Consider the following 72,089-nt stretch of genomic DNA (forward strand, 5'->3'; position numbering starts at 1 on the left):
TTGTGCTAACCCCAAGGGCTTAGATTTGAACCCCTGATTCTGGGTGTGCGTCAAGCTTTTAGGTCGTAATATGAAAAAATTCAGCTCGTGCTGCCCTATCGCACTGAACAGATAGGCCTATGCATCCTGTTCATAGTCGCTACAAACAGTCCTCATCAGGACCATTTAAGGACAGTGGGCCTATATGAATATTTTTAGCTCCAGCATAATTTGTTGGTTCGATACGCATCCTGTTCATGCTTACAAAAAAAATGCTCAGAATGTTTGATTTTCAGGTTCAAACACATAAAATACACAAAAATTTGAGCTCGCGCTTCGGGCTCGCATTATATATTTGATGACATAAATCTCCCTCATCTTTTATGCAAGAATAAAGCTAATTAGTCTTTAGTTAGAACTACCCATCAATTTTTTTTTCTTCAAATATTACAAAAATTTGAGCTCGCGCTTCGCACCCGCATTATTACTTTTTTATTAGTTCGACACGCATCCTGTTCGTCCCCTATACCAGCGCATATTTTACGCCACCTCTTAAGAATTCTTTACTCTGCAGTGGTGCAGAATTTTCCCTGTTGAAGATACAAGCCTTTTGACGCGTTTTTTGTGTGTTTTCATAAGCACATTTGCTCCAACATAAGTGCTGATATTTTTGAAAGAAGCAAATAAACCCCCAATTTTAACCTAAACACCTCTTTAGTAAACCTTTCTCTACAACTATGCGAAAATTGACCAGTTGTGATGAGCCCTCATCAAGGTACGAATGACTTTAATATCCGTAGATGATATTAAAACAGATAGTTTTGTGCCTTTAATCAGGCACTCACAAAGTAACATAGCTATTTGTAGGGCATTCCAATAAATGCATCAACTTTTCAGCGATGAACTTTAACTGGATACGAGCTTTTCTATCCGCCTGCATTCAACGGGGCTGTATAAATTTATTGTTGCTATATCAGACAAACCTGTAAAAGGTTTATATTAGTAGGTTTTAGATTTTGGTACAAAAGACCTCATGCTCAGATGGTATCTCCGAATTGGCTTAACGTTTCTGCTAAAATAGACACAATGTGGCAATGAACATGAAGGTGTCCTTGGTAGCATCACATGCTTACATTACTTCGACAAAAATACAATTTTAATTACAATTTGTGGTTGCTATTTCCACATAAAACTAATATCACGATGACATTGGCAACGCATATCTCGTTAATTCTATCAAAATTCTCCCTTCATTCAGTTCTACACAGATGAATGGATGGTCGGATGCGGAATGCAAGCACGGCAAATGAACAATTCCCGGGAACAATTATTTTTCACTTTGATAGATTACACAGATAACACTTCCCTGGATTACATAAGAATAGGTTACAAAAGAACTCCAGACAGAATATAATCTTATTAAATTAAGTATTCACAGATCTATCAAAACGCTGAAAATTTCATCAAAACCTGATGACATGACAACAAAGTTATTAAATTTAAAAAATTAGCAATATTTTCATGTACGCATGCAGTTATATGCACACCTTCATGATTGGTGCAATATGTTTCCCTTGCAACAAAATAATTTACAGCAATGGAACTCGTACCCATTAAATTTGTTTTCAATCCAATTATGTTCATTCGTGGAAGAAAATATTTCATCAAAATATGCCTATAATTTTATTTGATAAAATACAAAACACAAAGTGGGGATAAGACATCATCATGCAGCTTGCTCATTGCATATTCATAGGCCTACATAATTATGTTTTACCCAGGGGCGTAACAGGGGTCGGTACTGGCCAGGGGGGGGGCAAGAACCAAAAAAATCACGGTCATATGATGTGAAAGCAGTGGCGTATAATGAGCCAACAATTTCGAGGGGGTTAGATATGTTGTATCGCTTTTTCTAATGCGAGCGCGCGAGCAAAGATTTTGATATTTTTATGATAAATAAATCAAATTTTAGATTTTGACATAATATATGTAAAAAATCATATCATATTTCACATTCATTCCTTTTCTTTCCTCTTGTCTTCTTTTTTTTTTTTGCTTGGACGTGATTTTTTGAGGGGGGGGCTTGCCTGTATGGCACTGATGGAAGAAAGGGCATGTCCAGCCCTTTGCTATATAGGGACATGGGCAATTCAAATCAAAAGAAGGCGTCTCATGCGTCTCTAATACCCTTATCAACTCGAATATTGACTTCTTCTGATTAAAAAAAAACTTTTCTAAAGAAATTATGAGCGCCCCAAAAATGGGAAAGATTGAGGAATTTGAAATAACTCCTCTTACCAAGCGAATTGCGAAAGCTGAAAATGTTTTATAAAAATAGAGAACAAAAATCCTTGGCCTACAATAATTGTTTCTACCTTGGTCACATAAGATTTGATTTTAAACTTCGTCAACTCAAATCGCAAAACAAAGTAGAAGACGGGTATATTAAAAAAAAAGGAAATAGGCAATATTCCTTCCCGCAAATGGCATTAAAGCTCTGAATTTTAGAAATTTCTCTGAAACTTTTCTTAGATTATATATAACTTGATCAAGAAGAAAAACGAGCTCAAAATGTGAAAGGGATGGTGCAAGCTAGTAGAATAGGGACTTTTCCTTTCCCATGCTCGCGAAGTACGGAAACCTGTGTGATTTGTTTTGGGGGAAAAAATGTGTAATTTCGCCTTTATTAAGCGCTTCCTTATGTTAAAGAAACTTTAGTGATAATCAAAATGTCAAATCAAATTGCGCAAAACAGGACAGGAGATGGATGTGCAGCAATATAGAATTAGGTTTACTTCCATCCCAGTTCCATCCTTCCACTTTTGCATATATATATATATATATGCTATAGCATGGCACGAATTTAATATGCTTCCCCCTTAGAGCAGATACTTTGCCAAAAAAATTGCTTGCTGAAAAGTGGAAGAAATAGCATTTGGGGACTCGAGGAGTGATGGCATAAAAGTTTACCCTCTCTGAACAGAAAACAGAAGAGCCGATATTTTTTGTGTGCAATTAAAAAAAATACTTTGCATACTCTTTACATCCATGTATACATAATGATTCCTGGCAAGAATGCAATTCAAATGGCCGGGAGGGGGAAAACGGAGTAGTAAAAATGGTGAGGGAAACAAAGGGCCGAAAGGCAATTCTGATATTTTTTCTCGCGCTGAGCGCGGAAGCAAAATTTTGTATGTAGATCGAGAGAGAACATTTCGTTTAGGTTTGTATTCTTTTGACGAAAAAGAAAGAAAAACGATAGAGCTATGCCCTTCTCCCCTTTACTCCCTTTACTTTTTCTGTTTTTCTCTTTTCCCTTCTTTTTTTTTTGGGGGGGGAAGGGGGCAGCCGACCCCACCGCCCCCTGGCTACCCGCCTGGGCAGCACCGTTACTCTGGAAGATTCGTAAAAAATGAAAAATGAACCAAAATTACCTTCATTTTGTATTGAAACCCTTTTTTATTTTTGCTTTTCAAATTTTTCAGGACCAATTTGAACTCCATCTTGTAGTGATTTTTTTTGTTTTGTTTTTTGCTTTTCTACTTTTCAAATTATTTATTTCTTTGGAAATTAAATCAGCCTCATCCCAAGTCAAAAAATTGTTCCCATGGCCCTGCCTACCTCGTAATGTTAAGACAATGAATGCCCTGGGAATTAACGATTTATGCAGAGAGCTAGGAGATGCTCTTTTTTAATCAACAAGCAAAACAGGGGGGTATTTCGCTTCAAAATGGAGATGATTTTGGTCAAATTTAGACTATTTATTACACAGGGTGGTGCATATTCTATATATACGCAGCATCACTTTGAAAAATCCTAGGGGTGCTTCTGGTTCAGCACCCCCGTCTCCCAGGCCATGAATAAGATGAACTTTTTCAACATGTTTGATTATCTGATTTTTTCCCCCCGTTTGGAAGTTGTGCGCCACTGTACTGTTGCTGTTTATACCGAATTATCGCGGAGTGAAGAGAAAAAAAGATGAGAGCAAAATGGTAAACACAGGGAGCAGGATCAGGAAGGGTGAAAATAGTGGGAACAAACGTGGAAGTGAACGCCAAAAGCTTGCCGATGAATTATCCTTTTTGGCCGGTGAGTATATAATCTAAGTAAAAAAGGTACACTCTTTTTCAATTTGGGATTGAAACGATAAAATTTGTTTTCAATAATTTCACTTTTTTTTTACAGCACCACTCGTTGGAATTTGTGTAGCCATAGACCTAGGCATACCTCGGGCGAAGTTCGTGCGATCGTGCTTCGTTCCACCCATGCCCACTCATCCTACGCTACGTAGCTGAAATTTCGATAAACTGTCAGGAAAAGGGGATTTTAAGTAGTTTGTTATATAGGCCTAATAAATATTGAGACATGCATAACCCGCCAATCAAAATGCAAGCATGGCAGCGCTAGATACGTTTTTACCAATCAGACGTGAAAAGGGATATTTTGATAACTTTATGAAATACATGAAAATGATAGGTACCTGATAAATAAAAATTCGCGTGCGCGCAGCGCGAGTGGAAAATGTTAATATTCAGACAATAAAACTGAAAATTTTACAGAGTACTTTTTAAAAATCAATTTGTAAATCACACAAATAAATGAAAGTTCGATTTCCGAGGGGGAAATATGTTTTGTATATTGACTTCCAAACTTGATATTTAAGCTCCATGTTGAAAACAAGTTATGTATAAAAATGCAAACAGACAAGATATGTGAATTACTTAAAAGACAATGCGAGCGCGAAGCGCGAGCGAAAATTTTATTTAGTGACATGAAATATTTTTTTCTTCCTCTCATCTTATTTTATTCATACGTCTTCCTCTTCTTTTTTTCTCTTTCCATTTCCTTCCTTTTTCCTTTATTTCCCTTTTTTTTCTTTTTTGCTCCACCAATAGTGGGAGGGGCAGGCACCTCGGGCCCACCATCACCATCAGCGCATACCATACCAAAGCATGTTGCTATGCTGCACGTGTTATACACGGCTGGTGCGGCACGGTGGATCGGAGAGAGGGGAATAATATTTCGTGGGAACGAAATATTTTGTGGGAATGAAATAATATTGCATGGGAACGAAATAATATTGCGTGGGAACGAAATAATATTTCATGGGAACGAAATAGTATTTTGTGGGAACGAAATGATATTGCGTGGGAACGAAATAATATTGCGTGGCCACGCAATAATATTGTGTTGCCTCGAAATACTATTTCGTGGCCACGCAATATTTTGTTCCCACGCAATATTATTTTGTTCCCACGCAACATTATTTCGTTCCCACGCAATATTATTTCGTTCCCATGTGTTATACACGGCTGGTGCGGCACGGTGGATCGGAGAGAGGGGAATAATATTTCGTGGGAACGAAATAATATTTCCTGGGAACAAAATGATATTACGTGGGAACGAAATAGTATGTCGTGGGAACGAAATAATATTGTGTGGCCACGAAATAGTATTTCAAGGGAACGAAATAATATTGCGTGGCCACGAAATAGTATTTCGAGGGAACGAAATAATGAACAGAGATTTTTTTCTCCTTCATGTCACCTGGCGGCTCCGTATGGGTTCATAGCATCTCGCGTGCGAAGGAATATCAGTCGTATGCATGCAGCACACACGACACATCAAAAAGATTCTGGGCTTTTGCCCACATAACATATCACACATAATTTTGTATTTTACATTCTGCTGAGTATGACACTTACCGAATCATTTAGATCCTTCTGTGACTAATAAATAATATTGCGTGGGAACGAAATAGTATGTCGTGGGAACGAAATAATATTGCGTGGCCACGAAATAGTATTTCAAGGGAATGAAATAATATTGCGTGGCCACGAAATAGTATTGCGTGGGAACGAAATGATATTGCGTGGCCACGAAATGGTATTTCGAGGGAACGAAATAATGAACAGAGATTTTTTTCTCCTTCATGTCACCTGGCGGGCTCCGTATGGGTTCATAGCATCTCGCGTGCGAAGGAATATCAGTCGTATGCATGCAGCACACACGACACATCAAAAAGATTCTGGGCTTTTGCCCACATAAAATGTCACGCATAATTTTGTATTTCACATTCTGCTGCTCAGTATGACACCGAATCATTTAGATCCTTCTGTGACTTCTCCTTGAAGTTTCTTTTAAAAAACATGTATCTTTTCTTGATCTTTAGTGAAGATTTTATGGAGATGAAAATTGATCAGCATGGATATCAATTTTCGCCTAAAGAGGGCGCTCGATTTATATTCATATCAATGACAGGACAAGGGAAAGACTAGGCACGTACACTTATTTTTACATGCAAATTGACGCAAGGCACTATGCGAAGTCCGTGAAGTGTCCAATCTTTTCATTGTATAGACTTTGGTATGACGTATTACCATAGAGAAATAAGTATACATCTCTATGCGTATTACCTACCGTACCGTATGATTGACATTCGTGTACTGCTGGTTTCGTTCCAGGCACATATTTTTTTTTTCTATTTTTTTTATTATCTTTTTGAATTTTAAAATTGCAACAAAAGTGTTATAATCGCCAATAATAATCTTGAATTTTGTTTTTGAAGGTATTTCATTTATTGGTGCCCATGATTAGTAAATTCAGAGATGCCAAGTTCAAAGACCAGCTATGCATGAGATTTTCTGTGAATCTGAGTGAGATCACAGACATTGTGTACAATGTATATGGGGATAGGCTGTGATAGTTGCGTGAGACAGAGATTTGAGGGGATGAACAAGAGTCCATAATGCTTGAGTCTCACGCATAATGCGTGAGACTTGGTAGCTCTGTAAATTAATCATAAGAATTGCGCATTCAAAGAATTTAGACACAGTTATAAAATTACCGAGGAGCTGAATCAAGGTTGTGAAATTTATTAGCGCCACCAACGGGCTTCCTTGTATTTCCGTAGAAGAGACAAGAGAAGTCACTTTCGAGGCCGAGGTTAGCGAAATTTGCTCTATTTTTAATGATTAATATTCATAAATTATATTTATAATATGTTATGTATTGCTACTTACCGGAAAGAGCCCCGGTGCGTAGCGAGAAGGAGTATCGGCAAATGTTACTTCAGCAATGAAGCGATGTTATTTTCATTCATAAATTGGCTCTCGACAGTGGCTGCATGACGTCATGTAATGAGCAAATTGTACACGCCCGCTAGCGTTGAACGCTCCGCTATCCATTGTGCACAATTTGTCACTGTGTGGGCTGTGGCTCTTAACTACATCGAGCGAAGTTCGTGCAGGCTCGACTCCACTTCACTACCACTGCTACAGATTTATTGTAACATAAAAACAAGTGTATGCTAAAAGATGCAACCTATTATTGTAGCCCATTTAGTGAAGTTTGGGCTTAGTACGTTTTCGAAGGTATCGCATTTATTGTTGCCCATATTTTATCAAATAATCTTAGGTATTGCGCGTACAATGAATTTTAGACACAATTATAAAACTACCAAAGAGCTGAATTTAGGTTGTCAAATTTATTACGCCACCATCAAGCTTCCTTTTTTTCTGTGGAAGATACATGCAAAACCACTTTCCAGGCCAAGGTAAAAATTTTGCTATTTTTGAAAGAATTTTAGTTTGTAAAATAAAACAAAAATATACAATTGTATAGCTACTCACCTGGATCCCCGGTCAGAAGCTGGAGCAAGTTTCAGCAAACATTACTTCTTAATGACTCAATGTTTGCTGACTTCTCAGAAATCCAGACCCAAATATGGTTGGGTTTGTGAGGTAAGTTAATACTAAATCTCACAATGTGTGTGAGTGCCTTGAGCTATCTCTTCCATACAACATTCAGTACATTTAATCCTGCCAGATAGGCGAGGTAACCTATGCATGTACTCATTAGTCTTCACTTTACCTGGGTTGAGTGCATTAGTGGATTAGTGGATAAAAACTTTCATAACATGGGTGATAATTAGTTACGAATTGTTGATGTTGTATTTGTGTTTTTCTCATTTGCAGGATTGATAAGCAAACATAAAGAGAAGCCTGCTGATAAAGAGAGCAAGCAAAATGCATCAGGACACATCTCAAACCAGTTCTCATGGACCAAGGAAAGACCCAGCTCATCATCGTCTCCGTCCTCAACCAGCTATACATTTCAAAAGCAAGGTCATAAGTCACAGACTTCTCACTATTTTCCCTCTAAGGACAGGTTAACTTGGAAGAAACCAAAGGAAAGATCGGATGACCACTTGACCAGCAAGGCTAGTAGATACAAATATTTTTCTAAGGATGTGTATAGAACTGCAATCGAAAGGAGTGCCAATGACAAAACTGATGTTTTTACAAGCAAGAAGAAGCAATCCTCAGAATCTGGTCAACATCCACTTCCAGGGAAAGATGATCATTCAAGGAGAAGTGTTGTATCTCAACAAGGCAGAAAATTAATTTCCACAGAGACCGCAAATTCAGGAATATCCAAAGCATGTCCTCCATCAAGAGTATCTACATTGGTTATGCCAGAAGGACTGGGTAAAGCAGATTCAACAGATCATGGTCCTCCTGCAAGAAAAGCAACATCACAAGAATATGAATCAAGGGACAGGTCATCAGTGTCAAACAGACAACAAAATAAAGGGATTGTCGTTTTACCAACATCTAAGAATTCAAATACCTCAAAATCAGGTGCCAAAATTGATGAGATCTATTGTTTATCAGGGAATGTAAGAAAACAAACAGTTTCTGTTAATTCATCTTCTGAACTTTCAGAGGCCCTGGCAAGTGATAGCACAGCTACCAAACCGATTATGCCAGAGCAGTCCAACAGAATTGACCTTCATGAGAAGCAGCAAGGAGAGCGTCAAAGTGCTAAGGTTCTTGCCACTCTGTCCAAGGAATTGGACAAATGCCTTGTGGATATTGCTCGATTAAAAGAAACCAGAACTCGCACAAATGAAGGCAAAGCTAAATCCACTGCTGGCACCAGAAAGCCACCATGTGTCAATGTTAGGGATACAAAAACTGAAAACACTGCTGCACTGGCTGATAGCCAGGCATTTAGAAGTAATCAAGAATGTAAACTGAAATTAAGCAGTACCGAAGACAGATGGAGGGAATCAAAACTTGAAGAGAGCGCAGCTGGAACTGAATGTGGTGCTTTACCAAGAAGAAGTGATTATAAATGGTTGGCTCCAAAGGTTAATTCAGCAAAGGCATCTACTAGCAATATAGGGAATACTAACAAAGAAAAAGCACAGGGAACAGACAATCTATTGAAGAAAAAATGGATGCCTGATGGAATTCTGGCAGGGATAGGGATGAAAGAGGGATTAAAGCCTTTGGTGCAAAGAAAATCTATTTCCCCTCGGATGAAAATCATTAGAACTAAGTACAAAATGAAGAAGCAATTGTCACCCGAATTGTCTTCATCTGTAATTTCTAGACATAAAGTTGATCACAGGAAAGCTGTCAGTACATCTGCGCCAAAGTTAGCAGAGCAAACTGATGTACCCAAAAGCAATGTGAGGATAAGTAGGTATAAGCTTGTTAAGGCATCTTCACATCCTGGAATGCTTTCCCCAACGCAACCTGAAATGTCTTCATTATCTCCACGCAAACCACATGTTGCTATCAACTCGAGATACAAAAAGGTCAAGGGTCATCCGCCTGCATTGGAAAGTCCAAAAAAGTCTGCCATAGTGATCCCTCACCATTCACAGCTAAAACTGAACAGGATGAAAGCAAAATCCAGTCAAAAGAACACAACAAAGAGAGCCCTGACTTCAACTTCAAACAGAAAGCAGTCAAAGCATAAGATAGGTAATGATTGCTACATTTCAGTATTGTATCAAGTAATAACTATCAAAAATTATAAATTGCAAATTGGATACATCCTAATTTCATTCAGAATAATGAATATTCATGACATTTAACAGTAATGTAATTAACACTGTACAATATTGACTGTGTTGAAAACGAATATTGTAACTCAATTAAGAAAGTTAATTATACATGTACATGAACTACCTATGTGAATTGTGTAGGCCTACTTACATAACTTGAATACTAGACCCCAGAGATTTTGCACTTTGGAATGAATAGATAATTAGAAATTATATAATCAAGTGAATTGTATATTGTGAAAATATATGATATAACTTTTCAAAGTTTATTTTTCTCTTTTTTTTTGCAAAATGCAAACAAATTTGTCTCAGTCATGTTTTTTTTTATGGAATTTATAATTTGAAAATGAATTTATTGGAGTATGAGATTTCCTAAATAATACTTCTATTATGAATTCACCATGTGAATGTGATGCACTTTTAACCTGTTATAGATCGTCGACCGAGAGGGACCGCAGTGGTTAGGAGTCGGTTCAAGATGCGTAAGGTTTCCAGCAGGACTCCCCGGAAGATGCCCCCTAAGCAGTCACCAAGCTCATCCCCTTTCAAGTGGCAAGCAAAGAAAGCAACTCCTTCTAAACCTGCCACTCCAGATACCTTCATGCGCAGGTAAACAAAATAGTACTATGGCACACTTTTGCTTGGTCTACATGTATGAGCAATTGGTCTGATTAGCAGTAAGTCCAACTCCAGAGTTTGTCTGCAAACAGTTCACCTACCAGATATTTTTTTTCTAATTTCCACTTGGGCTAATAATCAGTTCACCTTAATGTCCAGTTTGGCTATATATTTGGGCTGATTTCCTCTTTGGGTCAAATGGAACTAGACCAAGAACTAATTAGACCTGGTGATAATGAGACCAAATGCTCATTAAATGTTCTGGGAATTTGATAAAGTACAGTATAATTACACTACCTTAAGCAGAGCAGCTGTTATGCACACTTCATATCAAGGAATAAAATTCCTGCCTGGTACCCATTTACCTTATCTGGAAGGAGTGCATCACATTGTGGACTAATTTATTGTTGAAGGAATTCATGCCAATGCTGGAAACCGAACCCACGAACCTCTGTTTCAAAGTCTAGAGACTATTTCACTGGGCCACATCGCTGCACCAGTCAAACAAAATCAAATGTGGACCACATGGTCTTAGCCCAAATGAAGATAGTCCTTCTGGTTATTAGATGAAGTGATTACTGGTTTTAGACCAAGTATGCATAAATCTGAATCTTCTGCAAAGTTTTAAGTGAAATTCCCTTCCCAAAGTCTGAATCTGAATTTATTTTTGCATCGTTCCATTTTCATATATCAATGCCATATATTTGCCCTTGAAATTCTACATAGATTGTTCTGCTCTCTCTCTCTCTTGCTTAATGACCATGAATTTAGGTAGTATGAAAACTGAAGTTATGGTCCTTGAAGGTAAATGTTATCATTATTTGTGGATTTGTGATCAGTGATCAAATACACAATGGTTCCAAAACCACATTTGAAATAGAGGTACTATTAGTATTAGGAGAATTGTTTGGTAATGAATCTCCTCAGGGTTAGATTATAGTTTTGAGTGAACATATTTTTCTCTAAAGAAAGACAATTAAATCTTGTTAAAGATTAACTTAACAAATTTATGCAATACCTTCACATAAAAACAACTTTCATATTGAAATGAAGAATGTGGAAAGTGAATGTCATCAGATATTATTTTCTTCTTTCCATGAAAATTGATCTCTGCAGGAGAATGCATTTTGTCCTTACACACACTCCGGTCTTACTCCGCACCCGCTTCCGTCTCGTCAACTCTCAACACAACAACTCAACGGCAGTGACAGGGCACAGCCCAAAGCAACCACTTCTCAAGAAAACCAGGACCAAGCTCATCAGAAAATCAGCATGTAGGTCTTTCCCCATCGTTGAAGGACAATGTCATATTTATTTGTTTGTTATTGGAAGGAACATGTTAAAAATACAAATCCATATGTTTGTCTACCATTTGAAGGTCACAAACAAATTAAGGGATAGGAAACTGAGAATGGCAGGCCACTTTGCACGACATCCAGAATTTTTAGCACAAAAACTAATTCTATGGTAACAAATACAAGGAAGAAGAGGAAGGGATAGGAGGGCAATTAAAGGGTCTCTTAACAATTCTTCTTTCTTAAAGGACAAGTCCACCCCAACAAAAACTTGATTTGAATAAAAAGAAAAAAAATTCAACAAGCATAACACTGAAAATTTCATCAAAATCGGATGTAAAATAAGAAAGTCATGACATTTTAAAGTTTCGCTTCATTTCACAAAACAGTTATATGCACATCTCGGTCGGTATGCAAATGAGGGAACTGATGACATCACTCACTCACTATTTCTTTTGTATTTTATTATATGAAATATGAAATATTTTTATTTTCTCGTCATTGTCATGTTAAATCAGGTTCATTCCTCCCTGAACGTGTGGAATTCCGTTATTTTGATACTTTGTGCTTCAGGCAAGGAGGTCCTAATCATCAAATACGTAAAAATTGAAATATTGTATAATTCAAACAATAAAAAACAAAAGAAATAGTGAGTGAGTGACATCATCGACTCTCTCATTTGGATGTAACTGGCTCGTTCATATAACTATTTTGTTAAAAATAAGCGAAACTTTGAAATGTCATAACTTTCTTATTTCACATCCCATTTTGATGAAATTTTCAGCATTGTGCTTGTCTGATTTTTCTCTATTGATTCAAATCAAAAGTTTTCTGAGGTGGACTTGACCTTTAAAAAGGTGTGGTGTAATGCTAGAAAGGACAGCTTGGAGATATTTTATTCTTTACTCACAAATTGGCACAGGCTAGACACCCGAACTGGTCGTTTGTATGAAATAGGTTAGCCCAGTCATTTCTCCTAATAATAAGAGGGGAAGAAATCCCAGATTTAGCTCTATACTGAAACAAGAATTTTAGTTTACACTTCAATGGAATGCTAGGATTCATCTTCATCAATATTCATGACAAATATGTACCCAATAATTCATAGAAGTTTATTGTTTACTCAGTTATATGTTTCTTACTCTTGTCTGGTTTAGAAAATATATATGTACAGTATAATAGTTACTGCGGGGTTTAAATGAGACGGATTTGGTGCATGATTTGGCAATGAGCATTCCATAATAGATTGGCCCAAGTTTACCCCGGGATTTTCAATTCTTACCTTGTTATGCCATCCGAAAGGAATGGCGATTATTATAGGTATGAATTGGAATTATTGATTTCTGCTACTGAACAAATTAGCAAAGAAAATGCAATAAACATAGTATGTAACAAAATATTTGATTAAAAAAATTGTCTCTAATTACAAGCAAAATAATGAACAAAATAGATTTTAAAAAAGGTTGCAAGGATTGCCATTATAAGCTTAGCTTAACTGCTTGACCACCCTGGAAAATGATTTTTAAAATTACAGTATGTCATATCAACTGTCTTAATGTAGGAGTGCATATATTTTTATTATTATGAATATAATTATTATTACTATTGTTATTATTATTACTATTATCGTCATTATCATTATTAGTAATAACATTATTGTTACAATTATTCATGCAGCAGCTCCTTCCAGCCCCTCTCAGAAGCATCCAAGACCTCGGTTGGTCATAGCTAAAGGGGTCCATTACCATCAGAGCAAGTCAGGGAAGAGTCTCAGGAGAATATCGGGCTCTTCCCCTGCTGTCTTAGCATCATCATCCCACAGATCAACAGCAACGTCGAGGTTAAGACAGGGCTCCCTCTCTAGGTCATGGACTGCCAGTATGCACAGATGGTCTCAGAGGCAGAGTGCAGTGAGGGTATCCAGCACACAGTGGGTTGCGAAGTAAGTTTATGTCCTTAACTCACCCATCAGCCCTTGCAGAAAGCCCTCTGAAGAAGGTCAAGGTGATTTTTTTTTTAAATTGCCAAAAGCCTGGCGCACATTACACGATCCATTGCTATCTGATTTTCAAAGCATTTGATAATGGTATGAACATTCCAACACATAAAATCTTATTGATCAAAATTCTGAACAGTGGTATGAATACTGAAATCAAACTCTCAGTCCATTTTGAGCCTTCCTGTAGGAATAAAACCAAATTCAGTCGTAAATCGTAATAACATGATCATCAGCTAAAATTAAAAGCTAATTTGCACTTTACTCTAAAGGCAAGGCGTGCAGCAAAGAAGAATTTTGATTTTTGCATTTATATCATTATGCCAAACTGCAAAGGAAATGAATTTAGTTCTTGAACTTTCCCATTTAATGCTCAATGCGACTTATTTTTCAAAAACTGTGTCGCTGTGTAGTTTGCGCTGGGCTTTGTAACCACTTTGTAAAAAAGGAAAATTTTGAGGGCAACATGGCAGATTAGGTGGGCAACTAAGGGAATGACCCTTATCGCCTTTGGGTAAAGCAAACGCTGTCACCCATGTGACCATCCAAATATAGAATTCTTTCATAATCTATTGAACATTTTGATGATCTTTATGTTTTATTCATATTAATAATTAAAGCAAAAGTCCACCTCCCCCCTCCTTGCTAACAAATTTTATTGAAAGACACAAATTGCTAAAAACAAAATTTCCAAAAATCCATTTTGGGATATTAAGCAGAGTTGTACATGTTGAATTTTGCAATGTCATGAATGATTTCATTGATAATGAATTTCATGAAATGCTTTTTTTCTTAGAAAATGAAGAATTTAGTTAATTCATGCATTCAATGTCTAATCCAACACTCTACATCACACACACAAAATATATGAAATCTTAATGACTCAATGAAGGCCATGTATTTTATTGGGGAACTGCTTGTATGAGACAATCAAAATAATCAAGACTTTACAAAATTATTATTTTTAATGTCATTTTGCCAAACCTTAATACTATGCTCAGATAATTTCTTTCAATAAATATTCATACGACCGACTATATGGAAATTCTATGGAATAAAAACCATTCTGTCTACCAGTCTATCCTTAGCAATCCTATCCTGCAAAATTTCATGAAACCATGTTTTATAGACTGTCTATCCTAGGTACCTTGTCAAAAGTCAATCCCATGCCTTTTAGCAGAAATCCTGCCTTAACCCTTTGAACCCTGAATTAATCGAGACGATCATTACCATCACCCTGAATTATTTGCCGAGATCAAGATTATCGGCAAAATGAAGGAATACATGACATTTGAAATAAATGATCTCCTATTCTCACGATATGAGCCCAACTATGTCAGCGGCACCTTACTTTAATAGGTAAGCTCCGCTTGTACCCGGCCTGACCTGATATTGCTTAGCTTCCCGTACTAACGATAATCTCAAATTTTGCCTCAAAATCATTGCTTTGACGAAGTAAAATTCAACAATAGCTTAGGCATAGTCTGTATACGATTCACTGTGTATTATCACACAAGCCTTCTTGGTAGGGCAGTTTATTTTGGTCATTTTTATGCTAAAACCTTATAAATGGAAGCCAATCGTTGACAAAATTATAAACAGATGTTATTGACTGAATATCTCTAAAATGGCATCATTTTTAGAGGTCACCTGATATCTAAAACCCTTGCTTTTCAAATCACATGACTTGAAGCCGATATTTTGGCTTTTCGGGTATGTGTGCATTCATGGTGAAGCTGGTATTCTGGCTTTTCGGGTTCAAAGGTTTTTTATGCATCTTTTTATTAGGGCTTTCCTGCATTCCCAATTTCTATGATGAAATGTAAAAATTGGTAATGAAAGGTGGCTTTGTGGATTCTCTCCTGTTAAAGACTCTACTCCGACTTTTAACAAGGTACCTTAACATTTCATTTCTTTGAGAGGCAGTGGGAATCACTCTTAGTTCTTGATGTCTATCTTCACTAGTTTTGTCCTGCTCCAAACCGTATAAAAAAAATTAATGGAATGAAATCGAAATTCTGTCCATCCCTCTATCCTCACCAGTCGTGTCCTTCGACGGACAATACAGGAGAAGATCCAGAGAGGCAACAAGAATCTGAAGAGGGAGCCGTACTGCAAGTTCTACAATCGCTATGGCAGATGTCACAGAGGAGACAAGTGCCCTTACATTCATGACCCAGACAAGATTGCTGTCTGCACACAGTAAGTAGGATTCTACTTCTCTAGGTTGTTTGATATCACTGTTTCGTGAACAAGCCATTTTGCATGCATGATAATGAACCAATAACTGCTTTAGTTTTGATGAATTGTTTTTTTTTCTTAGAAATTAGACAAGTGTAATTTCAGGTTGACTGGGTCATGGTTGAAATGTCATTTCGGAGAATTTACGTTGTGGTAATAATTGATGTTTGATCTTTTTTTTAATGTTTCATCAAATTCAGTTAATGTGATGAGGTTTTTATTTGATAATACAAGTAATGTGAAATGAATAACAAGTTTCTCAGTCAATGTCAAAAGGTGATGTGAGGTCAACAAACTATTGACTATTGACTATTTTGATATCAAATGATTATATTTTTTACTCCCTTTATGGACAATTAGTTGTTTTCAATGTATTAAAGCTATAAATAATTTTTTGTCAGTCAGCCAGTTATTAGTCCCAAATTAAAGTACTGTTTTTGTCCCTGCTGACCGGGCATGACCAGATTCACCTCATACTTCATCTTGCATTCATCCATATGTATCCCCTCTCTCCACTTAGAATGATTCAGCGCATCCTCCATCCTTGATCCAACCCTCCTACTCTCAGCAATGTCATAAAAGTAGTTCATATTTGTCATGTATTATACATTCTCTCATATTTCTCTCAATGTGTAGATTCTTGAGAGGAACCTGTAAGAAGACCGATGGTTCTTGTCCCTTCTCCCATAAGGTCTCCAAGGATAAGGTGAGTCTAAAGGGGAACAAACAGTTATGTAGATGCGATAAACACTTATTGAGTGAGATAGTGTTTGAAATGAAGGATAATTGTCACAATTTCATAATAGTACTGGTTCATTTACATAAATCTAATTTTGTGAAGCTATGTATATGGATTAATAATAATGATAATACGATGTTGCTTGTACAGCACATATCACTACCCATTGGCGTTTCTATGCTCCCATATTTCATATTTGCACTATGAAATATATGCTGAAAAACGATCACACTGAATATCACTAACCCAGCTAAGACTTACATTGGCCCTTGGAATGCCAGGTAGAGAACCAAATAACTGGAAAACACCTTATGTTTTCTGTCCAAATTCTAAGGAAATGGTAACATAACATGTGTTATCAAAGTAAAGACTGAGATGGCAGAATATATATGAACGTAGTAATACATGTAGGTATCTGTATGAAAAAAATATATGATGAATAAATAATTAAAGAAATCACATATACATATACCTACATACACCTACAAGATCCCAAGTAAAAGTAGGGCCTAATGATCATTCCGACACACCATATTTCTCAGTATGAGGGAATTAAATGCATTCCTGATCATTAGAAAAGAGATTCAACTGATCCCAGAATTGGCCTTTGTAAATTCCTGTTTCACATATATAAACTCTACAGGCTACAAAATATATCGGATATGGGTAGCTAATGAAAGTTGTATTGTATCATGTATTTTCACCCCGCCCCGGACAAAGTGTAGAAGAGGCATGAAGCTTTGCATCTGTTTGTTTGTCACCCGCCAAATTTAGTTTTAAAATTCCTCTTCAATAATTGGGACAAAAGTATTGAACAAATTTTTGTGTGTGTAGGTATATCATGTTAAAATACATACAGGTTGTGATTGGGGGTTTTTCTGTCTGCTTGGATACTTTTCATGAAACAATTCTTTTAGCTTCTTTTGACCAATTAGAAGTTTCCATAGGTATAGTGATTACTCTCCTTTAAAACTTTCGAAATATAACTCTCTTATTGTTTTCCATATTGTTCAAACCATAGATCTACTTGTCAAGTTTTTCCCTTTTCCTCTAAAAGCAACTTTTAGTTTTTGTGGATTTCCCTTTAATTTCAGCTTATTTTAGATTTCCTCTGTACAAATTAAGGAGCTCTTTCAAGTTCAGCTCTTTTTTTTCAACACTCTTCAGCTTTTTTAGGCTCCTTCTATTTGTGATCACTCACAAACCTGGAATATTAATACTGGGTAATAAATACAGAATATTTCCCTAATTGCACCTGAACATACCTGAATGCATAGACAACAATTTGAGGTGCTTTAGCCCCGAGGACTTTACTAATGTGAATAGTTGTTGATATGTTTTCTTTGGTTATTAGACTTCTGTTTCCAAATTGATAGATACTCAGCTGCAAAATAGCTTACTCCAAAAGCTAACTTATCCACACCTAATATCATTAATCAATTAGAGAATTTCATGAATATTCATGAATAAAGCTTTGATTAATTGATCATGCATTGTCACATGCTCAATACACATGGCAGGTGATGAAGAAGATTTTGTATCAGGAAGGCTTGAATATATGGGGTTAAAAGTTATAGGATCAGCATAGAAAAGTGAAGATGTGTTTGCTGCATTTACAAGTCATTGCACTGTGGAAGACTTCTTTGTTAGCACTGCCAGCACTGCTACAGGCCACAGTGGCTGCAAGCACACAAATCCTGTTGGCCTCTCATACCAAAACTGCAAGAGTTTTGCAGGGGCGCTGGGGGGGGGGGGCTACTTTTATTCATAAGTGCCAATAAAAGTTCTCTGCTGCAAAACAAGTATGATTGGCCACAATCGTCAGTAACTGCTGCATATGCAAGACCCTCATACATATGCACATACAGTCCAACCTCTCATATCCGGACACGTTGGGACCAGCACCAATAAAGGTATTTATCCGGATCTGGGAGACCCAATATTCAATACACGCAGCCGCCTCCGCGATAGTAGATGCACGGAATCTATTTAGTGGGCATACACAGACAATATTCACTGCAGTGTCAGTGCAAATTATACGGAAATAAAATCAATTGGTGGCCAAAACTGTTTGATAATTTACCTGCTCAAAGGATTGAGGTATAAATCGAGCATACCTCAAAAGAAAGAGAATGAATGACTCGATGAAACTAAGTTTTATAATTAGATCATCGCCGCGGCTATCGCAGCTTCGCCATGTCAGCCATTGTTATACTGACTGTAGGCTTAAACATGATAGATAGCGCTGTCCGTATTGAAGCCTGGGGTTAGCTAGCGAGACGTGCATTGTTTTTGCAGGGAAACAAAAAGAGAACGTGATGAAATGCTTGCACTGCGCCCCAATTTCCTGGAAAATTATCCTGCCTAAGTTCTTTCAGTGATTTGGGCAAGATATTTTCATGAAAAATAATGTTGTTTTACATGTAGGTAGACTATATTGGAAAATATATGTAATCAAAAGGATGAGTTTAGATTGCAATCTCATTTACTTACATACGTTACCGTACTACTCAATTGAATTGAAAAAAAAAATATCTCGGCAAGTGTGCGTCCGGATAATGGAGAGATCCGGATAAGAGAGGTCGGACTGTATACAATGAGCTCCGCAAGTTAGCAAAGGTCTTGTCACTGACGCAGCTTGGTTCGTTGATCACTAATGTAAACGGACACTACCTTAGTCTATTTTCAAACCCTTTTCACAGCAGACAAGCTGCACACGAGGACTTACCCAAAGGATAGTTAATTTGAGGCCTTGCTTGAGCATCCCTAGAAGCAGACATGTTGGAGACAAAAAAAAGTAAAAACATGTGCATCAAGCCATGATAAATCATTATTTTTATGGTCTGATGCACAGGTTTCCCATCATCATGCCCTCCATGTGATATCATCTGAAATTACTCCATAATTTTTTGTGATTTCACAGATATTTTTGTAATTGCAAGGTATGAAAGTGTGGTGGATATCAAATTGCATTTCTTTCCCTTAGTAGGCCTACTGCTAATCAAACCAATTGCATACATCTTGAACATCTACTTTCATTTTCCGAGTACCGGCTCAATATTATTCTTCATTCTCTTGTTTATACATTCAATGGAAGCAGCCACTCTTATCAACACAGAGCAGACTTTTCAAGGCTTGGAGGGAACAGGCAATGTCAATTTAGGAAATTGTGTTGAAAACACAGCCAGTTCCTCACTCCAAATGCATGTCCTTGTCAGAAACAAATGAAAGTGGAAAATTCAATCTGAGAGGAAAATATCATTTCAAAGGGAGAGGATATTGAAGAAGAAACAAATTAATAAAGCTGACAAAGATTTAGATTAAAATAAAACTGTATGCAGAGATACCTGTGCAGAGAAGAGACATGCATCATATTTTTTTTATATATTAGCAACCCTTACATAGGATGTGCAAGGCCCTCCTTTGCAAAGAGTTGCAAGAATCAAATTCACCCTTTTGATGTGTGATCTAATTTGTTACTGTTAAGTGATGATAGTTTTGCTTTTGATATAAACTTATCAAAACCTTTGCTTTGTAAGACAGAGTCCAGATTTTTTTTGTAATAAAGCTTTTATGGCTTTTCAGAACACATTTTATGTAGATGTTCTAAACTTTTGGAATTTATTGTATTGATTTTGCACTGCACTTGAACTGCTACCAAAAGGGAAACAGAGCTCAGTGTTCAAGGTTCAACTTATCAACCACATAATTTAATGTCACCCTACAAACACAACCACCTGAAGCTAAAATGGGAAAGTGGGGGCTGAATAGAGTAGAGAATTGAAGAGAGAGAGAGTGAGAGAGCCCTGATTAATTTACCAGCGGAAACGTCATTGGCCATTACTGGGTTTCCTAAATGAGCTTAATTGTATAAACAAGACAAGTTGAGATGTCTGTGTCACATGACAAGGTTATGCCACAAGTTGTGTTCACACCATGGAATAACTCCACGTTCCTACGTTTATTTTAAGGAAATACAAGAATAGATCACACTTCCTTATTTACTTGCAATTATCTTGTACCTGCATCCTATTGTGTATGCGTAACCAGTGATGATCAATTTCCTTTTGTTTAAAAAGGTTTCTATCAATACCCAGTATACATGTACACAGGATAGAGGGCTACTATACAGGGTGTAAGCAATTTATACATTTGTGTGGATTAATTTAAGGTTTTGACTTCCAAATTAAAAAAGGAACACTTTGTCTTACCAAATATAGTTATAACTTTATGTGGGGGGGGTAAGAGGAGGGGAGGATAGCATGATGGTAGTGGAAGAAGAAGAAGTAGAAGAAGAAAAGAAAAGAAGAAAGAAGGAGAGTAAGAAGGCAAAGAAGAAGGAGGAGGAGGAAATCACTTCACATAAATAAACGTTTTGTTTCATAATGATTACATAGAAGTCATAACAGTATGTGTATATACACTGTACAACAGTAATATATGAACTAATTTTCATTGCATTATACAGTAAAATTTTCCTACATTTCCAAATAATTGAAAGCTATTGTAATTCTTCTTCTTCCAGGAAACTACAGACTGCCGTTGACATATTAATATTATTATTGTACTAGCTGTGCTTGTCAAGTGCCCAGATGAAAGCTAACGTGCACTGTGATAGAAAAATCAGTGCTCTTGTTTTATCAGAAATGGAATAAAATTTCGAATAATCCAGTATTGTTCAAAACATTGCATCCATAATTTCTCAAAGATTTGTCCTTGTCTAGTGGTAAACATTCAACTTTGGTCCATCAATGTCAAATCATTTAGACCATTCTGATGTGATTGGAACACGGCTAGCTTTGGATGGGAAAATTTGCATTGTTACAGTTGCTATACTCTGGAAATTTGGCCAGAATCCAAATGTTTTGACAATACAGGTTTATCTAATCAGTTATGGAATTAAGCTGTAAAGCTGTGTGAAATTTGGTCCAGAAAGGGAAAGAAACAAAAAACAGCAGGAAGAATAATGTGTTCTCAATGTGTCTTGAAATTGAATTTACAGTTCCTATCCAATTTATATTCTTTTCTCCCTCCCCCTTTCTTTTTTTAGCGAGTGGCTGGCACCACATACCAGATACCAAAATGTGTGATATGTGAATTGATGTGAATGCTTTTAGAGAGGATAATTTTAAGAATATTATCATGCAACTTGCCTTCAGCATATTTGCAATGAACTTTAGTACACTACCCGCCCTTTCACACAGTAAAAAAAAATCGTAATTGGAATAATGATTCCAGTTAAAAATAAGGCTAAATGACAAAATTTTAGCATGTGTGAATCCAAACTAGAACATGATTAGAATCATGAACGCTAATCACAATCACAAATTCAAATTCTACTCCGGAGGTGAATTCCAGTTTAAGTTTCACTCAAATTACGGTACAAATTTTGCGTGTGAATGGCTTTTGTTCATGCAAAATGAATACACTTGCACTGATAGAGAAAAGAAAAAGGGAGCAGCATGTATTATAAACTCATGTGTAGTTATGATAAGGCAAGATAACACAACAAAATAGATGGGAAAATTTATGTAAATTATACATGTATGACAGGAAGGAGGAGAGGGAGGTATTTTTATATGTACATACAGAGGCGTGACTTAAAAAAGAGTTGTGTCACATACAACTTCTGAAGTGAAATTGATCTTAAACTTTAGCAAAATGACCAAAAGTAGTTTCATCATTTTTTTTTTGGGGGGGGGCGGAAGGAAAGAAAAACAAACCTTCATTTGGTACAGTGTATAATCTAGTAACATATTTGCATAATCAAATAGGATAAACGTTGCACATTAAAACAAAAGAGGGAGATACATGTAACAAATGAAAAAGAGAGGTCTAATACATATCAGCACTATGAATAATTTTTTTGTTTGTTTTCCTGTTTGTAAGATTGTTTGATTATCTTGCTCTCCGATTGGATTAGAATTCCTATATTCATTATGACCCCTTAAAACAAGTTTACAGGAAACTAGTTCAACGTGTAATGAGAACTACGGTCTTGGAAGAGATCTTCCAAACCGGTTCGGTTCAAGATTTAGTGTGAGGAGACAACTGTTCTTCAGGAAGCGATCTTCGCACATGTTGTGTGTAGAATGCCTACACTGCGGTTTCATATTTCATGTGAAACTAAGAGCGTATCCATTTCAACAAGATCGCTTCCAGTGAAAACCACTTTCGGGTGATCAAATGGGAACCCTAGCAAAGCGATCTTCCAAACTGGTTTCTTGAACCGGTTTCCAGTAAACTAGTTTTAGAAAGTATAATGAGAACAGCATCTAAGGGTTGCTCATGGTATATCAAAGTGCAGCCTGCTTTGAATTAAAAATTTTCAGTGTTTTGCATGGACTATTTTGCCGAAGTGGAAGGATTCTGAAAGGGGTATCAGTATAATGTATAAAGTATAATGAGAACGTTGTCTTGGAGTAAAGAACAACCACCACAATTTACAATTAAGAAACTAAAGGTGAAGATGGTGATAATCACTTTCTTACCATAAAACTACATCACAGAAAGATAACCACTGCAAAAACATAATATTTGAAGACAAATTTTGAAAATATACATATACTCCTAATTATCTACTTTTCCTCATTATGATTAGAAACTCTTCATCCATTTTTTTTTGTGAACATTATTGAAACCACATGCTAACATTCTTATTTTACATCCAATTTTTGATGAAATTACAGGACTCTGCTTGTTTGATTTTATCTTTCCATGTCAATCAAATCCATTTATTTGTGGGGTGGTGGACTTGACCTTTCATTTCCGAGTATTTGACTTCAGAACCATGTACTCTAATGTAGAGATAATGACTTATTGCCTGTTAATATCATTTACCACAGATGCCAGTATGCGTGTACTTCTTGAAAGGGATCTGTAACCGTGATAACTGCCCCTACTCCCATGTCAAGGTCAGTAAGAAGGCAGAGGTGTGTCAGGAATTTCTTCATGGCTACTGCCCTCGTGGGGCCAAGGTGAGACAGTCAATAATTCAGAGATTTTCTTTGACTCATATAGGTTCATTTAATTATTTAATATAAAATGGTAAATATCATAATAAATCATATTAGAAATATTTTTGCTGAATTAGAATGAGTATATATTTTTTACTTCTGCCACTTCTTGATCAATATAATCATCAAAAACTTTTAAAGAAACTCTGTTTTTCAAAGGAAAACTGTGTTTATCAAAATATTTATGTTTTTCCAGGTGAAAACTAAGTTTATCAAAAAAAAAAAAAAACCTGTTTATCAAACAAAAAACTAATTTTTTTCGGTGATAAATGAGATTTTCTTGATAAACTGTGTAAAGTGGAAAAAACTTAGTCTATCAGCGAAAAACTGAATTTATCTGCGAATACTTATTTATTCGCCTGTATGGGACAAACGGCATGCCATATCTGGAGTATACTGAACAATTTCAGCTTCTCTGTGGAACATGCTCCCAGGGAATGAAGTAAGTGCATAGCTCTTGTAATCTACGAACCTCATAACTGTGTGTACCATAGGTGGGATAATGTGGTATAAGGCTCACAATATGGCTTTTGATGAAAAAGGAAATGTTGAAAATAGAATTTATGATTTTATGATTGTAATCTTATTTTTCCTTGTGATTTACACTGCAGTGTAAAAAGAAACACACTCTGGATTGTGCAGAGTTTAATGAGACTGGGCAGTGCACACTTGGAAATAAATGTCCCCTCTGGCATCGAAAGCGTAAGATGAAGAATGAAGGAAGAAAAGGAGTAAAAAGAAGAGCAAGTGAGGGAGATAAAGTCACTTCAAAGAGGTAAATTTTCTGCTGAATTTTATAATTTCTTTGGTTAATAACATACACTTGCCTCTGGCCCCGTAAGTAATAATAATATGCAACATTTATATAGCACTTAAGACAAATGTTTCTAATCGCTGCATACTATTAACCCAGCTTTAGCACGGCTACCTTGATCGGGTGCATTAAGCATTCAAGGAATTTCTTCCTACTGGCTACCCATTTATTACACCTGGGTTGAGAGTTGCAAAAGTAGATAAATGCCTTGCCAAAGGACGCTAGTGCTGTACTAAAGGAATAAAAATAAAACCATTCTTAGAGGGTAGATTGTGAGCACAAACCATTCCAATTTCAAAATACACTAATATGTTTGTTTTTGTTGTGTGTGTGTTTATTTAAAATAGTAGTATTTATGAGACATGTACAAGTCTGAAGACTCTAGTTGATTACAGTTATAAATAGGGTCTGTGTCTGAAGAATACATTACTTCTATGGGCAAAGTATGAGAGTGCATGCAATCAGCAAACAGAAAGAAAATATCTTATGATTATTACGTAGACATGGTATCGGAATATACAATTATCATCTACAAATGTGCCTGGATAAACAGAATTGGACAACATGATGTGCACAGCATGATAGAAACTACATTTTCTATCTGTTGTGTAATTTGATATTGCATTATACTTACAAACCAGATAGGGCTGGTTGCGCAATCTTTCTGTGTCCAAAAGACCAAGATTCAACTACCGTATGTAATAACTTTGTCATGAACTTCCATGGTAACCTTCATTGTAACTGGCTGCTGAGCCCTTCGTAGATTTACAATAGATGTAACTCTTTATTGAATGGTACCGGTACATTTTAGGATCGTGAGGTCAGACAGGTAATTAGATATACTGAACAAAAATATTGGGTATTTTCTTGTATCTTGAATTCTAACAAATTCAGACACTTAGCACCAGGATATTTTGCCAGTGTGGAAGTAAATTATGTGTGATATCCCCAATACCTGCAAGTTGGTAGGTTCTTATAAAAAATTGCAAGGACTTTTCAGGAAATTCTACAAGCATGCATTGAATTTTAGCCATGTATGTAAGAAGAAAATGACAGGAACTTTATAAAAAAGGAGGGGAAAAATGTTTGTATAGGAATGAAAGTTTTGTTGCTGACCTTTAACCACAGGAAATTTATCAGGTTCAGGGAGGTGTGAACATTCAAATTAGATATTAGGTATTTTGAGGACTAAATAAGACTTGTAATTTACAGGTATTCTTGTGAGAGTGTAGGTATGAAAGTAGAATCTGAAGATCAAGCAAACTTAATGCTCTAGTGAGAAACGTGGTAGTAAAGATAAATGCCTTTAACCCTATCCAGGCCAGGGGGGGGGCCTCAGCAATTCGTGCAATGTTTTCACGGCGCAAATTTTTTTGACCGTGCTGCTCGCAGACATTTTACATGTACTTTCCAGTCTTGCACAACTTTTTAGACCAGCTTCGCGTCACCCAGCTATGCGGTTCCAAAATTACCAACATCATGTAAGTGCATGTCAGACCAAAAAATTTTCAAAAGCTTGATTTCGTGTACAAAGTCAATGCAAATTGTGTTTTCAGCCTAAAATCATAAATGTATGATTATTTTTAGTTTTGCTGGTCGAAATGTATTTATTTTATGCTGTTTATGATCTGAGATGAGTCCCCACCAAATTTCATTGAAAAACAAAAGGTCCAAAAAAAGAAATTGCAAAAAACAATATAATATTTAAGAAAAAAAATATTGCCATTTTTCATATACACAGGCTATAAAGAACACCACTAAGAGTTCTTATACCAAAAATTAGAACATTTGGAGCTTTATTTAGAGAGTAAGAGGGAAAAGTATGATTTTGTATGCTAATTACGCATAAATTAGCATAATCACTTAATAACAATTTGCATGAAATAAACTACTACAATATTTTGTGGATGACGTTCCAAACAACCTGCATGCCAATTTTCTGTGCGATCGCGCAACCAACAGCCGAGATCTCAAGGGGAACCTGGGAGGCACCCCCTCATCTAGTAAAATTATCTTAATGGGGATACTAGAAGTGGTCTTGGAAGTGATCTTATGTGGTCTTCTAAACCAGTTTGAAAAGCATTAAATGTTTTAAGCATAGGTGAAGAGACAACTGTTCTTCACGAAGCAATCTCCACACAGGGGGACGAGAGTGTGTGCATGTTGGGTACACTACTTAGAACAAAATGTTTGTAGAATACCTACGCTGCGGCTTCAAATTTCTCACGGAACATGTGACTCCACTGAGAGCATTACGATAGCAACAAGACTACTTTATGTGAAGTGATTCTGGAAACCAGTTAAGGAGATGGTGATGAGGAAAGTAGCAAATGATCTTCTAAACTGGTTTTCTGTTCTGGTTTTAGAGGTAACCAGTTCAAGAAAATAGATGAAAACCAGGGGCCTGTTTCATAAACTGTTGTAACTTTGCCATTATGGCAAGTAACATTGTAATAGGGCTAAGCAGCCAATCAAAATCAAGGTTACCATGGTAGTTACCATAATGGGAAAGTTGCAACAGTTGTAACTCTTCATGAAATGGGCCCCAGGTCATAGACTAAGCCACAGAGAGACTATGCAAATCATCTGTAGGCTACAGTCTGTCAGCCCAAGAACATGTCTGTGAGTTGTACATGGATCCTACTACATGTAGAAGGATCCATGATATAATGCAAACTTTGTGAAAACAGGTACATGTAGGGCTCACCAGATTTTCTTCAAAGGTCGCTCTCTCCTCCAAATTTTGTTCCTAAACCACTTGATCTAGAGGGATGGCAGGAGAAAGTTCTTCATGACTGGTCAGACTAGAGGAGGATATGGAATTCTCTTTAAGTGGAATACCAATGTGAACACAGATTATTCTCCTGTTAATGTGTTTTCCTATATAAAAAAAAAATCCTTGAGCACTTATTTTGGAGTTTCGTTCTTTAATTGCAATAGCATATTCCCTTGGGAAATTGTGAAGAAATTACAGGAATTTAATACAAGGCTTGGAGAGAGAAGCCAACACAGGTTTGGACGAAACACACTGGTCTGAACTTGCAGACTACTGGAATCTTATACCCCTTTCATAAACCAATTATGCGGCTAATAGCAGCATAATTTGGTCGTAAAATTCTGAGGAGGACCAGAGTTATCAGCATTATTTTGATGCTGCAATTATCCTCATAATAGCAGCATCGGGACCAGATTTTGACTTTATGAACGTATTCCAAAGTAATGCGGATAATTGTCATGGTGCAGTCACAAGGTCACCCTTTTCCAACACAACCGCATCGGAGGGGGTGTGTGTGGTTGCCATGACGATTATCTGCCTTTTTCAGGACAGGTGCTCGTAAAAATAGTGCGGATTATTTTCGGAGTTTGTGAACACAATTTTTATTGAATTATCCGCATTACTCTTAGACAGCTAATTGGAGGATGGGTTTATGAAATGGGTATTATTAATGGGGATTTTTAATTGTACATCATATACACAGCACATTGGAACTTGTACTCGTCTTGTTTGAAAACCCACTTATTGTTAAAAGTCTGAAATAGGTTGTTTGCCTGCAGACTAGGAGGGATGAGGATATGGCAGAAATGGGGAAGGATGTCATCATGTGTGTGTGTTTGGGGGAGGGGGAGGTATCCTTCATATGATATGAACTATCTCATCTGTCCTTTCCATTTATCATGCGATATAAGGCACAGTAGTGTATCATTAGCTGCTCCTGGTGAATCAGTAAAATGAATAGATCATGAATCTGTGGTTTTAATCTTAGTGATTTGTTTTAAAGGGGAATCCAGCCTTGGCCATGAAATGTTGTGTCGTGAAGGAGAAAACTAAATGAAACAGAATGGTGAAAGTTTGAAAGAAATTGGACAAGAAATAAGAAAGTTATAGCTGGTTTAAATTGAGATCACTAATACTATGTAGATTTCATTAATTGGCAACTCAGCAAGTAAATTATGACAAGGGGCAAGGACAACTTTCTCATAGGCCATGTACTTTATTATCAGGGATTTGTGGTTTTCTCCAAAATACCTATTCCCCTGGGGCAGTAATCTAAATATAACCCAGGTAGTATATTGTTTTATGTCATCATGAAAGAAAAATAAATTTGAAATAAAACTTTTGGGAAAAATGACATTTTAGCCAAAATATGTATTGGAGTACATGGAGGAATAGTCCTTGCCTTACATCACTATGACATCCCATATGCGGCCAATTTGAAGTCTCCATGGGTATAGTGATTACCAATATTTACAACTTTAAAAATTCATAACTTTCTTGTTGTTTGTCCAATATTGTTCAAACTTTCACCTATCAACTTGTCTGATTTTTCTTTTCCTATATTTTTTTTTTTTATTGAGTTGGATTCCCCTTTAATAAAGTTGAATTGCTTTACAGGATGTGGGTGACAAATTGAAATGCATCATGTTTCACGAATTGGAGAACTATTCTCCAATTAAATTAATTTAACTTGGAGACAGATATTCCCAACTGGGGCATATTAGAGGTCCTCTTTCTGTGTCACTGTAGCCTTGCGTTTAAGCTAAAATAGCTATTTTTAAAAATATATTCTAGTTCTAGTTTATGTTGTGTAGGCTTACATATGACCTTTTTCTTTGAACGCAATTTAGTGTCATGGATTCAAATAAATATAGCCATTTAAGCATCTCTTGCAATCACAGTTCCAAACCTTTTATCATTCAAACAGGAATTGTTAAAATCATTGAGTTGAAATACCCTTAAAATCTCTGTGAGACACGCCTTTTCAGATTACACCTGTATGCATTTTATTTTCTTCACTTCTAACACATAGAGGTATCGTAGATATCTTTTTCTGCTAGTTTGAATTGATGAAATCTATAGCCTTGGACCACTTTTTGCCACATTTTGTTTTCCACTTATTTGGTGCAGCTTTTCAATCAATCTGCATTCAGATTATGTGTAACAACTCTTCCTGACATAGCAACTGAGGCCCAATAAGAACAAAATAAAGAAATCACAAAGAAATTTGTGAAGAGTTGTAGGATTCCATCAATTTGAACACTGAATAATTTTCAGTGCCATTTTCTTCTGCAAACTAAAAAAAAATGAATTAACAATTTGAAAAGCAGAAAAATCACCAAGCTTTTCTGAGTAGAAACCTAAATAAGGAATCACAATGCTTCTAACATCAAGTCAACAAGAAGTCTCGGTCTTGAGGCCAATAAAAAGCAAAGCCCATTAATTTTAGTTTTAATTAAAGCAACAGTGCCGTTAAGCACTGAATAGGCATAAAACTTACATTGTTGTACTGTGTAGCTTATATATTTCCCATTTGTCAATTTCACTTTTAGCTCTGTTCTGGGTCTTGAAAGGTATTTATTAGCAAAGGTAAGAGTAGAGGGATGGGGGGGCAGAAAGAAACATCTCTTGCAACCCCTCTTCATAAAAAAAGGTTCCGACAACATCAGTAGTTAAATTGGGAATTGATTTTCATGTTCGCTATGAGCCTGCTCTCCATATAACATTATAGTCTTGACCTCAGGCTAAAGTGTGCCTCACTACTACAGAGAGGAAAAATAAATACTACGATATACACAACAAAGGAAGGAAACTGAATTGTGTAAGGAAAGCCCTTGGAATCATGGTTTGTATTCATTAGTTTACATGTTCATCGCACTTTTCTCATATAAATATGGGACACAGGTAAAAAAAACCCCTAATATTCACATATTCAAATATTCACTACTGAATGATACACACCTTATATGGTAAGCTAAAACAACAACAACCTACAGTGTCCTCCCTGAACATGTGTATGTGTGGACTTACCATTAATAACAGTTTATGGTTTATTATAGTGGGTTCTTTATTGTCAACTATGTAAGAATCAGAATATTCAAACAATGAAAAACAAAAAAATAATGAGTGAGTGATACCATTGACTGTCTCGTTTGCTTAACACAGAGTTATGTTTTGTGAAAAATATGCTGAATGTTCAATGTTTCAATGTTCATAACTTTTATATTGTACATCAGTTTTGATGAAATTTTCAGCGTTTTGCTTGTTTGATCTTCGATATCTCTTGGTTGGACTTGACCTTTATTTATACTTGAGTATTATCTAACATTCCAGTATTACAAGGCATGTTCATTCATATAATCTAGTATTATGAGTTGGAATAGTGAGTGCACTTTGGGTGATTTACCGAGGTAAAAGATAAGCCTGTACAATCTACTCATATATAGGAATATGAAATACCTGTACATTACCAGGGGTAGGCTACATGTCTGTTTCTGCAAAGATGAGAAAGCACTGTTCTTACTTACTTCTAGGCCTGTTACCAAGGACATTTGGAGTCAGGGTCGGAATGCAGCTATTGTTTGATGAATGACTTCATCCCAGATAACTGCCAGCTGATCGCTGCTATATCTTTCACAGGTGGCCCATTAATTTCTAATTCTATTTCAAGAATAGGGCATCAGAGTACTTCCAGGCAAGCTAGGCTAAAGAGACCTGGGGGTCGTTACATAAAGCTGTTCGTAAGTTAAGGGCGACTTTAAGAATGACTGGTGATCCTTTCTTACAATTGTACATGCAAAACCATCGCTAATGAATATACCATTCGCCATTAGAAAATATCACTAGTTGTTCTTTAAAGTTGCTCTTAACTTATGAACAGCTTTATGAAACACCCACCTGGGTAGTGCTTTATAAAGCACCTTGTCAGTGATCTTGTCAGTGAGTTACACTTATAAAATAAACCGATCAAAAAATATTTCAGGAGCTTATAACGGTAGTCAGTGAAAACAATTGAAAATGTTAGAACAACAATTGCTAGTAGGTTCCTTCGAACAACCCACTATTAAACAGTGCCAAGAGCACCAAAAGAGACAATAGAGATTCATAGATAGCGGTGAGCGAGAACCGTCTACCACTCGACTGACCACGTGTGTCTAATGTCGTCTTCTACCCATGTTCACTACAGATATAATTATCTTAGATATCACTCAATGCGTACTTGTATGAATGTCCATGTGAAACGGCAAGATAGTGAGCAGGCCACATGCACACCGACTAATAGAGTTCCGTAAGAACATGGTGGGTGGCGAGGTTCTCAATTCCGATAGTAAGCGAGGGTGAGAACGTGACGCATGCACAAAGCCTTAAAATTATGTCATCCCATTGTCGGTGTATGTAAGGGTGTGTTGAATGTTGATTTTCAAATTTAAGCAGCAACATGAATCATGATTGAAACTCTATGACAAAACACTGAATGCAAACACGATCAACAGTGCACCGTTCTGTGTCGAAAATATAAAGCCGTTTATAGTTGTGTAGGCTTCCTTTGCGAGAGCAAATTTAAAGACGTTTCAATGCTCAATTGTGTTCATTGTCGTATTCGCGATGCTGAAGGTTGTAAAATTTGAGCTGATCGTGTTTACAAACGCATCACGATTTAAAAGACGTTTACTCTTATGACTGTGTTCGGAGGACATTGAACACATCCTTTGTTTATCATTATATCCACGTTTTGTAATCACGTTTCATGTTGCTGTTTAAATTTTGAAACAGACATTAAACACAACCTTAAACTCCCTAATGTATATATTTCTTATACATGTGCACTATGTTAATCTTGTCTCCTTTTTACACAGAATTAAATGGGTACTCCAGGTATGTGTTTGAATTCAATTTACTCATGTTCAAAGAATTATTTCAATTAAAAAACATAAATCAGGTTATGAGCTATGATGAAGTGGTATTCATGTTTCTTTCATTCCTTTCATTTTTCATCATTCAACTGAGTATAAAAGTGAATGAAGTGCAATTTTTTCACAATATTTTCCAAACAGTGGTGTTCACTTATGTTTGGTTCTTATACTATAGGTCAAGGTCCCATTTCAGTGCTAATAAGATGCACTTACATGATATTTGTTGTATTCCAATTTTAGATTTTAAATTTTTGAATTCGATATTAACATAGTATAATATATATATAATATATATATATGTGTGTGTGTGTACAAAAAATATATAAATCATTGAAAACTTTGCCTTATATGTCACAAAAAGAAACCTTCAAATGCAAATAAAGAAGGACACAGACACTGTGTAACATGGTGCCACAGTGTCAAGTGGGTAGAATGCATGTGTATATAATAAAAAATATCTTGATATATATGAATGGAAAATCTTTTGAAAACTCATGCCATTCTTTTCAGGGTTTTCTATAACACTAGGAGGCAAAGTAGCTGTGAGGGGGATTTTGAGCTTGAATCCTACACAAATGTCAAACTGCCTTCACCTAAGACTTGTGAATTGTTTATTACTTGTCAGTGGGATCTATTCTGCACTGACTATTCTGTCAACTAGTTTGAACCATCAAAGGTGGAAGTACCATGGCCAGACTAAATTGTCCCTCATTCCTGTGATCCATTTACCAATGTAGAATCAATATGGGCTAGACAAATGTTTATCCAAGTTTGATCTCAACTTTCAACACTTTTAGCTGGCCAACATCAAGAGAAAATGGATAGTCCAGGATCATTGTACATTAACCTACTTTCCACATTCGCCCGTAAGTTTTGTTCCTCTGGAAGGAATACGATGGGAAAATTTTGATGAGAATCACTATCCGTATGGGTTTAAAATTCCTGATGAACTACCTAACACTTGCCCCTGATAGCATAATTTTGTGCTAATATGACAGGGAACAACTTAATGAACATTCCCACCTTTGACAGTTTCAAGGGTATGGCACTTTTTCCCCCCTTCCAAATGGACAGAGTTGTTCCTGAAACGCGCAAGAGGACCTCCACCCCTATCAAATTGGGCAGTTCAACCTCTATATAGGTCGCGTTTTAATCTATGTTCAATACATTCTGTTTTCTATTTTTCCAAATGTTTGTTTGCTTTGAAATGTGGAATCAGCACCTTTTAGAGGTGTGAGAATAATGTAGAAGATGTTTTCTCTTGGGAAAAATTTTGGGAATGAGAAAGTCCTCAATGTGGTAATGTCCGTAGGAAAATGATGTAAAAAAAGTTTTCTATTTGAAGAGATATGGAGATTAGAAATAAATTGTAAGACACAGTTTCTTATGCATCAGTAGTGTAGAGCTACTGATATCATTTTGATTGTCTGATAGTAAACTTGTTTTAAAAATAATAAAGCTATGACATTATAATGTTTTGCTCGATTTCACGAAAACCTTATATGTACATCATGGTTAGTATGCAAATGAGGGGACCGATGACATCACCCAATCACTACTACTTTTGTATTTTATTACATGAAATTTTTCCCCGTAGTTGTGTGAAAAAGAATTTTATTACTCCTGAGAATGTGGAAATAACATTGTTTTAACATTTTGTCGTTAAATCACATTGTCAAATACTATGTGTAAAAGTCGAAGTATTCTATAATTTGCATGCTAGCTAGGATGTGTATATACATGTAAGTGAGTGGGTGACGTACAGTTATCAGTCCCCTCATTTTCATACCAACAAGGATGTGCATATCACTGTTTTGTGAAATTAAGTGAAACTGTAAAATGACATGGCCTCATTATTTTACATCTGATTTTGATGAAATTTTCAGTTATATACTTGTTGAATTTTTCTCTTTTTATTCAAGTTAACTTTTTCTTGGGTTGGACTTGCCCTTTAAGAACAGTCAGTCAACATATAAACAAATTAATAAATAAATAAATAGATATATCAATGTTTACAGTCATGTACTCATGTGCAGTTTCATGAAGAAATACATCATTTTGTTTCAAAAATGTACTTGGGGTTTTGGGGGTTTTATTTTGACATAATGGGTATATATGTATACAACCATGGACTTAGTTACATTGTAGGAGGTCCATGATACAATCAACCTGTTTTGGTCATTGAAAATACTTGGTTAAAGACAAATTTACACATTGAGATAATATTCGATTTTGAAGTATAAGAATCAATCCAAGTTATCATCTCAGAGGCAAGCGCATGATAAGGTACTGCATAGTCTTTTGAATGAGTCCTGAGACGGGATGTTATGATCAAAGCTATTTTGTTTTTGTTTCATTGTCATGTTTGAAGGGGATACGATTATAACTCATTTTTACTTTATTTATGCATTCTTTCTCTTTATCTACGTCTCCCTCTCTCCTACTCCGGATACAATTATTATTGTTTTTCAGAATTACGGGGTGGGATTGATTTTTCCCCTTAAAACTGTTAACTTTCTGTTTCTCCCCTGCTTTTTTCAGTTTGATTCTCATTCATTTACTCTCCTCATTCTCTTTCATTATGAATTAGGAAGTAAATTCTTTACTGATACTAATTCAGGAATTGTGGTTTCACTGGGTTTATTTTTCATTGGATTTTATGTGGCCTCTGTACTTTTCAGAATACCCTATTTTAAATGGGGTATTGAGTCACGTAAAAAGGTTGAAAACTCAACCAATACTGTTTATGTTTGTCCTTAAATATGGTTGCAATCTGTTGCTCTCTTATTCATACAGTAAATGCTATAGGCAGTAGGCTGCTTGTATTTTGCACATATTTTATTTCAGATTAGAACAGATTAGAACGATAATGCTAATAAAGTTTGGTACGAACCAGCAGCCTTGTACATGTATAACACCATCTCAAGTCCTCAGATAGTCAATTCTATCCCATAGGGGCGTGTCGTGGTCTAGTGGTTCTGACTCGCCTGTCAAACAGAGGGTTGTGGGTTTGAATCCTAGCCATGGCGTGTTTTCCTTCAGCGAGAAATTTATCCACACTGCTGCACTCGACCCAGGTGAGGTAAATGGGTACTGGCAGGAAGACATTCCTCAAAAAAGCTGTGCGCACCAGAATCGGTAGACTAGCTTAGCCGGAGTAATATAGGAGTGCCTTGAGCACCTAGTAAGGTGGATACGTACGATATACAAATCCTATATTATTTATTATTATTTATAATGCAACATTCTGAGGTAGTCTTGAAAAATAACAATGTTTGAATGATAACGCTATAATTCACTACTTAATACATTCAAACCGCAATAATTATATTACCAAGTAGCAATAGTGGTGTTCTTTCCCTCAAAAAAGTTATTTTTCCTATAAAAATGAAATCATACTTTTAGGCTAGATTATTCACTGCTCTCTAAATTCTGTAGATTGAAAGTCAATCTAAAAGATTCTGTTCAGGAACCAACCCAAAATTGGATCAAAAGTTTCAATCAAATAAGATTAAAATCTTCAATCCAACATTGGATTGGTCCCAAATTGCAAGCTTTTCCAGTCTAAGGTTTAAGATGTATTTATAACACACATTCAAATTTTAATTGGAAACCATGCACGCTGTTTGCTCTCGCTTTAAAGAAAGGTCCACTAGTTTCATTTTGAAGGGTTAACTATCATTGTTGAATATGGCATAGAGCTATTATGAATATGGTTCCTAAAATGATTATTGCATGTCAAGAGAAGTGTGGTCCATTGCGGTGTCAAGGTTAGATACTTGCAATCTATATTTATACTCTCAACAGAGTATGGCATGATTAAATGCATCAATAGGAAATGGAGATACATGTAATTCACCAAGTGTAGGCTACATTAGGCTTTAAAAAATGTGTATGCCATAATGTTATTACTTTCATGGAGTCGTTCACACTGGATGAGGCAAGTTGAAGTGTGCATTGATTTTAAGCATCTAGATTGTGTGACGTCACGTTTTCAGAACAATAACATGGCCCGTATGTGAAGGTGAAACGTGTGATGATGATTCTTCCAAACATTGATTGTTTTGTCTTTCACGCTGCCAGTCAAAACTTAAAGCTTGTGTCCCGTCTAGACGACTGACGACCTAAACAGTGTTGATTACTTCCGATTAGTACCCCTGATCACTTCTCTCTCGGCCTATATTGTCTTTTTTGGGTGATCTTTACAAACTGTAAATACAGTTTCACTATTTAACAGGGTAAATAGGTAGCCCATATAGTTGGCACAATGGTTGTAAAGGATGCAAATGTGTTGTTAATTATATTAAATGAGGGGCCCACCCAAAAGTCAGCTTTATTATAGATTGGGAAAATAATACCTGTTTCGTGAAATCACCTTCAAACAGTACAAATTGTTTTCAGATCAAAATAATGCAGCATGAATGTAATAAATGAAAATTACATTCATGGTACTATTAGAAACAGTGCACATTATTTTTAGTAGTACGGCAAGGAAAAAGTGCAGCTCATTGTCACAGTAAGTTAGTCTAGTGCTTGTGAATGGGAAATGAGATCTTAATCCAAAGTACTTGAGAACTCTGTTCATAAACTCAATGCTGAGATGGAGTGCGGATGGAGTCCTAAAAGCAGCACTCAAAATAATGCAGCTTTTTCTGGTCTTTGATCTTTCATGAATTAAAAGGATTCCATCCAGGATTCGCATCCAAGAATTCATGAAAAAGGTATAAGGACATGCCAAGAATATTTTTAGAAAAAATAGAATTAGAAATGTGAAAGTAAGGAATGCAAAAATGTCATCATGCATATTTAAACCCATCTTTGAGGGTAACATTTACTTGGGTGAAAGATTTTTCTATTATCTTTCATGAATGAAGAGGACTAGTCATGACATCAGGTGACTTTGTTATGTGTAACATGTGTTTTATTTTCATTTCTTCAGAGTCTATGGACATTCCTCATCAGTAATCATCATCAACATGGAATAATCATGTAGCCCCCCCCCCCCATTTAAAACTGAAAACCTAACTTGGTATCAATTGATAGAAGAAGATGTATTTTTTTTTATTAATCTTTTTTTCTGAATTATGATAGTTGTGGATATTTTGGGGCACTCTATTTTTTAAACATGTTTTATGTTTTAATTGCAAAAAAAATTCACTTGGGCTTGGTTGTTTATATTCCAATAATACATGCATTGCACATGTTGACTATATTCCAGGTCAAATACTACACAAGACAAGCCCATAAGCAAGCCTGAAGCAGATGCAGTCCTCGTAGAATATGTCTCCAGCACTGCAGATGATGGTGATGATGTTGACACTCCTGAGGCCGACTCTGAAAGTGGAAGTATGCCCTCTTTCATTGCACTGGATAGCGATTCTTATCAATCCACTCCTGAGTACTCAACCTTCAAGAAAACCTCGCCCTCAGGAGACGGTAAGTGTTGATATTCTGTATACACTGTGATACCTGTCTATAAAACCCACCAACAAAGCAAGTGGTCTTTAAGGACAGGGTCCTGTAATGCCTTGAAACTTGTATATAAAGACTACAAAGAATAAAGTACACCAGGGAGACAAGAAAAGTGTAGGCCTGTAGTGTAATTGAAACCTATCAAAAATAACAATGTTTGTGTTCATGTTTTGATTCATGATTCCTTTGTAATTCTATATCCTAAAAAATTTAATATATGGCACTCCTGGGTCCCGTCACACAAAGGTTAGTGATTAATCGTATGCGTGATTTTAACGATTAAATGTACATTGTAGTCTGCAATCAATCATAGAAAAATGTTCTATGATCATTGCTAACTTTTGTGTTACGGGCCCCTGGTCTAGTTCCAACTGATGAGGCCTATAAGTAACTCAACAGAAAGTACCCCTCCCCCCCCCCCCCCCCCCCGTTTGACAGATTTTTTTTCTCCTGCAGACAAGCCACCCAAAATTTATTTCCTCAGAGGGATATGTCACGGATCACCTCAACAATACAGGAGGGGGGTGGGGGCACTCGACCTCAAGAGTGGTGCTGCGTTCAAAATAAAAACGAGGCACTGTGAAAAGCACTATGAAAAGGGCGGTTTATAGGACTACTATGCCATAGTTATCAGAGTCTGCATGTGGAGACTAGTGACCACCTGCTATCCCCTGGAAACTGAAGTTGACAATTTAATTGACCTTTGACATTTATGGACAATCTATTAAAATATACTTTAACTTGGTTTCATTCTAAGTCAGTGCAAATAAAAAAGGGAGATTTGAAACACTGAAGTGAAATTTTCAGAAGAGCCAAATGGCTTGGAATAAAATGATATTTGGTTTTTCAACATTGACGATTCCTGGGGAAGAGAGGTGTGATTAATTTCAAGATTTACAGAGAAAACATGTAGAGGATTTTTTCTTTCTTTCTTTCAAATCCGATTGCTTACTGAATTTTTTCACTTTACAATATGTGACTGTAGGCCTACATGAACACCTATTTATATTTGTTCCCAAAATAAGAATAGACTTTCCTTCTTGGTGATAAAAGCAAATTTCGAATTTGTTTATTTGAGATTGTGAATTTACATGTAATTGTAGAGATTACCGGGTATTGATATACAAGGTCAGAGGTCATTCTCATTGACAGATAAAGTGAATGATTAGGCCTGTATCAAAGCAGTATGAAAGAAGAGAGGCCTAATGTACAATCAAATATGTACATAGGTTGATGAAAATATTCTTTTCTTTTGGTATAAAATCACCTTTAAACTCAGGCATGATATGATAATTTACTTAAATTGTGATCAGTATGACTCTTTTGATCGTAGGCCTAATATTGTATGAGATCAGGTGGACTTCAATGAGCTTTTATTTTATTTCAAGAAAAATGACTTTACTAAAAGACAGTGCCAATTGTCTCTTCAACAGTCAAATTTACATTTTCTTATTTAAAGAATTCAATCAATATTATTGGCCTGAATTCAAAAAGGTGGTGTGAAAATCGTTGGTTGAACCCATGGTTTAAGCAGATTTCCTGTATAAATTGTGCTTATTTAAGTGTCTAAGGCTGCGTTTATGCGACCTCAACCCAGAATCATGATTGGAATCACGATTTGAATCATGATTCAAAACAGCAACATGAATCACGATCCGACAGAATCAGCGTTTATACGACCATCTTTCTAACGCTGTTTCTCCCTGAATTCGGGCCGATCCAGTGCGCATCACAGTGCGCAGTTTGACCCAGGAAGTATAGGTCAACATTTTCGCGCGTGTTTCTAACTTCACGTCGGCTGCTAGATTTTTGCTGCCACCGGAGCTAACGCGCGATCGTTTGTGCAAGTGCAACTCGGCTTCCGAAAAATAAATCTTTTACTTCCAGAATTCCGTGTATTGTACCTCGTATTGTTTTTGTTTACTTGTATTCAATCTTGTCGGTTCATCAAAAATGGTGTTCGGTAGCCGTAGTACTGGGCACGAATTCTGTTAATTTTGTCTCGACAGGCGGTGCCACATCTCCGTTGAAATCCCTCCCTTGCAAGCGCCGCTGAAAGGGACTCGTAGATCGTCTTATATTTCTGTGAATCCCGGATGCTTGTGCTTCAGGCTGAGCCCAAAGCACAAGCAGAGCCCTGAGTTCGTCGTCATAGTGCGGTATGGTGTGTCATCCCGTAGGACTAGCGTGCCAAAATTGATTTTTTGGTTGTTTTGGCTTCAATAGGGTCCCCTTACACCAAAAACGATGGGGGTCAAATTTTCAGACCCCTCCTTCCCTTTGTGGGGGTCCTTTTTGGCGCCATATTGGCCTGTACAAAGCCCAATAGGATAATCCATTGTTTTCAACTTTATTTCTCACTTTTCTCTCCAATTTTATTTTTAAGTTGTCTGAGGTGTACAAGAATGAATATTTAATGATGTTGTGAAGTCAATATTTTTTTCACTTTTGCCATACGGGGGGGGGGGGGGGGGGGGGGGGGGGGGGGGGGGGGGCGGATTTTGCGAAAAATGCCCCAAAATTTTAAATATTACCCCCAAAATGTAATTTTCCCCCTTTTGGCACTAGAATTAGGACAAAAAGATTACAAAATGAAGTGCATATGTCTTGTTGTACAGTCCAATGACAGAGGAATACTCACATGTAATTTATATGATTATTATTGGTAAATTTAATGTAAAAGTCACCCCCATTTCAGGATTTTATGCAGTGAAAACCTAACTACAACACTAGAGGGCGCCATAACTTATCATGATGATATAAGTGTGGTACGGTATATCATGACACAGTTCCTGCAGGATTTTTGTGCCAGTTTTTTTTTTTGGATTCACTTGGGCCAAATCTATCACGAAATGATAAGATTCCAATTTTCCCCACCCTCACCAACTACCTGAGGGGGGGGGGGTCACCTATATCGAGACCCACTAAAATCAGGAGTATTAGTAATTTTGCGCCCGGTTAAACAATGAATTATTTTATGGTATTTTATCATCCCTAGACAGCTAAAATGCCTATATCTGAAGGCTTCAAGTTAGACGAGCATCCTACCAACCATATCCCCTACTCCCCCCCCCCAACTGACTGGCATACAACTTTCACCATTCGGCCACTCGTTCTAGAGTACAATTTACAATTAAAGGACTTCTATTCGAATTGTCAATTATGTACTTCTCGGCTAACTTCCATTACTGATAGACAGAAAAAACACAAAATATAATTTTAGCCTCCCCGACACACACGCACATATGCACATATTCATTATTGAAATAACATGTGATGTTTAGAGAACTTCCGAACTTGCATTGTTTTTCAACAGTTGTTAGTACTAATTGACGTCAGGAATGATATACTAAAAAATCTACCAAAATCTGCATCAGGGAAAGTGGTTATTTTCAAGATAGTATCCAAGATGGCCACCATTCACTTAAAATTAATGAATACGACTCACTCATTATCCACCCTAGAATCCTAATTAGTTTCATACTCCATGGTCTAGGAGTTAAAATAATTTGTTGACACAGGGTAGAGTGAATATAAGGACCCCAGGATACCTGGAAAATATAAGATGGCATAACAAAAGCCTGCCGTGTGCTAAAAATCCGCAATTTGGTTTTGATTCAATGATTTTAAGGGTGAAGTAGTAAATTGGAAAAAAAGTTACAAGGACAGTGAGTGGTCTGGTGGGTCCAAAAATCCATGATGGCTTCAAAAAATTTATTCTGAAATGGCTGCTAAAATTAAAGCAGACATAGCTGATTTCATATCGTCCATGGAAATGTGATTTCGATGTTTAATTTTAAACCACTGGTTTGGGTTAGGTAATATATAAGGATAAGTTACAATGTCAAAAAATCCAAGATGAATTCCAAAAAATGATCTTAAAATGGCTGCTGATACTTGAAGCGGACAAAATTCATTTCATATCGGCCTGGGAGATATCAGGTGGGTGTTTCATAGAGCTGTTCGTAAGACGACTTTAAGAACGACTGGTGATCCTTTCTTTTGGTAAATGGTATACACCATAGGGGATGGTTTAGCGCGTAAGAAAGGATCACCAGTCGTTCTTAAAGTCACTCTTAACTTACGAACAGCTTTATGAAACGGCCCCCAGTTTGGTGTCTAAACCAATGGTTTCAAGGGTCAAATAAGACATTTGGATAAGTAAATAGGGCTGTCAGTGGTCTGCTATGTCAAAAAATACGATATGGCTTCCAAAATGCAGGGTCTAAATTGACTGTGGTTCTTAAATGTAGACATAGTTCATTAGAAATGCACATTGTGGATTTGATTTTGGTGTCTACACTAGAGTTTAAAGGATCAAGTATTGTTTCAAGTTGAAAGAACAGTCGGATGTCAAGTTTATAAAAAATCCAAGATTGCTTAAATGACTGCTATTACTTTAAAAGTGGATATAGAACATTAAACATACACCTGGGGATATTATTTTGGTGTCTACACTAGTATTTCAAGAGTTGAAATTAAAAATACATATTAAGGACTGGCTACAATGACAATGCAGATATCCATTTTGCCTTAAAATCCAAGTGGGCTTTAAAAATGGGTTCCAAAATGACTACTGTTACTTAAAAGTGGAGACATTATTCAAACAATACCAACCTGTGAGAAATATTTTGGTGCCTACACTTATATGTATGGGATAAGTTATCATATTGATTCATGAGTTTGTAATAGCACCCACTTGATGATTTTTTTTTAATCTACCATGGATTTTAGACAAAATGGAAAACTAAATATCCTTGTTATTTGTTGAATGTATTATCTAACCCTTTATACCACCATGTAGACATCCAAATTTTTCCTCACATATTAATATTGTATAAACTCTGACCATTATTAATGAGTTTTAGGAATAATTTTAGATGCCATTTTGAAAACTTTCTTGGATTTTTAGGCAAAATGGACAAGTGCATATCTTTGTAACTAATCGAAAGTATTATTATAATCATGAAACCTTTGAGTGGACACCAAAATCATATGTCCTTGGTGAATTTTAAATGAACGATGTCCATTTTTAAGTAACAGCATTCACTTTAGACTCAGATTTCTTCACGACATCTTGGATTTTCCGACATACATGTATACCAATGACTGTCCTTGTTATGATAATATTAATAATATAGGTATATTTACCTAGGGAAGCCACTTCAGTTCTAAAAATTGTTCTCCCAACGGGCCTTACCATTATTATTACCCCTGCCTTAGATGGGCTGCCTAGGCGCTTTAGCATTCAAGGAATTCCTTCGCGCATTCAGGGAATTTCTACCGGGTACCCATTTACCTCACCTGGGTTGAGTGCATCACAATGTTGATAAATTTCTTGCAGAATGAAACTATGCCAGGTTGGGATTCGAACCCACGACCCTTTCAAAGTCAAAAGACCAATCCACTGAGCCACAACACTCGAACGGTTGTAACTACTTTTCTGACTTTAAAATCATGGTTTAAACATGAAACCATATTCTTGATGGATATTACATGTCCACTTGTAAATAACAGTGGCTATTTTATACTCTATTGTTTAACATACTCGACCAACGACTCTCCTTGTAACTTATTCTAATGTATTATTAGACTCACTTTTCCATGGTAGTCACACACATTCATATTCCCGGATATTGAACAAACTATATCGGTTTCTCAAGCAGCAACAGCAATTTCAAACTCCATTTTTGGAAGCCATCTTGGATTTTTTAACATACCAGACCACCGACGGTCCAAGTATGTTGAGTCAAGATGGCCTCCAAAAGTTAAATAAATAAAGAAAGGAAACGGTATTCTTGTCCCAATTTTGATCGTTGAAACCATGGTCTAGACACCGATTCCATCTATCTCAGGTATATAAAATGTGCTATGTCCATTTAAAGTATCAACAGCCATTTTAAACTCCATTTTTGTAAGCCATCTTGGATTTCTGGGTCCTTGTAACTTTTCCCGATATACTTCTTCACCCTTAAAATCTTTGAATAGAAACCAAATTAAGGTCACTTAAGTAACAAAAAAATTATCATTTTAGCCCAAGGCAGCCATTTGCCCTCCCCCACGGGGTTAGATGCCCATACTATGAATCGGCATTGGAAATAATTGCTATTGAAATGTGTCAGCTTTCAAATTTATTGATAAAATTACAGTGCCTAGAATTTGATTTTTTAGGGAAGTGCTTATCATAAGTTATGGCGCCCTCTAGTGTTGTAGTAAGGTTTTCACTGCATAAAATCCTGAAATGGGGATGATTTTTACATCAATTGACCAAAAATAATGATATACATTACATGTGATATATTCCTCTGTTGTTGGATTGTATAACAAGACATATTCATTTCATTTTGTAATCTTTTTGTCCTAATTTTAGTGCCAAAAAAGGAAAAAATAATATTTTTGGGGCAATATTTTACAATTTTGGGGCATTTTTCGTAAAGTCCGCCCCCGTATGGTAAAAGTTAAAAAACAATGACATCACAACAACATCAAATATTCATTCTCATACACCTCAGACAACTTTAAAATATAATTGGCAAAGAAAAGTGAGAAATAAGGTTGAAAACAATGGATTATCCTATTGGGCTTTGTACAGGCCAATATGGCGCCAAAAAGGACCCCCCACAAAGGGAAGGAGGGGTCTGAAAATTTGACCCCATCGTTTTTGGTGTAAGGGGACCCTATTGAAGCCAAAACAACCAAAAAACAATTTTGGCACGCTAGTCCTACGGGAGCTGTGTCAGTGACATACCGTACCACACTATCAGTCAATTTGTGCCTTTGGAACTTGAAGACATGATTGATGAAAACAGTGAAATCAGGGTGACCAGACGTCCCGTATTTCCCGGGATTGTCCCGTATTTCAGAATATATTGAACAAAATGTAGTTAATACATTTAAAAGTGACGAATTTTCATTAAATAACCAACAGCTGACGAAGCAGGGACAACAATTAAATCGATAACTGTAAACTTTTGCAAGTTCTGCGATGATTTCTTGCTAATGCATTGCAAACGAACTGGCCTCCTGCCTGTGTGTGGCAGGCTACTAGCTAAGCATGGAGGATCGAAGCAAATTCTCAATGGTGCAAACACCTCACATGATAAACAGTTTTTCTACCAAAATAATCACAAAATCGGCGGGAAATTCTTATAATTATACTATGGATTCTCAGTTTAATGATTTGGAGATGTAATCGGAGGAAAATGTTATTGACTTTTCATAGATCTAGTTTCAGCTTTCGTTTTGAGTCTTGGTGTGCACGATGCCGCGATGTTTCATCTAATTTTTAAGTTTGACAATATGTTTCACTTTGAAATTTTATTCATTTCTAAAACATTTTATGTTTAAAATTTTAAAAATACATTTAATAAAGTTATGATTTTTATTAGATGATTGGATTTTTTTGTTTACTTGAAGTTTGAACTTTTCCCTTTCTTTAGTTATATATACCCTATCCTTTCTGCTTGCCCTTTTTTGTTCCATCTATCTTTATTTCCTATCTTTCTTTCCTCGACATTTTCTTTTCTCTCTCTCTCTGTTCATTTTTCTTTCTTTCCTTCTTTATCCAATATACTTTTTTATTTCCTTCATTCTTTCTTTCCTTATAATTACCTTGGCTTCCTTCTCTCTTCGTCTCCTGTTTCTTTTTGTTCTTTCTCTCCATTATTTTCTATTTTTTCGTTCTCTTCCCCTTCATTCTTCCCTTCCATTCTTTATTCCTTTCTTCATTTTTCCCTTCTCATTCTTTTCCCTTATTTTTATTTTCTTTCTATTGTTTCTTTCTTTCAAAGAATGAAGGAAACATGTTTATTTCCTTCATTCTTTCTTTCCTCCTACTTTTTCTCACCTTTCCCCTTTAATTGTCTCCTTTATTTTGCGAGACATTTATTAATCTTCCCTTCCTTCCTTTCTTTCTTTCTATATTCATTTCAAAGAATGACGGAAACCTTTTTTATCTCTTATTATTTCTTTCATCCTTTTATTCTAACTTTCTGTTATTTTTTCTGTTTTCTTTCCTTCCCAATCATCTCTTTTCTTTCTCTCCTTCATTCTTTCGTTCACCTTCCCTTCTAATTCTTTATATTTTTTCAAAAGTCTTATTATTATACTATGGATTCTCAGAAGCCCACACTTTGTGTGGGCTTCTTTGTTGATCTTCGTTTGTCAATTGTCCCGTATTTCATTTTGTGAAATCTGGTCACCCTGAGTGAAATATACAAATGACGCTACAGTACAACCCGGGTACAATACACAGAATGATAATTCCTAAATGCACATGACAATTGGCATATACCGGTACTAGTACACTGGCAATCTGCTACACGAAAATTAACCTGCACGAAACACAGCGCGCGCCTTTGAGTCGAACCCGGAAGAAGCATGACACAATGACGTCATAGAATCATGATTCAAATCACGATATCGTTTATACGACCCTTTTCGTTCGTGATTCTACAGAAACGTCTTTCCAAACGCCCCTTTTTCCGTGTTTCATGTTTGTGATTTGAAAGACGTTTATTTCCAATTTCGACTAAACGCAATCGTGATTCTGCAGAATCGTGATTTGAATCATGATTCTAATCATGATTCTAGGGTAAAAAAGTGTCGAATAAACGCACCCTAATACTGATGTGCGCTATTGTCACAGTATGCTTGTTCAAATCAGTGGACTCATGAATAAAATAAAATGCTCAACCATGGCAACAGGTGTCAATTTGGCGCACTGTGACAAAAGCATGCATCAGTATTGGACATCTATTTAAATGTATGAGGTAGTTATAGTGTAATTTCTTATTAAAATAAAAAAACGATGGTTTCGAAAGTCAAAACCACCTTTGCGAATTTGGACCGTCCAGTCAATACGCATAGATCTTTTTGAATGGTGAAACTGTGTCTTTACTCTTTAAAATAATAGTGCGTATCAAAAAAAGTTTACACTAAGAAAAAATCCTGTAAAATTATAAATTTGTAATATCCTGAAGATTTTTCCACATTTTAACATTGGTACAGATCCATTTAAGCAAATGAAGATATAACTGTCAAAAAATATTTCTGCTTGAGTGAGCACCACTTTTGAAAAGTTAGTGAAAATTGATTTTCCGCAGAACTTTGAAGTAGTTATGTGCATATAAGAGTAGACCTTATTGATGAAGAACATGTAGAATTTAGCTAGTAAATTGATTTAGAGATATCTTTTACTTTTTTTAACTTGTTTCCTTGCCCAAAACACTTTGAAGAGTGCATTGCACCCCACCCCATTCCCCCACACACCGAGGCCATCACAATGATATTTGCTTTACACTGAGCTGTGATTTACATGAAACGGTTTAGGCTTGATTTTCATTTTGTTAATCATTCTCAAGCTTGGGAAAAGTGTGGAGAAACAAATATTAAATGAAAAATGGAATGTAAACCCACTTTAAATGATAAAAACTTAGTGAAAAAATGTAGGAGATGTCTGATATAAACTTTTGTTCAGATTCAGTAGTGTCCTCAGATCCAGCTGGAACAAAAAGGGTAATGGTTGTGTTTACTAAGTGTTGAAATTTCAATTTGGGTGGCAAAATTGTTAGAAAATGCTTGAATGTATCAGTTTTTGTCTCACCTGCATAGCAGAGTGAGACTATAGGCGCCGCTTTTCCGACAGCGTCGACGGCAGCGTCAACATCAAATCTTAACCTGAGGTTAAGTTTTTGAAATGACATCATAACTTAGAAAGTATATTGACCTAGTTCATGAAACTTGGCCATAAGGTTAATCAAGTATTACTGAACATCCTATTAGAGTTTCATGTCACATGACAAAGGTCAAAGGTCATTTAGGGTCAATGAACTTAGACCATGTTGGAGGAATCAACATCAAAATCTTAACCTGAGGTTAAGTTTTTGAAATGTCATCATAACTTAGAAAGTATATGGACCTAGTTCATGAAACTTGGACATAAGGTTAATCAAGTATCACTGAACATCCTGCATGAGTTTTATGTCACATGACCAAGGTCAAAGGTCATTTAGGGTCAATGAACTTTGGCCGAATTGGGGGTATCTGTTGAATTACCATAATAACTTTGAAAGTTTATTGGTCTAGTTCGTTAAACTTGGACATTAGAGTAATCAAGTATCACTGAACATCCTGTGCGCATTTCAGGTCACATGACCAAGGTCAAAGGTCAATGAACTTTGGCCGAATTGGGTGTATCTGTTGAATTACCATCATAACTTTGAAAGTTTATGGATCTGATTTATGAAACTTGGACATAAGAGTAATCAAGTATCACTGAACATCCTGTGCGAGTTTCAGGTCACATGATCAAGGTCAAAGGTCATGTAAGGTCAATGAACTTTGGCCATGTTGGGGTTTTCTGTTGAATAACCATCATATCTCTGTAAGTTTATTGGTCTAGTTCATAAAAAGTGGACATAAGAGTAACCATGTATCACTGAACATCTTGTGCGAGTTAGAGTAGTTTTCAAAGTCAGCACTGCTGCTATATTGAACTGCATGATGCAGGTGAGACGGCCAGAGGCATTTCACTTGTTTTTCAATTGACTAAAAGTGTAAGGGAAATGTATGAGAAATGTTTCGCAGGGTAAGTTTGATTTCGCCTTTTCACCTTGACACAGCGTGAAAACAAGCATTTCTGCGCAAACAGATTTCTGTGAGCTTTACAAAAATGGACAGTGCTCACTCAAGTGTAACATTCTGTCAAAACTTCTACTTTCATTGGATAGGTGAGACCCAAACCCAAGATTACATGTGCAAAAATTACCCACATGTTGAATATTTTTCAATTCTTAGGGCTTTTTCAAAGTGTAAACTTTTTTGATACGCACTGTAGAACCAATATTTTATCCTTCTCATAATTTTTTGTATGAAACTTGTGTCTTATCTTTAAAAACAAGTATTAAAGACCTGAAATCAGAGATTATCTTCAGGAACATGTTACTAGTCATTAGAGAGAATCTTCATGAAATTCCTTTAGTGACTATCCTTGCAACTGCTTTGTGAGAGTAACTGTGTGTAAATACCACTACAAAAAACATGAAGCTGTTGAAATTCATCCCCTCTTGAAGGCCAGAAAAGAAATATATGTAAGTGCCCAGCTGGACAATGAGAAATTAGGTTTCATTGGTTTTCAGGGAATTCAATTTTACAACTTTTCAACACTTAAAAATATTTTACAGGATTCAATTTGAGGTTGGTCGTTTCAGAATATAGTTAACACTCCATATGTTGGGGCCTATGCACGCACACCCATCTTCACTACGGGAGTGCACCTGCAAGACGCATGCAAACACTGGTTTTGGTAATAATGCAGAGTCTGGTTATGCACCATATGGACTGTTCAATCTCGATTTTCAAAATTAAACAGCAACGTGAATCATGATTGAAAACTCAATTACAAAACACAAACAGGATCAGCAGTGCACTGTTCTTCAGTGTTTGAAAATATAAAGCTGATTATTTGTCGATTGTCTTTCGATTTCCCACTTTCGTAATAGCGCAGTAGTAGTGTACAGTACATGTATGACCCATCACAAGGAAGGTCAATTCTGGCACCTTATTGTGTTGGCCTCTATTGCGAGAGCAAATACAAAGAGGTTTCAAAACTCAATCGTATTCAATGCCGCATTCTGATTTTGGTGTGCTGGAGGTCGTAAAATCTGAATAAATCGCTTTTACAAACGCATCTTTTCATAACCCTTTCATAAACCTATCCTCCAATTAGCCCCCTAAAGAGTAATGCGGATAATACAATAAAAATTGCGTTCATAAACTCAGAAAATAATCTGCACTATTTTTACGAGAGCCTGTCCTGAAAAAAGAGGATAATCTTCATGGCAACCACACACACCCCATTCGATGTGGTTGCATTGGAAAAGGATGACCTTGTGACCGCTCCATGGCAATTATCCGCATTACTTTCGAAAAGCGTTCATAAAGTCAAAATGTGGTCCCGATGCTGCTATTATGCGGGTAATTGCAGCATCAAAATAATGCGGATAACTCTGGTCCTCCTCCGATTTTACGACCAAATAATGCTGCTATTAGCCGCATAATTGGGTTTATGAAAGGGGTATTAGACATTTAGAATTTCCTCCTAATCATAATTTTGAAGATGTTTGATTTTACGACCAGGAATGGAGGACATTGAACACATCCTTTCTCTCAATACATCCGCGTTTTATTATCACGTTTTCTTATCACGTTTTCAATCATGATTCGTATACATGTAGCCTTTCAAATTTGGAATCCAATATTGAACACACCCTTAGATACTATTTGGCAGAGCCCATGAGACAGTGGGTCAAGACTAGAGGTCTAAATATTAATTTGTGAAAGGTTTAAATTTGAGTCTTTCAACTAAAACACAGGTTATCATTGAAAATTTCATCAAAATTGGGCTGTCAAATTAAAAAATTTCACAAAACAGTTAGGGCCTACATACAGTTTATGCATTTTTTGTGTATTTTAATACATAAAATATTAAAGAAGGTTTCAATTTCTTTTTAACATGTTTATTTACTATTGTTGTAACAATTGTGATTTAATGAAGCATTTTGTTATTGCCAAATCTGCAAAATGTAATTTATATTATTCAAATAATGAAATACAAAGAAGTAGGGAGTAGGTGACATCATCGGCTCTGTCATTTGCATCCGACTGACTGTGTTGTGCATAACTGTTTTGTGAAAATAAGTAAAAGTTTGAAATGTTATAACCTTTTTATATCACAGTCAATTGTGATAAAATTTTCAGCACAATGCTAGTTTTATTTTCTCAATATTAAATACTGGGGGGGGCTTGATTTGACTCTTAATTATAGAATCAATGTGCAATATTTCTTAGGCTATGATCAAAAACATAAACTCTGGAGACCATTCAATCACAGCATTTTCACAATACTTACTAGTATTCAAGATCACTGAGGTTTTTTGTCTCACCTGCGAAGCAAAGTGAGACTATAGCCTGCGCCGCATTTCCGACGGCGGCGGCGTCAACATCATATCTTAACCTGAGGTTAAGTTTTTGAAATGAAATTTAGAAAGTATATGGACCTAGTTAATAAAACTTGGCCATAGGGTTAATCAAGTATTACTAAACATCCTATTAGAGTTTCATGTCACATGACCAAGGTCAAAGGTCATTTAGGGTCAATGAACTTAGACCATGTTGGAGGATTCAACATCGAAATCTTAACCTGAGGTTAAGTTTTTGAAATGTCATCATAACTTAGAAAATATATGGACCTAGTTCATGAAACTGGGACATAAGGTTAATCAAGTATCACTGAACATCCTGCATGAGTTTCACGTCACATGACCAAGGTCAAAGGTCATTTAGGGTCAATGAACTTTGGCCGAATTGGGGATATCTGTTGAATTCCCATCATAACTTTGAAATTTTATGGATCTGATTCATGAAACTTAGACATAATAGTAATCAAGCATCACTGAAAATTTTGTGCAAGTTTCAGGTCTCATGATTAAGGTCAAAGGTCATTTAGGGTCAATGAACTTTGGTCAAATCGGGGGTATCTGTTGAATTACCATCATAACTTTGAAAGTTTATTGGTCTAGTTCATTAAACTTGGACATTAGAGTAATCAAGTATCACTGAACATCCTGTGCGCGTTTCAGGTCACATGACCAAGGTCAAAGGTCAATGAACTTTGGCCGAATTGGGTGTACCTGTTGAATTACCATCATAACTTTGAAAGTTTATGGATCTGATTCATGAAACTTGTACATAAGAGTAATCAAGTATCACTGAACATCCTGTTCGAGTTTCAGGTCACATGATCAAGGTCAAAGGTCATGTAAGGTCAATGAACTTTGGCCATGTTGGGGTTTTTTGTTGAATAACCATCATATCTCTGTAAGTTTATTGGTCTAGTTCATAAAAAGTGGACATAAGAGTAACCATGTATCACTGAACATCTTGTGCGAGTTAGAGTAGTATTCAAAGTCAGCACTGCTGCTATATTGAACCGCATGATGCAGGTGAGACGGCCAGAGGCATTCCACTTGTTTTAATAAACGTGCATCTTTGAAAGTCATGTTTTTTATTCAAAAAGTTTTCAATTAGTACAGTCTTAGTTTTTAACATCAGGTTGGTGTTTCATGAAGCTGTTTGGAAGATGTTTCGGCAACTTTACAAATTTCTGGTAACGGGAGCTAAATGACACCAATGTGTCACATAATTTACCACAAGAAAGGATCACTGTTCTACGTAAAGTTGCACGTAACTTATGAACAGCTTTAGGAAAACTTGGGTAGGGTCCATGGTGAAACATCCACCCGATATTGCTTATTAAATGTTGTACTTAGTCTACAGGCACAAACCCTTGATCTTCACATTTCAAATCTAGTGTATAATCATAATGCAGAGTCTGAAGTACATGTAGTGAGATTAGTTTCACTATTACCCTTTTTACACAGGCTAAAATTTCCTTAACCCCGTACTATAGGTGGGGCTAAATTGCCATTTAGCCCCACCTATAGTACGGGGTTAAGCTTAGCCCACTTTCTTTTTACACAGCATTTTTGCAAAGTGGGCTAACCCCACCTTTAGTACGGGATTATTTGGCCCTGCAAAAAAGCAGGGTTATCCCAGCAATTGCGGTGCTAAGAGCAATAGTAAGGGGTTAAGATCGCATGTGTAAAACGAAAGTGGGCTAAGCTTAACCCCGTACTATACATGTAGGTGGGGCTAAATGGCAATTTAGCCCCACCTATAATACTGGGTTAAGGAAATTTAGCGTGTGTAAAAAGTGTACGAGTGAAGTACTTGTACTACGAATGATCGACAAAACCACTATTCCGGGGTTAGCGAGTTTCGTGTGTAAAAAGCAAGCATTCCTTATCCGGGGTTAGCAATAACAATTTGGCATGTGTGAAAAGGAAAAAAAATAGTACTGGTTAAGGATAGTACGGGGGTTAAGGATAGTACGGGGTTAGCGATAGTCCGGGGTTAAGAAAATCCTGTGTAAAAGGGTATTTGTAGGCCTATATCTACTTTGGCTTTAATAGGGACAGAGAGTTTGGCATCTTCACTCTCAACATGGAGGCCGTTCTCAATACGCTTTCTAAAACTAGTTTACTGGAAACCGATTCAGGAAACCACTTTTGAAGATCGCTTTGCTGGCGTTCTCACTTGATCACATGAAAGTGGTTTTCAATTTCACTTCACGTAAAGCGCTCTTGTTGCTATGGAAACGCTCTCAGTGGGGTGACACGTTTTGCGCGAAATTCGAAACCGCAGCATAGGCATTCTACACCTGTCGTGTGGAGTAGCGCGCTCAAAATGTGCGAAGATCACTTCCCGAAGAACGGTTGTGTCCTCACGCTAAAACCAGTTTAACAAGGCAAAGCGATCTTGAAAACTACATCGCAAGGTGGTTTTCCAAACTGGTTTGGAAGATCGCTTCCATGACCGCTTTGACCGTTCTCACTACACGTTAAACTAGTTTCCACTAAATTAGTTTCCAGTAAACTAGTTTTAATAACGTAGTGAGAGCAGCCTCATGGTTGGTCAAAGCATAGAGCTATAGCTCTATGGTCAAAGCATGGACCTGTAGTTAGGTCCATGGTCAAAGCATAGCTCTATGGTCAAGTTTCAAATATGAGCCTATATATGCATACAGACTAAAGCCATACTACCACAAAACAGCATTTCAACACAGAGTCAGCACCCCATCCCCCCTTTCTCTCTCTCTCTCTCTCTCTCTTTCTCTCACTGCATGTCTTCCAAAATAGCATCTGTTCTGTCCACCTGGTTTTCCCAATCAGTCCTCCAATTTGAAAAACAAGTTAATCTTTATGAATTTGCCCTTTTATTTTGACCAGACTGTGTTATTAGCAGCAATAATATGCTATTTATCAACCTGTCTGCCAGGGTTAATCTCAACCTGTTGACAATCAGAAATGTACTCTTAATGGATTAATGCCATGTGATTGGCCAGGATAGGCTGATAGGAGCAGAAGTCTTGTGTTGGTTACCATGGTTACAATCTCTTGATGCCTGTTGGGGAGATGGGGGAGATTAGGGGAGGGGATGGAAGGAGAAAGGAACTATAGGTGGTTTCAGACTGCCTCAAAGTTCGTCAGTTCTAGGTATTTTCTGATCGGGAAATTTACCCGATCAGAAAATACCAGGTAATATTGGCAATTTGAAAGCAAGTTATGCATAATATCCCCGAAAGAAAAAAAACCCACTCAATAGTAGGTACTTGGCAAAATTACAAGAACTTTCGCGGGGATTTTTCCAAGGTCACTTGTATTTTGGCAATGTGAAAGCAATTTACGGGAACTTTTAGCCCAGCGTGTAGTTGGGCGCGGGCGCCATGGGTGGCTGCTGAGCTAGTGGTTTTGAATCTCTAGCCTTGCCTGCTTATCAGACCATACTGCACATGCTCCTAACATCAGGAATTTATCTCAAAGGGTAGGTTTCAGGGCGGTGTGAATGCAGGAATAATTAATGGGTATTTTTTAGCCTAAAAAAGTTCTTGTTCTTTATCAGGGATTCTTATGATCGAGGCGGTTTGAAACCACCTTATGAAAAACTTTCAGGGAGCCATGATTATTTATCTGTGTAAACCCATGGTACCACCATGGACCTGTCCTGTAGGTCCATGGATCCGCCAAGGAGTTACCAGTATGGCCAAAGATGCATATTAAATAGGATAGAACCTGATTTAATTAGGGGGCTGTATGCCCCCTAATTAAATCGTGTGATACAAAGTCAGTGAAATATTGTATATTTTCTCCTTTTTTCTGCATCATCCCTTTCCTTTAATAGAAAGTTGATTTGAATAAATAAAAAAAATCTCTATTCAAATCAACTACTTGTTGGGGGAGACTTTCCCTTTAATAGTGTTTTGACCAATGTTTGACCTTTTACTCCAAATTGTGGTGACAGGTTATGTAATCCTTATATTTCCTTGGCAGAAGTGTTTTGACCAGTGTTTGACCTTTTACTCCAATTTGTGGTGACAGGTTATGTAATCTTATCTCAAGCAGTAGTCCTGCACATGGGTGATTACATCATTTATACCAGGGTATTATTGTTTATAGTAGGGTCAATAGGCGTTTTCAAACCGCCTCGATCACAAGAATCCCCGTTAAATTACGAGAACTTTTTAAGGCTAAAAAATACCTGTTAATTATTCCTGCATTCATACCGCCCCGAAACACATCCTTCGGGATAAGTTCCCGAAGTTACGAGCATGCGCAGTGTGGTCTGATAAGCAGGCAAGGCGGGAGATTCAAAATCACTAGCCCAGCAGCCACCCACGCCGCCGCGCCCAACGACACGCTGGGCTAAAAAGTTCCCGTAATTTGCTTTCACATCGCCAAAATACCTGCGACCTTGGAAAAATCCCCACGAAAGTTCTCGTAATTTCGCCAAGTACCTACTATTTAGCGGGTATTTTCTTTCAGGGAGATTACGCGTAGTTTGCTTTCACATTACCAAAATACCTGGTATTTTCTGATCGGGGTAAATTTCCCGATCAGAGAATACCTGGAACTGGCGAACTTCGAGGCGGTCTGAAACCACTTAATGTTTATACATACCAGTCCAAAGCCGAAAGCCATGTCATACCCCTTTCAGTAAGCCAGTGGTCCACACCTGTTCCGTGCAAAGACAATAATTTTTTGTATATAAATGGAATGGTTGGGCCAAAAGAGCTTGCACAAGTCTGAGAAATAAGTGTGGGCGAGGTTCAGGCCAGGCCGGGACCGGAGAATTACTGAAAGGCATACGAGTGATAAATCTGGGCCGCATTCATTGCACGGTCATCAAAAGTCACATGATAAGCATGTGTATGAACTATGAATGGCGTCGCTATTATAGTATGAGCGTTTGTAACGGTGGAAGATGCCATTGTGTAGGGTATATGTCCAGGCCTATACGTTGGCCCAAGATGGTGACATGGGTTGGCTCTAAGCCACCATTCTCACTACCTTCCTAAAACTAGTTAACTTGAATAGTGAAAACTAGTTTAACTTGTGATGATAATGGTCGAGGTGATCTTCCAAACAGGTTCATAAAATCACCTCACAGTGTAGTTTTCAAGATCTCTTTTTTGCCTAGTTAAAGTGGTTTTAGCGTAAGTGAGGACACAACCGTTCTTCGGGAAGCAATCTTCGCACATTTTGAGTGCGATACTCCACACACTGTGTATAGAATGTCGACGCTGCAGTTTTGAATTTCGCGCGAAACATGTCACCCCACTGAGAGCGTTCCCTTAGCAACAAGATCACTTTACATAAAGTGATTTGGAAAACCACTTTCGGGTGATCAATTGGGAACGCTAGCAAAGCAATCTTCCAAACTAGTTTCCAGTAAACTAGTTGTAGAAAGTATAATGAGAACGGCGTCTAAGGGTTGCTCATGATATAAAGTACAGCCTACTTTGAATTACTGGAAACAATTTTGAATGTTTTGCATGACTAGTTTGCCGAAGTGGAAGGAGTCTGAAAGGGGTATCAGTCTGGAGTTACATGATTGATCATTGGTTAATGAAGGGAAGCCCTAATTGCTGTTGTTCTTCCAGGGTCTAAAGCCTCAAGGAAATGGGGAAAGGTTATTCGCTATTTATTTCTTGGAAATCCATTGTGATTGACAGTTAGTGTACACCTGGGGGTTGTATATTTTCATAGGTTCATGGTAAGGTCCATGCTAAAACCAATGAGCTTCAAACGCACACACTCTGTGCTAAAACAGTGGTTGTTTTGTTTCATCATGGACCTACAACAGATGGTCAAACCAGGGAGGTGTGTTCTCCCTCTCATGTCCCTGGTCAAACTAATAACCTCTGCCTAATACCCCTTTCATAAACCCAATTATGCGGCTAATAGCAGCATAATTTGGTCGTAAAATCAGAGGAGGACCAGAGTTATCCGCATTAGTTTGATGCTGCAATTATCCGCATAATAGCAGCATCGGGACAAGATTTTGAGTTTATGAACGCATTTCCAAATAGTGCAGAAAATTGCCATGGTGCGGTCACAAGGTCACCCTTTTCCAACACAACCGCATCGGAGGGGGCGTGTCCACTTGTCGTAAAAATAATGCGGCTTATTTTCGGAGTTTGTGAACGCAATATTTATTGAATTATCCACATTACTCTTAAGCGGCTAATTGGAGGATGGGTTTATGAAAAGGGTATTAGACTGTGTGCAGGAATAGCCTGCATTAAAGTGATTGGTTAACATTGGTTTGACTTTTTAAAAATCTGAGCTAGAAGATCACACTTGTCACCTGTGTCTGTGATATGTTACAAAAATGAAGCCCAGAAAAAATTGCGTTCGAAAATAATTATTTAGTGCTTCAAAAATTGAAATATAAAGTGACCGGAAACGACACTTTAAAGATCCAGACCGGACCCAAAAATGAAACTGACAAATTATATACCAATCGAAAGCTTATAAGCTACTAAATACAGCAAGGTATGCTTTATGCATTTTCACCGCTTCCCAGCTGAATATTTTGCTTAAGAATATTCCAATTATCGGGCTTCGAACCCCGTTTAGAAAATAGGCTTTATTGTGCTTTTCACCTGCCTCGAGACCGTGACGTCACGTTGTGTAAGAAGCGTTGTGATTCCATAGGTTTGTACAGAGAAAAACTGGGTGATTTTTTTGTTTTCCAGATAACGCATTTCATTCTCTTCACTTCTATCACAGAGGGATATCATATATATTTTTTCCCACAAGCTTGAATTTATGAAATCTACAGTTTTGAACTAGTTTTTGCCATATTTTATTTCCTGCTTATTTGGCGCAGATTTCAATTCTATCTGCATTTTTTATTATGTATTACAACTTTTCCTGACATAGCAATTTAGGCCCAATAAGAGCCAAACAAAGAAATCACAAAAAAGGTAGTGAATAGTTGTAGGTTTACAACAATTTGAACAGTGAATAATTTTTAGGGGTGCCATTTTCATCTGAAAACGAAAAAAAAAATTGATTCATAACATGGAAATGGAAGAAAATACCCAATGCTTTTGTACACAAACCTATGGAATCATAACCCTCCAGACACAACGTGACGTCATTATTTCCAGGCGACGTGGGGGATGCTCAATCAAAGCGTAATTTGGAGGAGCAGTTTCTTTGATTTTTATTTGATATTTTTAACTATTGGAAGGCGATATATGTAATATTTTTGGTATATTTGTATTGTATGAATCATTACCTTTATTTTGATATATAATTGTTTTTACACCGGTCAGGGTCTTTAATTTCATCCCATACACTTATGTGTAGTATTTAGGCATCTATAAGACACCTATTTACAAAATCGGGGTTTGCCTTGTAGTTTTAGCTTTTCATTCTCAATAATGGTTGTTTTCAGGGTTTATTAGTTCTAATACATGCACTTGTACACATGTTTCATCTTGGTTTGAGAATTTCTTAAATCCGCAAAGTTAAACAATACCTTTAATTGAGAATCCTGTTCATGTGTTAAAAGCTGAAATTAAGTGTTGATGGAGTACTAAAAGCAGCAATGTGGTTTATGCTAGTCCTCAACGTTAATGAATGATATAAGCCCCATCTGATCTATAGAATGTCTTCCCTTTCTCATGAATAAATTTATAGGCATATATGTCAACTTTGTTGTATTCAGAACACCATCTGCCAAGGCTGTATCATTCTACATTTTAATGAAGTCTTGGGACCTAGTTATCTTGAGGGTCGAAACTCAAATTCTGCTTTCCAAGGCAAAGATATAATTTCTTTATTCATCATACTAGTCTAGAGCCCCCAGGCTCTTAGACCACGGTCTAACTCTGTGCTAAAATATGGGGGGGGGGGCCAAAAATTCAAAAATTCTGTTTATATTGTATATTTCTTATGTTTACTATTTTGTAATACAAATGAAGAAAATCCTTCAGTTATCATTCCCAGACAATTATGAACAATTTGAGTGTCAAATGAGTTAATTAATCAGATGTGTACTGTTAATGATTTGTGCCCCAATAGGCTCTCCATACTGAAACCACAACTTTAAACCAGGGTTTGATTTAAACCTGAGTTTAGAATACGGGCCTAAGAATTTCCTTCTCTGTCATACTAGCAAAAAATATATATATATATCTATAGGCCCTACATGTTTTGTACTGTATGAAAAAAGGGGAGACATTGGCAAAATAGCAAAATTCTCTGTTATATATTTTGTATCACGAAAATCCAGAATCATACATGATGACCACTCATATGTTTAGGCCGAGATGTGTATGAATGAAAAATGTATGTTATCAATTGATTCAGGTTGAAATGACTATTCCATAGTAAGAAAATAAGCATAGTGGACAGGTTTTTTTTAATACACACACATGTGTGTTTATCTGTACTTGTTACTGTAAGTGTACTATTTTGGTTTTCAATATTAGATTCAATTTAAGCCTACATGTATGCCACAGCATTTGGTATACATCTTTGATGGGATTGTAAGAATGAACCACGATTTTAAATGTTCTTTTTTTTCTCAAACTTATTGCTCACCGATAACATCTCGGCTTTCCAGATTACATTTTTTGAAAGATGTCCAAATACTTGTCAGCGATACTTTCAGTATTTCAATAACGTTAAATGATCTGAACAGCATCCCCATCTGTTTTTCTGCTCTTCGTCCTACAGGTGGACGACCAGCCTTGAAGATTCGCCCCCTCTTTGCTCCATCCATGGGAGCTTCCACCTCGCGTCAAGGCCAACGCAGGGACAGCAGCTCCTTCAGCTCATCCCTGCAAAAGACTTCTGTAACCATGGCAACAGGATGCTCTTCAGAGGAAGAGGGCGCTCACCCCTAGTGCGACCGACCTAGGCGGAGTTCACAACCCCTGCTTCCTCTCAAGAGAGAGTACATCTTGGGAGTTAAGAAAGGGGAGAGGGTGTTGGTTTAGAACCAGGAATGGAAGTGGCCTTTGACCTTGATGAAGCAATAGATGGACCAACTTGATAGCAGTAGTATGGAGAGTATGATGTGAACTGAAGTGAAGTGCAATCCAATGATAGAACCCCTCCTGAAAGAATCTTGAATCCAAGAATCCATGGATGAACAAAGTAAGAGAATGTCTAGCTGTCTCATGGCAAGGGGAAAAGGGGGTGCTATTATACAGTCAACAATAGATTTTACTCCAAATTGCTTTTGTTGTAAATTTTACCATTTAAATAATTGCACTGCAGCATTCTCCACCGAAAAATTTTCCTAATCTAAGGATTATTATCACAAAAAATCCAGACAAAAATGGGGAAAAAAAGGATTCCTTTTAATAATGTAATTTTATAAACTTAGAATTGTACCTTTCTTTTCTTTTTTGTTGAAATTCTCACTCATTCTTCGGGGGGGGGTCAACTAAATTTACAACTCAAAAATTGTGTATAAAACAAGGTAGCTTTTGCTGATTGGGGCAGGGTATGCATGTGATGCATTCTAAAGATGTCGAAAACACAACAAAATGTTTATGTTCCGAAAGTATAAGAAAAACTGAGGAAAGAGCTACAGGCCCCCGTTGTATTTTTTTCAGTCGCATCATGTTGCTAGGGTATCCTATTTCCAGAAATAGTTTTGGATATGGTGCAACTATAAAAGCTTGATCAGGTAAAAAAGGGTCTGAAAGAGATCTGCTAGGGTATATTTTTCCAGTATAAAAAGAATTATGAAAATAGAAATAATAATTATAAAGAACAAGTGTCTTTAAATTTGTTATGGCTATATATTCTCTTTGAATGAATGCTTCAAATGTCAAACAACAATGAGTTTAGGGGTGGTTTTGATTCATTGTGACTTTCAATAGTTAAATGACAAGTCCACCCCAACAAAAACTTGATTTGAATAAAAAGAGAAAAATTCAACAAACATAACACTGAAAATTTCATCAAAATCGGATGTAAAATAAGAAAGTTATGACATTTTAAAGTTTCGCTTCATTTCACAAAACAGTTATATGCACATCTCGGTCGGTATGCAAATGAGGGAACTGATGACATCACTCACTATTTCTTTTGTATTTTATTATACGAAATATGAAATATTTTGATTTTCTCGTCATTGTCATGTGAAATGAAGTTTCTTTCCTCCCTGAACACGTGTAATTCCATTATTTAACATTTTGTGCTTCAGGCAAGGAGGTCCTAATCATCAAATTCGTAAAAATTGAAATATTGTATAATTAAAACAATAAAAAACAAAAGAAATAGTGAGTGGGTGACATCATCGACTCTCTCATTTGGATGTAACTGGCTCGTTCATATAACTATTTTGTCAAAATAAGTGAAACTTTGAAATGTCATTACTTTATTATTTTACATCCGATTTTGATGAAATTTTCAGCATTGCACTTGTCTGATTTTTCTCTATTGATTCAAATAAAAAAATTTCTGAGGTGGACTTGACCTTTAAAGATTTAGGACCTACACAAAGTTTTAAGTCCATAGATTAAAAAGCATGGTCAATTATCAACTTGGGAATTTTTATACCATTACATTGTGGGTGACATGCATGCTCATTCTTGTCACGATCATCAGCTGAGGGGGGGAGTATGGTATCTCATGTCCCCTCCTCCCACTCCCAGGCATTGTCATTTCAAAATAGCTTCGAAGAATATATAGGGTTAAGAATTGGAACCCTGAAATAAATGATATTGTACTATATTTTTCTGTCATTTTTCAATCAAGGTCCTCAACGGTTGAATCAAAATTTAGCTTACAGTTCCTTATGAGGTCAAATGATTTTGATGGAATACCATTCTGCTCAATGGTAATTTAATTGTCATTTCATGATTTTAACCTTGTTGCGATGTTAGAACAGAAAGTAGAAAACAGATCTCAATTCTGGGTTCATACTTGGAGCCCCCCACCCCAAATGGTCCAAATCACATTATTGATAGCTCAACATTAAAGGTAAATGCTAGTTCTGGTAACGATATCAAAATGAGTTTATACAGAATCCAATGAAATGACCACCAAAGTGTCTGTTTGTATCAATAAGAAATATGTGCCAAAGGATTCTGAAAGAAATTGTGTAATTGCTGAGAAATTAGCAAATACGCACAGGATTCAGGTCGAGCGTCGGGCACGACATTCAAACCGATAATAATACACTGTCCCACGTGCGCTAATCTGTGTTGGTGATCTTCAGTGTGAACATTTTTCAGCGTAGATTTCACAAAGTTCAGTTTATGTAACTGTATCAGATCTGGATCCTTGATGATAAACTGACAATTAAGCCTGGTTTTAAAGACTTTCTCATGAAATCAGTGTTTACTGCAACTACTGGCATTTCTCTTTAAAGCCTGTGTATAGCTTTGGTAAAGGGTCAATAATGTGATTGATAATCGAATATCATCTAATATGACAGTCTTACTGAAGCGTAGAGACCGTAAGATATTTTTCCAACTGCACTTCTCTGAGAAAATTTCAAATATTCAAATCTTGGATATATAGCGCCCTCTCTCGGCGATGCTTGTTTTAAGAAAAAAATGGGCATTCAAGCAGTTATCTTATAAATTTAGTGATTAGATATCCAAAAGTTACAGACAAAGAACATATCTTGAAATTTTCAGCCCATTCCATGATTTGGAATAGGATTTAATTGAAAGACAAAAACACACAGATATTTTAATTTGATCGGGTGACCCGATCAAGTTAAATTTCCGTGTAAAATCGCAAAATTATCCTGTAAAACTCATTTTCATTTCATATCTTCCACATCATAACTGTTATAGGGCATATCCATTCATATTAGCTAGCAATGAATTGGAATAGTGATAGGTGCATTTTGATGGATTTACCAAAACTATACACAAGCTTTAAAATCACTCTGTGTTTACAGAGAGTCCCCATGATACAGGAATCAACAGCAAGTGCTGTTTATGCTTAATTTTTCAGAGGCAACATCGCGATCTGCAGCTGGCTTTGCATTATTGAGCAGGAAAGCCAGGTCAATTTTTTTTCTTAGACTGTTATTGTCAACTATTATTCTAACTTCAAACATTTTCCGATCTTTCAGTAATTGCATGGATCTACTTGACATAGCCATAGAATATCCACCATGCTGAGGATAATAGTAAGACAAATGTAATAAAAGAAGAAGACATCAATTAGTTTTTTGTTTCTGCTTCTGGGGATAAGCTCAGCGATGTTTGTGTATCGGTTGTTTTTTAGGGGTTTTTTAATCCTTCAACAATCATTGTGATGAAAAATTATACGAGTAAATAATTACACATGCAAATGCACATTGGTCATTATTAGAACCAGGGAGTTTAGAGTTAATTTTGTGAAGGTAATACCCTGTTTAAACCATTCGACTTAATTTGCCTGCTGATTTTCATCCCACCAGAAGCATTACCAAATGGCATCATTTCAACACGTTTACGATCGTGGTTCTGTTTATACTTCCCCAGAAACCCTGATTCTGGTCATACAATGTTTTGAAACATATTCCTTTTCGTAGGTTAACGATTGGCATTCTGAAACGTCATTTGAATGAAAACAAGCGTGGACGCAACCATGTTTTGGACTAATCACGTATGAAAAAGCCGATTCTGGCCTGAAAAGTGGAAGCATAAACACGCCCTGAAACAAACCCCAAGTTCCGTCATTAGGCAGGAGAAAGCTCTTACAGGTTGATTTCTTAAGTTAATTACCAGACATTCCTCATCGCCCCAATGAAAGATGACAACAACGTGGGGGCATAAGGAACGTGACTCAAGAATACACAGTGAATGGTTTCTTCATTACAAGTTCCATCATTTCTTGATTTGTAAGCTTGCAAGTGCTGGTGTAAATTGAATTTCATTCTCATAGGAAGCAGAATCTATGCGGTTTTTGCAAATCTTCCGCACATTTTCATTTTGGTTTTACCCTATCAGTTCCAGGGGGGCATTATAACCCCACCCTGACATTTTCACAATATATCTGTAACATGCCACATGTGACATCATTTTGTAACCATTTATTTGTACATTCTAGTCTGGAGCAACTTTTGAAATCTAATTTTTGCGAGCCCCTCGGTGCATGGTTTTAACATTATGCAAAATGAACAGGTCAGACCCAATTCTGTTTCTACCCAAAATTGCTATCTGCCTCATCATTTTTACTCTTACTGATCAAAATCATTGATGTTTTTATCAATGAGCCATGGCTCAAAATACCCAAGGGCTGTTAGGGTTGAAACACACATGATACAAAATATTGCATTACTAATCATGATCTGATGTATAAGTTTCAGTTTCAGTTCTGCAGTATAGTGGATCTTGATAACTGCCCAATTTGCCCTCATCTTAATTAGTTTTTACAATTTGAATCCATTTCATTGGATTTGCAATGTATATGCATAAATACAATTATTGCTTGGAACAGGTAGTCAAGTTTTGTAGGCAGTTCTGATCTATGAAAAAAATATGAAAAAAATAAAATGATTCACTAAAGAATGCTGAGCAAAACACAGAATAATTTCCTAGTCACTCGAATTAAGGGTCTGAATTGCAGCCTACACATCATGTCTTGTGTACTGAAGGCCTTTTGTATGTGCTAGTCTTTGCAATGGAGACACACTTGTTGATCAAAGTTTCAATTGTGGTCTGTGGCTGCAGACTAATGATTTCCTGGGCACACTCCATCAAGATACAAAATAATAGGTCTACATGTAGGCCTACATGTATTTCTTGTGCTTTTAATGTCCAAAATAGGGATTAAGAAGCAGGGAGAGAGGAGGAGAGGATGACATGGTCATAGAGAGGGAGGGGAGGGGGTATGGAGGAGAAACCTTCAGAGAAAAAACAAGATCATGCAGTGTCCATGTGATTACTGCTACCAAATCAACAACAAGTATCCGGAAAAAATAAAATATCAATCCAAGAGAGGTCTTATCAAACAGGCTTTACATCTCAATCCAGCAATGTATTTGAAGTCGTGCCTCTGCTTATCAGACTCTTGAAAGAGGTACTTAACAACGGGACAGGTGCGAGTATTTATGGGCTAAATGTACTTGGGCATCTGCTCATTGCTCAATCCTTACTACCTAGAGAATGATCTTGTTTTTCATTGCCGATCTGACCTCTGGTAGTCATCCCCTGATGGGAAACCCTTGGAATTGACTCGACCTGGCGTTTTTATCTGGGTCAAAAACTTTTCAAAAACTTCCAAAAACAGCTTTCTCATGCTCGCCATTGGCTTCGCTTCTATATTTAGTTGGCTCAAGATGTCAAAAATATTAATACCCTAGCTCCTCAAAAACCAGCCCCACAGCACTCCGCAACATAGCAGTAGGCAAGTACTTTCATGGTACTAAAAAAAATGTCTACCCCCCTGGCCCCCACCCTGTTGCCTACATCCATTGGACAAAAGGTCTCACTTGGTCCATTATCACTGGTCTGATTAATACTGGTATTGTCCCAACAACCATTACAGCTATCTAATTTCCACTTCTAGAATCCTGTGGCACATTTTGGGTTTATTCATGCAAACAGACAATGACTTAGGTGGTCATATAATTTGATTCTGCAAAAATCATTTTGAAATCGTTACCCCGGGAATACTTGCCAATAGTATCTTTTTTGTTTCCAATACTCTTTGAGGGTGTGGTTTCATACACCAATACTTGTTAAGGGGTGCATTTTCAGAATATGGAAAATACATGTTTCGGGTGCTTTTTGAGATCTCATGTTCGCGCATGGTATCCACTCGTGAATGGAAGTGCCCCCCCCCCCCCGGGATCGTTACCACAACTACATGTAGAGCATTTATCAATAAGAATCACAATGTTTCAGCCGTATACTATTGTTATTTTGTTGTTGATTTGTTTATATTACAGTATGATGTTGGGTTGAACTTGGCAGTTTGGACTTGGCTTTCATACTGTATGACCATTACAGTTCATGGTTTGCATGGATATCTTGATTTTGATTTTGCACAGTTATCATAGATACTAGTAGTGGATAAAGCTTTATGCACCAGGGGAGAGGGGCCACTTCCATTGATGAGTGGATACCATGCGCGACAATGAGATCTCAAAAAGCACCCTACACACGTTTTCCATATTCTGAAAATGTGAAACCCTACCCTTAACAAGTATTGGAAACGAACGATACTATTGGCAAGTATTCCCTGAACTGAACCCTTAAACAAGAACAGCGATATTTCAATTGTTACATTATGTTACGGTCGTCGTTTTTTTCCTTTAAACCTACATCATTTCGTGGAGCGTTGTGGCCCAGTGGATTAGTCTTCGGACTTTGAAACAGAAGGTCGTGGGTTCGAATCCCAGCCATGGCGTAATTTCCTTCAGCAAGAAATTCGTCCACGTTGTGCTGCACTCGACCCAGGTGAGGTAAGTGGGTACCTGGCAGGAATTTATTCCTTGAAATGCCACCGCGCTATAAAAAGGCTGCGGGGCTAAAGCCAGGGTAATAATATCCAATGAAGCGCATAGGGACGCATTTGGCAGTGACATGCGCTATATAAGCATGTTGGTATTATTATTATTATCATTGGGTTTAGTACAGCCCCACTCGTACTCTAAATACTTTGTGTTGACTCTTGGGGCAAAAAAGTACATCCTTTATCAAACATTTTAGTCTTGATTTTTTATACCCTCCCAAATTTGACCCTAAACATCTAACATTCCTATCGAAATATACCCCTTTTTCATTATTATAGTGTTCTTGACAGCCTTATTACGTAACATGCCGTATCTTGAAAAAGACATCCTTTTTACATGTTTTTTTTTTAGTCACGCATGGTATCCACTGTCGATGTAAGTGCCCCCCCCCCCCCCTTCATGCATTGGCTACTCTAAGCAATTAATAGTGCTTGTTTTGAAGCATCCATCTGGTAACAACATTTATCAATGATTAATGGGGGAAGCATATGTGGTTAGACATGACTTGAAGAAAAAGGGGATAAATAGAGGTAATAAATTCACTTTTGATGGATAATATGGAAACAATCAGAAATAGCAAATCTCACTGTGAATGGAACATAGCTTGAAGTAGATAGCAGTATAGCTGTGTTACATTATAAATGTACATGTATTTATTTTCAAATGTTGAATTACCATTTTACATGCCTCTTATTTATTGCAATGTACTGTTTTGTTATCTTTTTATGATCATGAAAATCTAATTTTAGGATGAGAAATAAAATACCTGGAGAAGAACGTGCTGTACGTTTGAAGAAAAAAGTTGGAAACTTCCATAACACATGAGAAATCAAGAGTTAATAGTACAATGGACATATAGGCCTACTAACAATAGTGTTCCTGTAAAATAGGCATTCTCATATTTAAAGAGAAATGCCAGTAGTTGGCAGTAAACACTGATTTCATGAGAAAGTCTGTAAAACCAAGCTTAATTTTCAGAATATCACCAAGGATATAGAACTGGTACAGATACAAAAACTGACTTTGTGAAATCATGGAGCTAACAGCTCTATGGTGAAATCTACGCTGAAAAACATTCACACTGAAGATCACCAACACAGATAGGCACATGTGGGACAGTGTATTATTATTGCTGGAATAAAGACCCGACAGAAGTGACCGAATCCGCGCTTGTTTTGCTTATTTCTCAGCAATGACACAATTTCTCCCAGAATACTTTGGCACATATTTTTTATTCATACAAACAGACACTTGGTCATTATATTATATTCTGTAAAAAGTCATTTTGAGATCGTTACCAAAACTGGAATTTATCTTTAAGTACATTAGTGACATTTTTTCTCATAAGTAAATGAGTATGATCTTAATTAAGATTCCAGTATATTATTTATTACAAAATAAATGATGTCTAATATTATGTTCTCTTAACTCTTTAGTCCATTTTGTTTTGCTTGAGGTCCTGACCTTCAGAGTACTATGAGGAAAAGTCGTTGATTTACTGATTACTATAGCCTTCTCAGAATCAGATAAGTCATACCACATGCTAAAGTGGGCATTGTGGCCTGGGCCAGTAATCCAAACTACAAAACATTTCATATAAAATTATAATCATAATTATAGTGGTGTAAGACCAGTTGGATTTTGAATGAATCAAGTAGGCCCTATAAACTGGAAATTAGACTACTTGGTATAAAAGATGGCTGAATGGTCAGTAGACAGACAAAGTGTGTGTAAACCAAGAAACAATCAAGTGCTAGTACTTGTGTTATTGATTGCATAATTGATTAGAAAGATCTATTCGTGATTGATCATTAAGTTGATTGATAGAAAATTGTGTGATTGATTGACTTATTTGAATGAGTGATTGGTCAGTTGATAACTTAATGAATTGATTGGTTGAATCAAATGATTGATTGGTTGATTGATTGGTTGATTGATTGATTGATTGATTGATTGATTGATCGATCGATCGATCGATTGATTGATTGATCGATCGATTGATTGAGTTAGTAATTGATTGATTTTTGGTTAATTTGATTAAATGGTTGAATAGTTAGAAAACTGTGGTGTAATAATAGTGCCACTCTCAGTCAACACTTTTCATTATTGTTGGTCTAAAATGTTTTTTTTTAAGAATATGTTCACTTTCTTTAAAACAAAAAGAAAAAATGTTGTACAAAAAAATGTTTTTTATCCATTTTTTGCCACACATGCATGTTGACGTTTTAAATATGTTTCCATAGCCTCTCGCTAACATGATGCTTTTTCCTAAAGTTTGGGAAATGTAACTGGCTTGATTTGAATGTCGAAATCGCTCATGCTATGGAGATTCTCTCGTTGGCAATGCGACCAAGCTTGTCATGAGTACAATTCTCCCCAAGTATACTGAAAATGTTCGTCAAACCTCTTCTCTCTTTTTGTCTTTTTTCTTTGTCTAATGACACCTTAATGTCCTTCGCCAAAAAAAAACACCCTGATCTAAGGACAGACTTGATAAATGTGACAACTGAAGCAAAAATATGTAAAAAGTGATTCTACCATGTGACTTCACAGATGTTGGTTGCAATGCCGATTGGAGGATATCTACATTATTGTTATCTCAACATTCAAATGCTCATAACTTTCTTATCATTTATTTTTTCTCAAACTTTTAATTGATTTGCTTCTTTTATTTTTTTTCACACAAGCTACTTTGTTATATGTTTCATTCTCCTGTAAAGAGATGTCCGAATTCACAGATTTTTTTTTTCAAAATGAATAATTGAAAAGGGTTTTTTTTGTCATATGTTGTGAGGTCACATGCAAACGAACAGCAGTCCCATGTGCCGAGGTCATGTAGGCCTACTAATTTATAACATCCCTAAATTTCAATTTAATAATAATAATACATATGATTTATATAGCGTCTTTTCCATTTTGATTAAATGCCGAAGGCGCTTAGAAGAGAGCAAAATAAAAGTAAAGAGAACTAAGAGAAAGAAGTACAAGAAAGGGTAAATTACAAATGAGGAAAAATGTCTGTCTTCAAACCCAGTAAATGGATAATAATTACTTTTTTATAAATAAAAATAGGGTGACTTTTGTGTCATTCAATTTAGAATGCACAGGTGAAACCGTTTGACGTCACAACTCAAAATCGACTTTTCGTGACACGGTGACCCGCCCCCCCCCCCCTTGAATAGGTCGTCTGTGGAGGGTGGGATGACTCAAGTGAACTTTTGACCTATGCCATAAACCAATTCTTATCTCCAAGCCTTATTACATAATGACCCTTTCCCTTCCACATTCCTGACGGTGAGGAATGTAATCGTAAACATTCGTAGAAAATCCACTAGAGATCCATGCATAGGCAGGCAGGGGTGTGATAGGGTAAAATTATTGTGGGGTTGGAAAAAAAAGAGGGCGAGGATGAACAAAATAATGTGAGAATAATATGAAAAGGAGATATTTGGGCCGTTGCAATCGCAATGAATGACACTTGTGTCGTTTTGCACCCCCCCCCCCCCCTCTACATCAAAATATGCATGAAAATCAAATTATTTAATGGTGCGTGCCTTTTTTTCGATGCGTTTTTCTCAACGATGTAGAACACCACTTTCCGTTACCTACTAGATCGGGGCCTGAATGGGATATGAATGGTCAAAATCAATGGTGTAGCAAAAATGTTAAAGTGCAGAATTAGGGCAGATAGTTTTGACCCGATATAATGAATTTTTTTTTTTTTGGTGATAGATTTTGACAATCTTCAGAAAATAATAAAATATGTCGCCCTTTGTCATTTTTTTCATGTTTCTTTGTTTGTTTTTTGTCATAGTATGTGTCCATAGACCCCAAGTAGCCCCACCCTCCCCCTCCATCATTACGCCAGTGGTCAATTATTTTATTATATCTCCAAGAACTGTGAATCTCGATATTTTTATATGATTTTCTGTTCAGTTCGTCGGACTTGACAACGCATGGAGAATCGGAACCTCTGGATTATGTGACAGAGCGCCACCTGCAACAAACTATGTTTCATTTTCCGAGTAGCGGGAGAGCAAATTCTAGGCGTTCGAGAACTGTCTTGTCGTGGTCCGTCGCCCCGTTTCGAGATCACAAACATTCCGATCAGGTTGCGGTGGTTTTTAGCTCAGCGGTTGCGGTGGAATATTTATCTTGATTACGATTAAATCACTCCGCTAAATGAAATAGCCTTCGAGCTGCTAGTTATCAGATTGATAAACACACAACCAACAACGCCCATGCGCAATCGCGTCGCGACGTTTTAATGAAAATCTCTATTTTTTAAAGAAATGAATACAATTTCATTCAGTTCTGAAAGATACTAATTGCAAGGAAAGTGCAGTCCCCAACTTATTAATATTGATAACTGGTCATTTTAATTAGTTTCAATGTCAATTTCGATTAATAATGATAATAGGCCTACATGCGATTTATACAGCTCACTTTCCATCTTGATTTAATCCTCATGGCGCTTCAGAGCAAAATGAACAATACGATGGCGGGGAATACTTTAAAAGCCAATGGTTTAACAATGAATGATATCCTGCATGCGCAATGAAATGATTACCAACCCCAATCACACATAAACGAATCAATGCATCTAAATTGTGGAAAAATATCGAACATGTTTGGATTCTTTAACATCACCCAAGTTGAAATTAAAACATGAATATGAAACACGAGATATGTGCAGCATACAATCTGACAGAAATATTATTACTCCCGAATTAGTGAGCCTGAATTTGTCTGCACGATTTAGTGGGGAGTTCAAGGTCGAGGAATAGATCATGATTATGAGAAATGTATACAAATAATGGAACAAAAATTTGCATACAAAAAAGACCTATATGGTAGGGTCCATGGTATAAATTACTTATTACAAAATATCGTCTGCTGTGACAGCCCACTCATTTTCGGCGTATCCTTCCAACATCTAGCGTGCTTATTCGGAAAGAAGTTTTGATTGGTCGAAAGTCTACCTCGCGATCTCGCGTGATTGGCTGACTAGAACGGCGGGGCGGGGCTTATCCCTCCACCTGCGACTTTGATCAGCTGTGTGTCGTTAACTACCTGTTACGTTTTCGTGTGTGACCTGTGCGAAGCCACCGCCATATACCACTGGTAGGCAGGCCAGTAGGCGGGCGGGCGTGCATTGGTAGTGATCCGTCACACGGGCTGTTAAAAACCACACTAAGCCTCGGGGGATTCTGTCAGTCGTTCCTCGGTAACACAACACCAGAAAGAAGTGGCTAGGTCTCAGGTGTATGCATGTATGCTGCTCTATCCTCCTCTCCTCAAAGCCAGTACAACCTTAACCCAAAACCGCTTGGAAGACAGCGTGTGACATCATAACACATACAACCACCGTCTGGGGTGGGAGTATTCTGGTGATAATGAGGAGGGGTGTTGACAGTCGACAACTTCATTCCATCTTCTTAAGTTTTCTGGACTAGACACTAATCCATACTGCGGGATCTAACTTTTTTAGACACATACTTCGATCTCTACTTGGACAGAGATAATGAGGAGAACGATGTGAAACCTGTTACTTCAGTCTGTGGAGTTCAAACCGATCGCATCTCCCTTTTCAACTCGAGGAGGCGTGCCTCGATGTTTATCTTCTAGAGCTCTACACTTTATCTATGGATTGAAGTTGGACAATTCTTCTCAAGTCCTCTGTTGACTTACCCACTCAACGCCTCCTTTTCGATAATATTTACTCAGATTTGAAGTTTGGAACTGAGAACTAATTGTTACTGTAGTTTCTTCAGTGTAAAGATATTTTGTGAAGTTTTTCTAACATCGTTTGCATAGTTTGACAGCGGTTTGTTTTGATATAGCTGTGACGAACTCTGGTTGCATATTGGGGCGCAATGGCGGAATCCGCCGACGGTTGCGGTACCTTCAACGATGTCGATGCCCTAGCAATGGAATATATCAGAAATTTTGATTTGAGTCTTTGGCAGCTGGGAGCTG

At 36.8% G+C, this 72,089-nt stretch overlaps 2 protein-coding genes across 3 annotated transcripts in view; both read left to right on the plus strand.

Moving 5' to 3' along the window:
* The first annotated feature begins 3,937 nt into the window (after nucleotides 1-3,937).
* Nucleotides 3,938-60,593, plus strand: LOC121407386 (zinc finger CCCH domain-containing protein 3-like). Of its 2 annotated transcripts, none has more exons than XM_041598438.1 (11): nucleotides 3,938-4,068; nucleotides 7,956-9,755; nucleotides 10,273-10,447; nucleotides 11,573-11,730; nucleotides 13,429-13,693; nucleotides 15,791-15,949; nucleotides 16,625-16,694; nucleotides 23,573-23,704; nucleotides 24,355-24,518; nucleotides 37,465-37,682; nucleotides 59,369-60,593. In XM_041598438.1, the coding sequence occupies exons 1-11, from the start codon at nucleotides 3,969-3,971 to the stop codon at nucleotides 59,536-59,538; spliced, it is 3,411 nt and encodes a 1,136-aa protein (XP_041454372.1). In that variant the 5' UTR covers nucleotides 3,938-3,968; the 3' UTR covers nucleotides 59,539-60,593. The 2 variants fall into 2 exon arrangements, with proteins under 2 accessions (XP_041454372.1, XP_041454374.1); XM_041598440.1 differs by having other exon boundaries at nucleotides 13,432-13,693.
* Nucleotides 60,594-69,978: 9,385 nt separating this feature from the next.
* Nucleotides 69,979-72,089, plus strand: part of LOC121407387 — a 5,161-nt gene continuing 3,050 nt past the window's right edge. The window contains exon 1 of the mRNA XM_041598441.1: nucleotides 69,979-72,089. This exon is cut by the window's right edge and continues 3,050 nt beyond it. Within this exon, the coding sequence (XP_041454375.1) occupies nucleotides 71,987-72,089 (103 nt within the window). The 5' untranslated portion in view covers nucleotides 69,979-71,986.

Source organism: Lytechinus variegatus, chromosome 2, assembly GCF_018143015.1.
Source record: "Lytechinus variegatus isolate NC3 chromosome 2, Lvar_3.0, whole genome shotgun sequence".
NCBI lineage: Eukaryota > Metazoa > Echinodermata > Echinoidea > Temnopleuroida > Toxopneustidae > Lytechinus > Lytechinus variegatus.

Bases quoted from the DNA above. Each gene is read 5' to 3' on its own strand.
- LOC121407386 (XM_041598438.1), top strand. From the start codon at position 3,969: ATGGTAAACACAGGGAGCAGGATCAGGAAGGGTGAAAATAGTGGGAAC. The intron at 9,756-10,272 runs GTAATGATTGCT...AACCTGTTATAG, and splicing joins GCAGTCAAAGCATAAGATAG to ATCGTCGACCGAGAGGGACC. The intron at 37,683-59,368 runs GTAAGTGTTGAT...TTCGTCCTACAG, and splicing joins AACCTCGCCCTCAGGAGACG to GTGGACGACCAGCCTTGAAG.